General features: G+C 35.6%; 1 protein-coding gene across 1 annotated transcript; it reads left to right on the top strand.

Moving 5' to 3' along the window:
• Positions 1-47731: 47731 nt before the first annotated feature.
• shox (shox homeobox) lies at positions 47732-56249 on the top strand. Its single transcript, XM_073846113.1, has 6 exons — positions 47732-48079; positions 49381-49589; positions 52000-52057; positions 52319-52407; positions 53831-54046; positions 54328-56249. The coding sequence occupies exons 1-6, from the start codon at positions 47827-47829 to the stop codon at positions 54415-54417; spliced, it is 915 nt and encodes a 304-aa protein (XP_073702214.1). The 5' UTR covers positions 47732-47826; the 3' UTR covers positions 54418-56249.
• The last annotated feature ends 15840 nt before the right edge of the window (positions 56250-72089 follow it).

The raw sequence follows: 72089 nt of genomic DNA, 5'->3' as shown, positions 1-72089 counted from the left end.
CTAAAAACCAACAGGGAATAAGAGGGTGCTTTAATAAAGGCTAATGTAGAATGATATGGGTTAAATGAGACTTTAAATTAATCTAATTTCTCAAGCTCAGTGTAATTAACAATAAAAGTATGTAAAAAGAATTGATTGACTCTAGCAAAAAGGGAGATTTTGGCTTAGAATTGGAAGCTAGCGCAGTAATTTCTAATTACAAAATCTTTTTTTTTTTTTTTTAAAGAGTAAGGATTATTTTTTAATAGTGTGCACCATTTTGAACTGAATTGAGAATGCAAGTTCCTGAATTTGAACTGAGATAACAAATGGGATGTAGAATTGCAATTTTATATGTACAGTGTCCAAACTTTTGGTCTGTACTGTAGATATGAATTCAACTGAAAAAACTTGTGAAAAAATATCTTTCAGGTGGTCAAATAGCAAATAGCAAATAGTGGAGCTCTGCAGCCACCTACTGGTAAAAGTTATTTTTTTTTACTTTTAAAACTGTATTTTCCAAAAGATGGGCAAAAATCTTACACTAAACCATGTGAAATTATCCATGTTATCCCCATGAATTCAAGTTAGAAATGTGGGTCTTTACATAAAAAAGCAGTTTTTGTATAAAAACCCATTTAAAAATATTTATTTATTAACTTATATATATTTTAAAAATATCACTAACCCACTGAAAACTGCACAAATATAGAGTAAAAACTTTAATAAACAGAAAAATATACAGTACAGACCAAAAGTTTGGACACACCTTCTCATTCATTTGAATGAGAAGGTGTGTCCAAACTTTTGGTCTGTAATGTATGCATGGAACGGATATATGGAAAAATTTAAATAAAGAAATTCTAAGAAACTAAACTAAACTATAACTAAAAAAAATGTTTGCCAAAACAAGCATTACGGTTTTGAAAAAATAAAAAGCATCAAGGATTAACGTTTATAGACCTTATAGACAGACTGACAGAATGATAGATAGAACAATATAATGATAGATAGAACGATAGAATAGAATGATATATAATAGATGATAGATAGAATGATATATAGATTGATAGAACAAGATAGGTAGATATATAGATAGATAGATAGATAGATACATAGCTAGATGATAGATAGAATGATATATAGATTGATAGAACAAGATATGCAGATATATATATATATATATATATATATATATATATATATATAGATAGATAGATAGATAGATAGATAGATACATAGCTAGATGATAGATAGAATATATAGATTGATAGAACAAGATATGTAGATAGATAGATAGATAGATAGATAGATAGATAGATAGATAGATAGATAGATAGATAGTTAGATAGTTAGATAGATAGATAGATAGATAGATAGATAGATAGATAGATAGATAGATAGATAGATAGATAGTTGTGGACCAGGGTGGAATAACACTTCATTTCCCAGTATGCACTGCCTGTGGTGAATGTTTTTTTTTTTTTTTAAACTCAAATTTCTCTGCCTATCAACTTTTTTAACTTCCTTTAGGGAGGAGCCAATTCAATTCAAACTTATGAATTGAAACCATGCAGCCCAATGGCATCACTTTAGATTTTAAATGATAAAATATGACAGTTCAGGACGTAAACAGAACAAAATATATCCTAAACATTAAACCAACTTCCTTTCATAGACTACACAACACAGTTTGAAATTGTGGTCACCATGTGGTGTCCAGAGAAAGTGTAGAGGAGATGGGGTGAACTCAGCAGTTAACCCTCATTTATAGCTGCTCTCACCGAGGGCCTCCACCAAAATATGCAGTTACATGATGCAATGCAACGAGAGCGTAGCTGCGGTTTGAAAGATCTCTCCCTCCATTGCATCTGCTCTGCGTAGAGCACACAGATATCAACGCAAGTTAAAAACAACAGCCGCAAACACGACCGTCTATGGGGTGCCAGAGATGGTTAGTGGTTTGATGTCTTCGAAATGCAAAAGCAAATCACTGTCATCTACCCAAAAGAGGATGAAGAGTCAGTCCTGCCATTCTAAATAAGTGCAAACTGGTAAAAAAAAAAAGTATCATTCATCTCTTCTTCGTCTGTATGCCATACTCACAGTGATATCTGCTGTGTTAAATATCTCTTCTCCATGTTCGGTTACATCAACCGACCCCTACAGCAATTCTGGACTTGGGATAAATGGGTTCCTAACACAATTTTTCCACTAACAATCAGTTTGTCCATGTAAGAGGATGAATCACTGCAGGAAAAAGATTATATAAAGGGGTTCATTATTGGTGTAATGAATACAGGGGTACTGTAATTGATAGTGACAGCATTCAACAGACCGCAGAAATAAAAGTATGCCCTGGCAAATTGCTACGACGATTCAGGCCAAGTCTTTTGGTAAATAGTTAAGGTCAGTTCTGGTCTCTATTAAGGCAACATTGCATGTTGAGAGTCAAACTGTGGATTGTCTAATATCTGAGAGCAAGAGAAAATTAGTGTATATTGTGAGAAATGTGGTTCAAAAGTTTGGGTTCAGTAAGATCGATTAATGTTTTGAAAAACTTATGTGTACTAAGACTGCACTTAGTTGATCAAAACTACAGTAAAATTGTGAAATATTATCACAGTTTATTAGAGCCATTAATCCAGTCTTTAGTGTCAAATGATCTTTTAGAAATCATCCTATGTGACCCTGGACCACAAAACCAGTCTTAAAGGAATAGTTCACTTTCAGAACAAAAATTTACAGATAATGTACTCACCCCCTTGTCATCCAAGATGTTCATGTCTTTCTTTCTTCAGTTTTAAAGAAATGGTGTTTTTTGAGGACAACATTTCAGGATTTCTCTCCATATAATGGACTTCTGTGGTGCCCTCGAGGTGAACTTCTAAAATGCAGTTTAAATGCAGCTTCAAAGGGCTCTAAACAATCCCAGACGAGGAAGAAGGGTCTTATCTAGCAAAACGATCGGTTATTTTCTAAAAAACATTTACAACTTATATACTTTTAATCTCAAATGCTCCATTTGCCGAGCTAGACAAGACGTGCATTTAAGGTTAAAAAGTATATTAATTGTATCGTTTTGCTAGATAAGACCCTTCTTTCCTCGGCTGAGATCTTTTAGAGCCCTTTGAAGCTGCATTTTGTAAGTTCAAACTCGGGGTCAACATAGAAGTCCATTATATGGAGAGAAATCCTGAAATGTTTTCCTCAAAAAACTATTTCCTTACAACTGAAGAAAATAAGACATTAACATCTTGGATGACAAGGGAGTGAATACATTATCTGTAAATTTTTAGCATGTGTATAATTGTAGCAATAGCCAAAAATACATTGTATAAGTCAAAATGATCAATTCTCCTTTTATGCCCAAAATGTTCCACTAAGGTATTTTGTAAATTTCCTACCGTATATATCAAAATTTAATTTGTGATTAGTAATATGCATTGCTAAGAACTTAATTTGGACAAACCTAAAGGTGATTTTCTCAATATTTAATTTTTTTTGCACCCTCAGATTACACATTTTCAAATAGTTGTATCTCAGCCAAACATTGTCCTATCCTAACAAATGGAAAGCTTATTTATTCAGCTTTTAGATGATGTATAAATCTCAATTTCTAAAAAGTCACATATACTGATTACTGATTTGATGCACACACACCTACAGCCTTATTTGTTAGCATATTAGTTATATAGTATCTTTTTAGCAGTTATTTGCTGTGCTATTGAAATCTTGAAATATTCATGCAATTTTGTATTGTGATACCCCTACATCAGCCCTATAGCACTGTTTTGGGAACACTGTGACGGTTTCTTTTCCTTGGCTATTTTTCTTTCAATAAGATCAACACTGAGATGAAAAAGTACATAATGAGCATGGTGTTAACCCATGTGTGTTTCAACTGCTCAACCTTTACAGGGAGTGCAACTGAGAGCCAACCAGCAGTGTTTGTGTTGACAGCCTTTGAGCCAGGCTCTGCCTTCACGAAAATGCTCAGGGCACAAAGGAATCTTCCCCTCGTCTGTGTACGCGCGCCCCGTTCTAAAGTCTGTCAGGAGCTGAAGGTAAATTCAAAAGACATCCTGACACATACTGAGAAAAGCGGTTTTGATGGGGGAAAAATGGACCACTTTGCAGTATACAAATAACAGGAAAAATGTCAACAGAACAGGCAAGTCCGATGGGGAAAGAAAAACAAGCTAGTTTCAGATTAAATTACAGGAAACAAAACATGAGCCTGAATTACTCCAAACCCCCCTTCCCTACAAAGACTGGAACGCGCGGGCCAAATAAAAGATGTAGTCAATTCTTGCTTGGACGGGTGAGAAATCTAATGAAACAGTTAGTTTGTTTTGCAAATAAACCTTAGCCATCGACATCATTCCTTCCCCCTCTTTTGCCGCCGTCCATGTTTAGCTTGCAATCATCGCCGTGCCCGCCAGCTCCAAACACATTCTAATTCAGGCGCCAGCAGCAGGGGTCAGGCCCAGTGATCCTCAGGGCGATGAATTTATTCACTTAATCTGGGCTACACCTGTAGGTCACGCCAGGGGAATGCTAATCGCTCTGAGGGGAGGGCTGTCCGGCTCCTAATAGTGATCATCTGCATCTGAGGCCCATTCCCCAGGGTCCAGGGGGGCTGGGGGCCATCAGCAACAGCCCTGTCAACAGGGAGGCCAGGTAACCGGTGGCTGCCACCGCATGTCTTCGCTGTCTAATGGGAGAAGGGCCCTTTCTTGATCGTTTTTGCTGCAGCAAACGCTCCGTTCTCGGACAGAATAATTTGTTCCCAATTTGCATGGTCACATGTTTTGGAGGAAAGGCTCAGGGACTTGTTGGAGCAGGTGGCATTCAGACCCACTGCCAGATGCAGCTCGGTTTGGCCTTGAAACACAACAGAGAGAGCCACTTGCAACACATCTCCCCTTTTTTTTCTATAAAAGAGAAATTGCAATCACCACTGTTTAGGACGTTGGCAGCCATCCCTGCTGGTTAATATGCATGCAAAATTTATCATGAAGACCAACAAAAGAGGATGTTTTCCCTCTGGCTCCCACTTATTTTCCTGCAGTAATGCAGTAGATCAACAGCAAGAAAAAAAATATTTCATTCAAAAACTACACTCCACCATCTTAAAGGGATAGTTCAAAAAAAAATCTGTATGACTTATTTGTCTCTGGAACAGAAAAGATGATATTTTAATTTCTTTTATAGTACATTATTCTAGCAATGCCAAGGTCATGGGTTCCCCAATGCAATAATATGTGAACATAATATGTTCATTGCCACAAGCTTGAGATCAGTTTGAATGTTTTTTAAAGAAGTCTTTTCTGCTCATTAAGGCTGTTTATTTGATTAAAAATACTGAAACAAACTATAATAATGTGAAATAGTATTGCAATTTAAAATCGTAGTTTTCTATGTTAATATACTTTAAAATAGAATTTATTCCTTTGATGCAAAGCTGAATTTTCAGCATCATTACGCCAGTCTTCAGTGTTAAATGATCCCTCAGAAATCATTCTAATATACTGATTTATTATCAATGTTGGAATTTTTGGAACCTGTGATACTTTTTTCAGGATTCTTTGATGAATAATATGTTTAAGAATAGCATTTATTAAAAATAGAACACTTTGGTAAGAATATACACAATCGTTCAAATTTGGGGTCGATAATTTTTTTCTTCCTTTCTTTGTTTGAAAGAAATTCATACTTTTATTCAGCAAGGATGTGTTAAATTGATAAAAAGATTTCTATTTTGAATAAATGCTGTTCTTTTTAACTTTTATATAAATATTAAGCAGCACAACTGTTTCCAACATTGATAATAAATCAGCATATTAGAATGATTTCTGAAGGATCATGTGACACTGAAGACTAGAGTAAAGGCTGATGAAAACATCACAAGAATAAATAATATTTTAAAGTACATGAAAATTGAAAACCTGTATTTTAAATTGCAATAATATTTACAATATTGCTGTATTATTGATAAAAACAATGCAGCCTTGATGAGCATAAGACACTTCTTTAAAAACATTAAAAATCTTACTGATCTCAAATTTCTGAACGGCAGTGTATATTTAATATGAATGACTATAAGATGCATATACAAAATGCAAGTCACATAAAAGCTCCTACTAAATCATTAACAGAGATTTATAGTGCAAATAATTAAAACAATCTATATGTTGCTCCAGAGAGGACTGCAGTATCCTGTCACCACGTCAAGACACAATAGCCACAGACAGACCCTTTGAATCAGTAAATCAGGTCTATAAAAGGCCTCGTCTTTTCCATCAGAGCCGTGGCGGTCTGGACAGCCCCAAACGGTTTGAGCGTCGCACATATGACACCGAGCCCTCAAATCCTCAACAAGGTGCCCAATAACTTGTGAGTGGGAGCCAAATGACTACAGTATATGGCAGAAGAATAAACATTCTCTCTTTAGCCCGAGGTCCCACTTTTCATCTGTCAAGCATGTTTTAATAATTAATCTGTTTAATACACACTCAGCATCTGCCGGAGACAACTTGAAGCCTTCCACTCCAACCAGCAGTCTCCCACTGAGGCTCCGCTCTGAGTTAAAGCATACAGGCTGAATTTCACGAACTGGATTCTGCCTCCCAAAACGTTTTGCGCTAACCGAATGAATCCTTAGCATGTTAGACACACATATGGATGCCTCCCCTGTGTGTACTGTATGAGGCGAATGGAGAAAGTGTAAATTGAATGCATTTCTTTTCGCCGTGCCATAGAAATGATGCGAGATTAAGCCCATGAATATATACATGGGCCAGCGGTGACCTGTCTGGAGATCACTGATTTCCCAGTGGGCCCGGGCTGACACGGCGGGGGCTCGGGCCTCGACGGAGGTGGGGAAATCCAAGCACAGGTCCAAATTGAACTTAATCTCATTGCTCATTGTGCTTAGGAAGACATGAAATCACACAATGGCCTTAATCGACCAGGAGCCATCCGCGGAGACTTTCCGCAGGCTTCCCTTGCGTCACGTTTACAGTCGTCATGCTGAAAGAGAGATGATTAAGATTGCAATTTTTCTCTCAGGAAGCCTTTAATAATGTCTTCTTGAACAATCAGAGGGTTAATGTGGAACAATCACAAACCAATAAGGCTCATCCGGCGTGCCCGTCCTCGAGTAATCCAGGAAGATCCTTTCCTAGTGGCCCGGGCTATAGGCGGCATTGCGCTCAAGCGCATCTCCACCGTCAGAAGGAAGGATTCAATCAGTCCCCCGGGGTTGATTACACCCTTCTCCAAGTTTGGGCTCCCCCGCTAACAGGTGCTTCTTATTACGTTGATAGGAAGCCGTCACTGAAACGGTCATTAGCCATGTGACTGACATGGGCCTTGCTGAGCTGGCTGTGCTGGGAAACCTCATCCTCTGTGATTGAATGCCCACAGGCGTCCGTCATAGACTTCACTCTGCATTCTGCCTCTTTAAAAAAACAAAAAAAAAACATTGTGAATTAAAACCACCGCATTCACTAGTAGAAGCTATTTTCATCATGAATCTGCGCTCTGCCAGATCGGTTAATAGCGTGTGCTTATATTCAGAAGATCCTGTGGTAAAGATTATTTTTATACATCATTATCATAAACCTACGAGAGCAGTCGCGCCGAGTGAGATAATCAAAACTGATAGGACTTTTTTTTTTTTTTTTTGAGTAACTCCCTATATATAAACTCTGGCTTTATGGCCCTTTGATACGTCCAACAAACAACAGTTGGGGCTTGATCATCTCAAAGCAACACAGAAATGTTTGGAATTTAGAAAAACACCGAGGCATGAGTACACTAGAGGTTCTATAGGCCATCGTGTACCAGGAATGTCCTCATTATGGGTGGCAATTATGGGTTTGCTTACCGCTGCGCATCTTTTCAGGAAACCAATGAAACCATTGTGACCTACAACGCGTTGGCCGCTACAAGGCTGTCAAGTCCAAAAATAATTAGGCATCAAGATGAGGCCTTTTTTTATTCATGTCAAGGAACTCGGGAGACTCTGTAATGTAGTTAACATGCACGCATCATGAATTTTCATCACATCAGAACACGGGTACAAGTGCGCGCAGCAGAACAGAGCAACAGAGCTACGGAGAGGGCATATCTTTTGCACACAATGCACTCGAGCTCCACAATTACATGTACACATTATAGCTACCCATTGCCCAATACAAACCTGCTCCTGTTTATCCAGCACCTACGATAGGCCTGTTAATTAACATGGCTGTTATGCGAATGTCGCTGTTTCACGGTTTCCCTGCACTGTTTGTCATCTTGTTTTTCCCACTATTGTTGTGACAGACAGGTGGGCCATTATACACAAAGCTGAATTTCCCATCTGTCAACCTTTAAGATGCTTTGCACTTCAAATGAGTCAGAAGTTCTATGTTAAGCTGCCTGTGCTAACAGGGTTACGCAAAATTCTGAATAAAAGAATTGGCTCCCTTTCATGGATTCAATCGGCCACATCCTACAGGAAGTTGGAATTTCGATTGGAATGATAGGATATGGAATTTTACTGATTTGTATAATTTACAGAAATTCTACATGGCTGATCCACCAAGTTATTTTAATTAAATATGACATAAGTTAAATACAAATTTCTAGCTTTTTAAACTTTTTTGAAAACCTTCAAACAAGGTTTTGCCAAGCCAACATTCAAAGCTTAATTCATAAATTTGGCTGTTATGTGAATATAGCTGTTTCACTGTTTCCCTGCAATGTTTGTTGTCTTGTTTTTTTTTTCCTACACAAAAGATATTAGGCAGATTTTTTGTGTTTTTTTTAAGAAGTTTCTTCTGCTCACCAAGGCTGCATGTATTTGATCCAAAATACAACAACAGCAGTAATATTGTGAAATATTTTTAATAAAATAACTTTTCTATTTAACTACATTTTAAAATGAAATATATTCCTGTGATCAACATTTTCAGCATCATTACTCCAGTCTTCAGAGTCACATGACCCTTCAGAATCATTCTATAATGCTGATTTGCTATTCAAGAATTAATTTAATATTATTATTATCAATATTTAAAACAGTTTAGTTTTTAGGAGTCTTTAATAAATAGAAAGATTCAAAGATATTATCTCAAATAAAAGGCTTTTGTAACATTTTATACTATACTATTCAAAAGCTTGGAGTCTGTATTTATTTATTTATTTATTTTTCAAAAGTGATGATAAAGACATTTATAATGTTACACAAGATTTCTATTTCAGATAAATGCTGTTCTTCTGAACTTTTCTATTCATCAAAGCAACCTGAAAAAATGTACTCAGCTGTTTTTAACATAATAATAATAAATGTTTTTGTGCAGCAAATCAGAATATTACAATGATTTCTGAAGGACCATGTGACTGGAGTAATGATGCTAAAAATTCAGCTGGAATAAATTACATTTTAAAATATATTCAAATAGAAAACATTTTTTTAATTGTAAAAATATAAAAAAAATTGTACTGTTTTTGCTGCACTTTGGATCAAATAAATGCAGGCTTGGTGAGCAAAAGAGACTTCTTTAAAAACCATAAACAATCTTACTGTCCAAAAACTTTTAACTGGTAGTGTATAAACTAAATGCAAATGTCTGTAGGTAGCATTTCATCTATCTGTCCATCTATCTATCCATCCATCTTCAAATTACTGTCCTTTTAAAACTTTTTTTCATAACTTTCAAATAAGATTTTGCCAAATCAACAAAGAGTAATTAGTTCAAATTAGTTTTAAAACTAATTCTGCATCCTGTTTGCTACTGTAAATCAACTTCAAGTCTTTAAAACTGAAATGTAGAAGGAATTCTCAATTGTAAATGCAGCACAACCCTGTGTGCAAATCACCTTAATCACTGCAAACGGAAAATCAAATCTTTATACATACCAGCATTTTACAAGGTTAGCAAACTGTAACTGCTTTTCTGTGGAGCTACTGTAATTATGCACACATTTGAGTTTTACAGCCTTTTATATGGTATTTGTAATAACTGATCACAAGCTTTAATGTGGCCATTATAAGTAATAGCCAGGAACTATTAATATTTTATAGTTTTTTATTTTGGTTCTACAACTAGGCTAGCCCTCACCTCTACTGACCCTGACATTCCATGCAGCAAAGTGTCTGATATTAAAAAGATTGCTTTCATGCCTACCTAAGTAATATCATATGCTTCACATCAGAGCATGCTCCGGCTAGCCGAGTTCCCAATATATGGCAACTCAACTGACTCAACATGGCATGCATGCCTGTGGTCCACACACTCACTTTCTTTCTCGTTCACACACACATATAGACACCCCACAGTCACTCCTAGCACTTACAGCACGCAACACACTGTTTCCCCACATTTACAGGAATGTCCTGAACTGTTTTCTTAGCGTGACCCTATTTTTTGATCAGTAACAGAACCTCTAATACAATTTTTGGACGCATATTTTAAGAGCTCAATTTGACTAGGCCCACACTTCCCACGAGCTCAGAATACAGCAGCACCGATAGTTTTATCACCCTGTTAAAAGGCCTTTATATTGCTGCAGTGAACATGCTCAATTACCCAGACTCCCTGGGGCGTGGGCAAAACACACATCAGCTGGGCCTGATTTATTTCACTGTCCCACTGAAACCCCAAATTAAGAGACACCCTCTGTAACCAGCGAAGTATAACACAACAGTCTGTCTGAGAGGATGTCTTCATTATATTAGCATCATCTCTTGACTAGCACTTACAGACTGAGCTTGAAATATTTCCTACATGATACATCCCATTTACTCAATGATCTTCAGGACTCACTCTTTTTTGTTTCCACCAGGGGACAATGACATCCACTTAAACCACAGATCATGTAGCCTACGTCTATTTAAAGACCCCATTTTGTGGCTTTTAATCCACGTCGGTTACCTTTGAGGTCATCTACATTTACGCATTTGGCAGATGCTTTTATCCAAAGCGACTTACGTTGCATTTAAGATATACATTTTATCAGTTCATGTTCCTGGCAATCAAACCCATGACCTTGTCATTGCGAGTGCCATGCTATAGTGTTTTAGCTAGATGGAAAACAGACCACAAACGTTGATGACTCCTGCTCTTACAGGCGTATGCACAACGTTGTTTGATATGCACGATATATATATCGGTTATCATACAATATCAGAGATCAGTATCAGTCGATAATGGATATTTAATTGTGCATGCTCGTTTTCCCTCTTTTTACAGATAGATGACCTTTTCCGTCATCTAATACTCACTTAAAGTTAGTCGTTAACAACAGTAATAATTTTAAGTATTAGTCCCCTGATAATTTGCTCACCCTTATGTCATCCAAGATGTTCATGTCTTTCTTTCTTCGGTCAAAAAGAAATTACAGTTTTTGAGGAAAACATTCCAGGATTTTTCTAAATATAGCGGACTTCAATAGGAGCCAACGGGATGAAGGTCCAAAGTGCAGTTTCAATGCCGCTTCAAAGGGCTCTACACAAACCCAGCCAAGGAATAAGGGTCTTATCTAGCAAAACGGTCATTTTCTAAAAAAATAAATAAAAATGCATACTTTTTAACCACAAACGCTCATCTTGCACCATGTAGCTCGATTTCAGACATTACATAGTCATGTTGGAAAGGTCATACGTGCTATAGGCAGAAGTACCGACCCAGTGTTTACAAAGAAAGTCAAACGCCCTTTACAAATAAAGGTAAAACATTGATGTCGGACGAATTTAAAGTTGGAGGAGAAACTGAGATGGAGTTTTTCGCCCTGCCTTACCCTACCAATTTTGAACCGAAGTATACAGATGAAGAATTAACCACCCATGACCTTTCCAACATGATTACGTAATGCATGAAGTCGCAAACGCACATCGCAGAGCTAGTACAAGACGAGCATTTGTGCTTAAAAAGTATATACTTTTTTTTTTTTTTTTTTTTCAGAAAATGACTGATCATTTGACTTGATAAGACACTTATTCTTGGGCTTGGATCATGTAGAGCCCTTTAAAGTTGCATTGAAACTGCAATTCGAATCTTCAACCCGCTGATCCCTTTTTATCTCGTAATTATGACTGAAGTATATACAAAAAAAAATATACACTTAAAATTTTTTTTTTTTTTTTTAGAAAATGACTGATCATTTCACTTGATAAGACACTTATTCTAGGGCTTGGATCGTGTACACTGAAGTCATAATTTGGATTTTGTAAGTCATAATTTCCACTTTTTATCTTATTTTAAATTGATGTGATAATTTCATCGAGCTGGTGCAAGATGAGCATTTGTGGTTAAAAAATATATACTTTTTTTTTTTGGAAAATGACTTATTTCACTTGATAAGACACTTATTCTTGGGGTTGGATCGTGTAGAGCCCATTAAAGCTGCATTAAAACTGCAATTTGAATCAACCTCCACAGTCCACTATATAGAGAAAAATCCTGTAATGTTTTCCTCAAAAACCTTAATTTTTTGACTGCTGAAAGAAGGACATGGACATCTTGGATGACATGGGGGTGAGTAAATTGTCAATCATTTTTTTCTTCTGGAAGTTAACTAATCCTTTAATAACATTGCTAAATGTAATATTTCTTAAAATGAAAAATCCTAAAATATAAATGTTTCATACTGTACATTATGTCATGCCTAAATTCAGTTCTAGCATTTAAAATGACGTATTTTAGTTTTTAGTTTCTAATTTATTCAAACAAATTAGTGCTGAATTTTAATAGCAGCCATTTACTGATTGTAAGCCTATCAATAAAAAAGTAAATAAATAAATAATACAAATGAATGCTTAATGGATTCTTAAGTGCAGCCTTCCAACTTCCAAGTTTATTGGCTGTATTACATTAACCATGAGTATAAATCTGCTAATGGCATGTTATAAAACCTGACCTAAATAGTCATCAGGGACACTAAGTTAACAAGTATCTCATCTACATAGTCTACATGCAGCACAGACCTTAAAGTTTCGGGTCGACACACAGAGACGCCACACGCTCAGATGTGAGCGGTGCAGGAACTCAGGATGTGCTCTATGACGTGTGGCCAAAGGAACATGTGCACAGGGACGCACGCACACCCTTGCGATGCGGAATACATTTCTCGGCACTTTGTTAGCTTGCCAAGACCCTGCAGCTCCGAGCCATTCCTGCCTTCATTACAATGCTCCGGTGTCTGCTGTCATCTTCTGCATCTCTTATGGCATATTTATTGATTCTTATTAATAGACTCTTGACTTAAAGTGTGACCCCATTAGATCATTCTATCTAAAGGCAGTCATGAGACTGCTCTGGTTCCCAGGAGAGATGCCAGGACCCGTCAGTGCTAATCAGCTGGAGTTCACAGCCAGCCAAGAGGGGAAGGGGCGAGAAGGAGAAGAAGGGCGAGAAGGAGAAGAAGAGAGAGAGAGAGAGGGAGAGAGAGAGTAGCGGAGGAAAGGTGGATCAATGAGGCCTCGGTGAACACAGACCCCTGCTTAGGGAAGTTGAGAAATTATTCCTGTTTCGTGATCACAGCGGGACATACTGTAACATGGACAGCTTTCAAGACCTGCTGCTAAAAGAAGCTAGTGCTTTTCAAAATTGCTCAGTTTGCAGCAAATATCATGACATGACTTCAATTTTCTGTCTGAGAGACACTGCATCTTACTATTTCCAAAATAACACACCACAAAATTGTTAAAAAGGGACAACGGATGCCCACTTTGCACAAGTTGGTATGATTTAGGGTCTTCATGAAATGTCTGTAACATACTTTGGTTAAAATTCCTCAATGGTCATGACACAACACCCCTTTACCTTGTCAAAAACAGCTCTGTTCACAGAGATCCAATTCGGTGCATGTCTCTTTAAATGATAATGAGCTTCTACTAACCCACCCCTCTCTTCCATATAAGAGGAAAGGCAAGACTTACTTCTTACTTCAGGCCCATCTGGATGACAAACAGTGGGTACTGATCCATGCTTGAGTTTTATTTTTTAGCAAAACCTGCCTTTGTTAGGCACACATGAAGTTGACCATTACACTTTATTATACAATCAGCCTCCTCTGACTTTCACACAGTGATTGCAGCCCATACACTTTCATACAGTGTATGAAATAAATACATATTTTGCACCAAATGGCATCCACAATAATGGGTAAATCAATTAAAACAAAAGTTAATATGATATCATAATCAGATTAATCATGATATTATCAGAGTTAAGTGAATATTATTAGCTCATTGTTTGAGGAGGCTCAGGTGGTAGCATTAGCCTCCTCTGACAAACGACCACTGCTTTATAAAACTGCTGAGAGCTTGCAACCATTAATATTCATAACAATAGTTCTGTTGCTTGTGTAATAATGCTCATTATATGCACAAATGCAATATGATATAATATAATATAATATAATGTAATATAATAAAGTGAAAAAATAGGTTTGCATTGTGTGATATATCAGTGCTTGCAGAGCACCAGAAACTTCGGATCCCAGGAGTTTAGAAAAGTTCCTGGACCAGAATGTTTGAAGATACCAATACTGTGCTGCCTTCACTCTCAGGAGAAAAAAAAAATCTGTCACTATGGTGGTACTCTTTTAATAGTCACTAATAAGTTCACTTTAGGTACGAAGTATGGGTGTTTCCACCCATATCCGTCTTACTTAAGTCATATTTACGAGATTATGATTTATAAAAAAAAATCTAAATTATGATTTATATAGCCCAAATTATGAGATAAACATTCAAAATTATGACTTTACAAGTCAAAATTGACTTTATAAACATGTTGGTCACAGGATTGTGGTCTAATGATAAACATTAGGGGGAAATCCTAAAACAAATTAACTTGGCTTAAAACAGTTTGACGGACTGTTAGGAAGTTTATAGAGTCATTAAATCAATTCTGACTTATAAAGTTATGATTTCAATTTTAGTCATAATTTCAACTTTTTAAGTCACAATTTAGAATTTTTTATTAATTATGACTTAGTAATAATTTCCACTTTTTAAATCATAATTTCAACTATTTATCTTGCAATTATGAAATAAGGCATAATTTTATAAATCGTAATTTCCACTTTTTAAATTTAGATTTTTTTAAATCTCATAATTATGATTTAAGTAAGTCATCATTTCAGCTTTATAAATCATAATTTTCACTTTTTAAATCATAATTTTGATTTATCTCGTAATTATGATTTAAGTCACAATTTGGACTGTATAAGTCATAATTTCCGCTTTTTAAATCATAATTTCCACTTTTTATTTCGTAATTATGATTTTAGTAAGTCATAATTCATAATTTCCACTTTTTAAGTCATAATTTAGATTTTTTTTTTAATCTCATAATTATGTGTAAGTCATAATTTCCACTTTTTTATTATATTATGACTTAAATCATAATTTGGACTTTATCCCTCGGTTTCACAGACAAGGCTTAAGGCTAGTCCAAGACTAAAATGCATTTTGGGCCTATAAATCATGATTTCAACTTTTTTAAGTCATAACGTTTATCTTGCAATTATGACTTAAGTTTTTTTAAGTCATAATTTAGATTTTTTTTAATCTCGTAATTATGATTTAGTCATAATTTCAACTTTATAAGTCATAATGTCCAATTTTTAAGTCGTAATTTAGATTTTTATCTCGTAATTATGACTTGTCATAATTTTGACTTTTTATTTCATAATTGCAACTTTATACTGTAAATCATAATTTCGATTTTTTTATTTTGTAATTATGACTTAAGTCATAATTTCGACATTATCTTTTTAATTATGACTTTTAAAGTAATAATTTAGATTTTTTTATTTCATAACTATGACTTAAACATATCATAGTTTATACTTTTTAAGCAATTAACTTATTTCTCATGTGACGGACACGGGCTTCCGTAAACATAAAAAAGGTACAAAGATACCATCCCACTGACATTTTTTGTGCTTTTTTCCCTTAGAGTGTTAAAAACATGGAAATACTTAAGAATGATTCTGATTATGACCAAATTCAACTATATAATTTAGTTCCTCAGTATCAGAATTTACCGTACAAGGCCCACCTATACATATTCCAGACCTCTTAAAATCTTCCATCCCAAACACAAATTTATATGCATATGCGGAATGTAAGTGGGTGTGTATTTTAAATATACAGATTATAAGCAATGCAGCTGTCAGATAGGATTGCGGCATTGGTGCTGGATAACTTGTTTTTATGTGTAGTTATATGCAGTGACAACACCTGGCATGTTTCACTGTGATCTCCCCATCACTTAGAATGAGCACAGCCCAGCTTTACCACACATCTGTCATTCAATTGCTCAGGCGACTTCACCAGTGGGGGCTGCTTTTCAAAGTCTGTTCATGCATTTTCTCTGCACACAAAATTTAATCTTATTAATTATATGCAGTATATATGCAAAAATGTGCCAAATTGTAGAGTATACAATCAGAATGCTTTGCATGGAACACTGGATCAAAAAATGCAGTGTTTTCGACTGGACCTTTTCCTTTCTAGTGTGATAAATGACTTATTTTTTAACATCTTGACTTACTATTTGATCAGACTGTCAAAAATTATACAAAATTAGATGCTATTTAATCATATTTAAACTAAGACAATAACTGGACCCTTGCTAAGTGATTCGCTGAATCATAGTAAGGTCATGTGACAACAGTGTACCATACTATAGTTTTTTGTTGTTGCATATTAAAAAAAAAAATTGCAGGCATTACACTGTACAGTATATACTCATGAAGTAAACTAGTATTACATTTCAAACATAGCCAAATTATAATAAAATATAAAAAAATACTATACTTCCCTCCCGATATTCTGCTCACCGGAGACTAGCTGTGAAACCTGCATGCTATTTTAAGGTTCTCATAACTAGAAAGTGCAGCTTTCTGCATAAATGTGGCTGTCTGATTTTAGTGAACGTGAGTGAGAGTGTGTGTGTGTGTGTGTGTGTGTGTGTGTGTGTGTGTGTGTGGTAAACTGACCTGTAATATGGTTCGTCAATGCAGTTGACTGCCTTTGTTGAATCTCTCTGGTGAACGTGTCACATCAAATGCCTTCATTATCTCCCTCTGTCATTATCATTCAGCGCTGGTGCTTTAAAACACTGTGCTCTCTCTGTCAGTGGCTCAACAATATGGAATAACAATTCCTCCCCTCTCGTTGCTCTTCAAACACTGCTCTTTTTAAATAACAGATGTCTCACTTGAAGGAGGACAGGAGAAGAAAGCCTCTCTCAAGACTAATGAACGCTTTTATGAAAGTGAGACAGACCACCAGAATTGCCTTTCCTAAATCATTCTCAGCTCGATCCTAGGCCTTTCACACATGGCATTACGCAACATCCTGTCAGCAGATTATATCCGAGACAGTTGTTTCAGCTTTGGAGGAGTGCAGTTATGATAGAGTCACAAGGTTTACTGTAGGCAGTGACACTTTATATTGAGAGGGCACAAGAGGCAAATAAAAAATAATAAATATATGACTAAATGATTTTATTAGATATGAAAAATAAAGGTTTTGGATGTGTATTTACAGTTAAGGTCAAAAGTTTACACACACCTTGCAGACTCTGCAAAATGTTAATTATTTGACCAAAATAAGAGAGATCATACAAAATACATGTTGTTTTTTTTATTTAGTACTGACCTGAATAAGATATTTCACAAAAAAGATGATTACATACAGTCTACAAGAGAAAATAATAGTTGAATTTATAAAAATCCTTCATGCCCCACAAATTCTTTGGTTTTTCAGCATTTTGTGTATTTGAACCCTTTCCAAAAATGACTGTATGATTATGAGATCCATCTTTTCACACTGAGGACAACTGAGGGACTCATATGCAACTATTACAGAAGGTTCAAACGCTCACTGATTCTTCAGAAGGAAAAACGATGCATTAAGAGCCAGGGGTGAAAACTTTTGAACAGAATGAAGATGTGTACATTTTTCTTATTTTGCCTAAATATTATACTTTTCTTATTTAGTACTGCCCTTCAGAAGCTAGAGAAGATACTTACATGTTTCTAGAAAACAAAGTAAGTTAAATTTACCCCGATCTTCAAATTCTTAATGCAGTGTTTTCCTTCTGGAGCACCAATAAGCGTTTAAACCTTCTGTAATAGTTGCATGAGAGTCCCTCAGTTGCTCTCAGTGTGAAAAGATGAATCTCAAAATCATACAGTCTTTGTTGGAAAGAGTTCAAATACACAAAAATGCCAAAGAAAAAAAAACAAAACAAGAATTTGTGGGACCTGAAGGATTTTTCTGAAGAGGACAAACAAGGGACTCATGAACAGCTATCACTAAAAAAACAAACAAACAAACAAACAAACAAACAAACAAACAAACAAACAAACAAAAACAGCTGTGAGTCATTCATGTAACAACAGAGTATTGTAAGAATCAAGTTTATGTAAACTTTTAAACAGATTCATTTGATAAATTCAACTATTATTTTCTCTTGTAGACTAAAATGTCTTATGTAAAATATCTTATTCAGGTTAGTCTTAAATTAAAAATAGCATGTATTTTATATGATTGCTCTTATTTTGGTAAAATAATTAACATTTTGTTGATTCCCTAAACTTTTGACCTCAAATGTATTTTTAAAACATTACTTATTTCTACAGTATGATGGCAAAGCTGAATTTTCAGCAGCCATTCTTCAGTCTTTAGTGTCACATGATCCTTCAGAAATGATTCCAATGTGCTGATTTTCTTCTCCAGAATAGTTTTTTTTGTTATTATCAATGCTGAAAACTGTTGTGCTGCTTAATATTTTTGTGGAAACCATGATAGATTTTTTAAGATTCTTTGATTAGAAAGTTCAAAAAGACAGCTTTTTTTAAAAACATTTTGGTAAAATTATAAATGCCTTTATTGTCAATTTAATGCATCCTTGCTAAAAAAAAAAAAGACCCTAAATATTTAGTTTGGAAGATATATAATTTGGAAATTGAACTATTTACATTTATATTTGAAAATTACATTTAAATTAATTGACATAATTAATTTTCATTAATTCAATATCAATATTCAGCGATCACAGAGGTTTTTCATATTTGATACTTGAACAAATGTGTATAATGACCAAACCTGACCAAATGTGACCCTGGACCACAAAACCAGTCATAAGTAGCACTGGTATATTTGTAGCAATAGCCAAAAATACATTGTATGGGTCAAAATGATGCCAAAAATCATTAAGATATTAATAAAGATCATGTTCCATGAAGATATTTTGTAAATTTCCTACCATAAATATATCAAAACCTTTTTGATTAGTAATATACATGGCTAAAAACTACATTTGGACAACTTTAAAGGCGATTTTCTTAATATTTAGATTTTTTTTTGCGCCCTCAGATTCCAGATGACAAACCATACATCAATGGAAAGCTTATTTATTCAAATTTCAGATTATGTATAAATCTTAATTTCATAAAATTGACCCTTATTTGTTTTGTTGTCCAAGGTGACAAATGTGAACAGGTCACAGCTACATTGACAAACATGCCTGCAATAATCATGCAATTTAATTACCAAACATCCTGCACTGAAAAATCTGCTTTAATGGGCATGACGCTTCTGAGTGATATTATTTCTCCACTGCTGAAAGTATCACACGGTGCAAAACTCACTCTCCCAGACCACTTCACATCATCAATACAGGAAATTAGCTGAACTACTGACCACTCTTGAGTCACAGGTTATGACTCTTTCCTCATTAAAGGCTTGGTACAGCTTTCTCTCTCTCACGTACACACACAGCTGAAATGCAGGTGTCTAATACCACTCATAGCTCTCAGCACATGCACCATGAGCAGCTGTGGATGTTGAGAGGAGCAGGTCCATCTCAAGAGGGCCTAAAGCACGGTAGACCCAAAACCGTAGGAGGGGAGGAAGAGTTTCGGCGTGGTGCGGCACGCCTTTCCCCACCATGCTATCTGACAAAGAGGCACAGAGAGGCATTCTCCTCCCTCGATCTCTCAAAGAGGATAGAAATGTTGGCGGTGAAGGTGATAACCCTTTTGTTTTGTCTGTAATCCATCACACAGGCTGTCAGGCTCAACAGCCACGGCGGGCTCCACAACAGCCCTTAATCTGACAGCTTCATGCAGCAGAAAGCAAAGCGTGGAATTAGATCAAAGTGGAGGGAGTCAGTGGCGGATTGATGCGCTTTGCCATCTTGTTTGTATCTTCATACTGGCTGTGACGTGTGGCACGGCTGGAACTTTAAAAGTGAGGTGGCTACGGGGAGGCCTGCTTCTGGGACTCCCTCTGACTGACATTAATGCATGTTACCTTTGTAAAGGTAGAGACTGACTGACACGCCAGATTACGCTAAAGAATATTTAACCGGGTGTGTTTATGTGTTTGTGTTGAGAGGGATCAGAAGATGACAGCTGCTCTCCGTGTATATCTCCACGCTTCATGGCCAATTCACCTGAAGCGGCAGGGCTGCAGGGGGCGTACACTGCAACACATTAAACTCAGCTCTAATTAGTTCTTCAGCCCACAGAGAAGAACAGATGAGCTGATTTAAGGAAGGGCAACGGCTGAACTGGCTGAGCGGCTGGAAACTTATATCATGTAAAGTCAAATTTCAGAGCATCCAAAGTAACACCTACATAGTTAACACAATATCTAGAGAGCAAAGTGTACTTGCATTGCATGTTAAACATAGTTTCACATACCAATATATACCAAAACTCTAAGACCACATTGAAAAATTATGACTCAAACTTGAACCTGGAAATGATTCAAATGAGAAGTTCAGATTGAGAAGATTTGTACACCTAATCAAAACATCATATAATATAATATAATATAATATAATATATGCCCCTGGACCACAAAACCAGTCCTAAGTAGCACGGGTATTTGTAGCAATAGCCAAAAATACATTGTATGGGTCAAAATTATAGATGTTTCTTTTATGCCAAAAATCCTTAGGATATTAAGTAAAGATCATGTTGCATTAAGATATTTTGTAAATTTCTTACCGTAAATATATCAAAATTTAATTTAATTTGTGATTAGTAATATGCATTGCTAAAATCTTCATTTGGACAACTTTAAAGGCAATTTTCACAATATTTAGATTTTTTTGCACCCTTAAATTCCAGATTTTCAAATAGTTGTATCTCGGCAAATATTGTCCTATCATACCAAACTTTACATCAATGAAAAGCTTATTTATTCAACTTTCAGCTGATTCAGATGATCTCTTGAATTTTTTTTTACTAGTGCTGTCAGATTTCTGGATTCCACTGTATATAATATATATTTTACACATTATGTCCTTTCATTGACTGTAAAGATACAGTTGTGTGAAAAATCTGAAACCACACTGAACAATTTGGATTAAAAAAAAATCTAATTTAAACCTGGAAATAAATATAGCTTTATGAAATGTAAGAAAAAAGAAACAAATTGTACAAATACAATTTTTAAAAAATAAGATTGTATATTTAGTAATATAGAAATAACAAATGGCATTACCTAATATAATATAATATAATATAATATAATATAATATAATATAATATAATGGTTGCATTCAGTTCGAAAAATGTAAACAAGCATTTTCACTAGTGGGCACAGACTTTTGGAAATATATATATTATGTATGTAAATTCACTGTAAAGTATTTCATAAAAAGGTACATTCATTAATAAAATAGCTAATATCAAGATTATTTGGCCTGTTTTTTTTTTTTTTTTTTTTTTTGGAATGCCGTGTTTCTTGGGGGTGGGGGAAGGGTATTGATTCTAATTGTAAATGTGAAACTCAAAGAAAATACTGAACAATAAAATAGCTAATTTGTTATATTATATTACTTAAGTGGTCTTAAACTTTTGCTGTATAAACATTATATTTATTTTAATATGCACTTAAATTCACTGTAAAGTATTTTATAAAAATCCAAAATGAGAAAAATCCAACAGTTTAAGATTCTACATTAATAAAATAGCTAATATGTTATGTTATATTATATTGTATTATATTATATTGAACTGGTCTTAAACTTTTGCACCCTACTGGATACACCATTATACTTATTTTACACAATATACACTTAAATTCACTGTAAAGTATTCTTTAAAAAAAAGGTGACACTTTAGTATAGGGACCAATTCTCACTGTTAACTAGTTGCTTATTAGCATGCCTATTATTAACATTATTATTAATTAGTATTAGTAAAGCACATGTTCCACATGACCATATTCTACATCCCTAATCCTATGGGACCAACACCTAAACTTAACAACTACCTTACTAATTTAAGCAACAAATTAGTTTGAGGCAAAAATGTTAATGGTTGGTAATACACTGTAAAAAAAAAAAAAAAAAAAAAAAAAAAACGGTCAAATGATTGGCAGCTACGGCTGCCAAACAAATACCGTAAAATTAAAGTAAAATATCGTAATTGAAACAGGAAAAATCTGTTTTTCTGTAAAACCTTTAATGAAAATTTCTGTAAAATTATTGTTTTTGCACTTCATTCCAATTAAGATTTTTTACTTCTTTTTTTTTTTTACAGTGCATGAAATGGTCCTTGAAACAAAGTGTGACCAAAAAAGAAGTTAAGATAAGCAAGAGAGTCTACAGATACAGATTAATAAAATAGGTAACATTATAATACATGCAAAATAAAAGCATTTGAAGTGGTACTGTACTTAAATTCACTGTAACAATTTAAAGTTTTTTTGTTAATCATGCACAGTTATGATGACGATATCTAATCGACAAAACTGCATAATAACTGTATAATCAGACCATTGCTCTGACTAGCTGAGAGTACTGCTGTACAATAAATAAACTTGACTTTGTGTCGCCTGGAGAGTTATAAATGTCAAACAAACACCTAAAGATGTCTAATGTAAACAATAAATATACAAAGGCTTCGTTTTGGTAAATGCAATATGCTGTGAGGCTTGTGCTATACAACACAAGATTCCTATATGAGCTAAAATTCACAATCCTCTGCCTGATTATAACAATAGCTTAATTCAGTTACGGCCATATGTCTGCATACCCAGACATATTGATACAACAAAATGACCCTCTAATTGCAACTTAATACAAAACATATCCTGGCCCCTCTGCCTCCAGGTCAGCCCGGCGCGCTCGTGCGGCCGGTTAAAAATATTCCGAAAAGATTAATCTTAATCACAGGTTCGGGCCATGTGTGGCTCGGCATATCCTTCTCATTACCGAGCACGGATGGTTGCTACCTGACTTCTCAGACACAATGTTCCCTACTCCCGCTTTCAAAGCGAAACACAGGCGCTACATTCGTAATAAAGCACAAACCTGTTATTCCAATTGACCTTCTTCACATCAAGCTGTCAATGATCTCAGTCTAGGACTCAAAGTTTCGCTCATTGAGGCAGACTTCATGGTAATGGGCATTTGTTTTAGTATATGGCCTTTAGGAAATGGCTGCAGCATTTGGCAAAAACGCAAATGATGTGACAGGGCATTTAGCCCAAGTGCATTTAAAAATAGTAATGGCGAGACAGCCGCGAGCGCTTATGGAAATGCTCAAATGCTGAGGCATCCACTTGTGCTGCAACTGTTAAATCCCATTCAAAATTATAACAGCGGCTGATGGTTCAGCTCGTTCCGATTGCATGTCATTTGACCTTTAATTGCAATGAATGTTGCTGAACCTGTCAAATGTCTTGACATCCCTGTACGTTTATGCAGAAACAAATGCAGCAAAAATGCTCAAATGAGGCCCCGTTGCCGAAGCCTACCAAACCGGCCCTAAACAAACAAGGATCAAAATATGCTGTTTGGAAACACAATGATATATATACACAGAGGGCGAATTCTCCTGCAGCTCTCTCGTTATGTTTATGTCTAATGTTTATGGGATGAGAGTTACACGTGATTGATTTAACCATCTGTACACACTCTATTAGTGTAACTGAGCTTGCCAAGCATAGATTATCGGGACCGAGCTGTTTATGAGACGGATCGAGAAAGTTGCAGTTGAGATCAATTTGACCCCTTTAGATGTATCCTAAGCAGATGACCCTAAAAGCTCCGGCGTCTAGTTTAATTCTATAATTGCCCATTTAAGAATGTAACCGACTTTGCTACATCCCCAGGAAGGTGTTTAGATTTCATAAGTACTGAAAGCTAAAAAAAAGGGTTTCGAAGAATGAGGTGTCAGAAGTGTGTCTGTTTGCATACTGGGCTACCGATTTCCTCCCAACTCCCAAATCTTATGCTTAAACAAATCAGAAAACGTTTTTTGAGTTATTGAATTATTCTAGGCTTTGAGGCTTTTGAGTTTGTGACGGCATGTTTCCACATCCTCAAAAAGGCAAAAAGTTTTGAGCAGTCTGTCATTAGTTCTTGTTCTTAAGTGGTCTTAAACTTTTGCACCCTGCTGTATAAACATTATGGCCCGGTTTCACAGACAGGGTTTAGACTAAGCCAAGATTAGGCCAAAGTTCAATTAGGACATTTAAGCAATTTTCATAAATGTGATTAGAATAAAAACATTACTGGTGTGCATCTTGAGACAAAACAAAGGCACTAATATATTTTAGGATCAATCAGTGCAATTTTATTTTAGTTGAAACAACTTAGATTTACATTTTAGTCTAGGACTAGGCTTAAGCCTTGTCTGTGAAACCGGGGGTATATGTATTTTACACAATATGCACTTAAATTCACTGTAAAGTATTTCATAAAAATCCAAAATGAGAAAAATCCAACAATTTAAGATTCTACACTCATTAATAAAATAGCTAATATGTTATGTTATATTATATTATATTGAAGTGGTCTTAAACTTTTGCACCTTACTGTATGAATCATTATATTTATTTTACACAATATGAACTTAAATTCACTGTAAAGTATTCTTTAAAAAAGGTAGACACTTTAGTATAGGGACCAATTCTCACTGTTAACTAGTTGCTTATTAGCATGCCTATTATTAACATTATTATTAATTAGTATTAGTAAAGCACATGTTCCACATGACCATATTCTACATCCCTAATCCTATGGGACCAACACCTAAACTTAACAACTACCTTACTAATTTAAGCAACAAATTAGTTTGAGCCAAAAATGTTAATGGTTGGTAATACACTGTAAAAAAAAAAAAAAAAAAGAAAGAAAAAAAAGTTTTGAGCAGTCTGTCATTAGTTCTTGTTAACAGAGTGTTAATATCCCTGTCGTTTCAAGGGTTTGTTCTCTCCATTTGGTAAAAACATTAAGGATGTCTTGGCTGTCTCTCGCTCCAGAGAGTCACGTTTAAAGACACAGCCAATGCTAATAAATAAACCATATAGCAAACCTCAGCTCATAGTTTCACAGCTTGGGCCGGAGGTGTTAAGCCACCTCACAAACGTGTGAATCTGCTACAGCTTTACAGTGTTTCTCATTTTCTTAATCAGTCTAAACAATATGTAACAGTGTGCATAACAGCCTGATCTCATAGGGGAACCTTATTATGCGTTGTGGTTCTTTAGAAACCATTAAAACCAGTCATTTTTAAAGTCAAGCTAAATAAATAAGCTTTCCGTTGATGTATGATTTGTTAGGATAGGACAATATTTGGTTAAGACACAACTATTTTAAAACCTGAGGGGGCAAAAAAATCAGAATATTGAAAATTTCTTAGCGATGCATATTACTAATTTGTTGTTTCAGGGTCAAATTAAAGCAGACACCCTGCTCTGGATCACAAATTAAATTAAGACTATACATGAATTTTTTTTTTTTTTTTTTTTACCTCAAAATCGTTTTCTGCCCCCAAAATCTTTCATAATCATATATTGGTTTACGGTTTCTGTTCAACTCTGTTGCCTCTTTTGCTAAATAAAACAATTTCTTTTCAAAAAACCTTTCGGATATTATATATCAAATTAAACCAGACAACCTCCTGATTTAAATGATAGTGTCATTTCACATTAATGAGCAGGATCACAAATCACATTAAAATTACACATAAATGTGTACTTTTTTTTTTTTTACCTTAAAATTGTTTTCAGATTTTCAGATTTTTAAAATAGTGGTATTTTGGTCAAATGCTGTCCTAACCTAACAATCCATACATCAATGGTAATCTTATTTATTTAGCTTTCATGTAATGTATATATATTTTTTAAAAATAGACTATATCATAATATCACATATGTGACCCTGGACCACAAAACCAGTCATAAGGTTAAATTTTACAAAACTGAGATATATACATCACATGAAAGCTCAATAAATAAGCTTTCTATTGATGTTTGGTTTGTTAGGATAGGACAATATTTGGCTGAGATACATCTATTTGAAAATCTGGAATCTGAGGATGCAAAAAAATCAAAATACTGAGAAAATCACCTTTAAAGTTTTCCACATTAAGTTCTTAATGCATATTACTAAACAAAAATTACATTTTGATATGTTTACAGTAGGAATTTTACAAAAAATCTTCATGGAACATGATCTTTACTTAATTTCCTAATGATTTTTGGCATAAAAGAAAAATCAAAAATTTTGACCCATGCAATGTATTTTTGGCTATTGCTACAAATATACCCCAGCGACTTAAGACTAGTTTTGTGGTCCAGGGTCACATATATCAAATAAAAGCAGACACCCTGCTGCATATCACAAATCAAATTAAGACTATACATGGACTTTTACTTTTTTTTTTTTTTTTACCTCAAAATAGTTTTCTGCCCCCAAAATCTTTCATAATCATAGTTTTACGATTTCTATTTAATTCTGTTGCCTCTTTTGCTAAATAAAACAATTTCTTTTCGAAAAACCTTGTGTAGTCGGCGCCGATAGCCTTGAGGGCAGTGCGTTGACATATAGCACCGTTGCGCTCTGGGCGTCCCGTGTTCGAATCCCGACTCGAGGACCTTTCCCGATCCCCCCATCTCTCTCCCACTTCACTTCCTGTCATGTCTGATCTGTCCTATCGTAATAAAGGCAAAAATAAATCTTAAAAAAAAAAAAACCTTGTGTGAATATTATATATCAAATTAAACCAGACAACTTCCTGATTCAGATGATACTAGTGTCATTTCATATTCATTACCAGAATCACAAATCACATTAAAACTACACATGAATTTGTACTTTTTTACCTTAAATTTTTTAGATTTTAAAATAGTGGTATTTTGGCCAAATATTGTCCTATCCTAACAAACCATACATCAACGGAAAGCTTATTTATTTAGCTTTCAGATAATGTATATCTATTTAAAAATAATTTACCCTTATGACTGATTTTGTGGTTCAGGGTCACATATATTAAATTAAAGCAGACACCCTGCTGTGGATGACAAATCAAATTAAGACTATACATGATTTTTTTTTTTTACCTCTAAATTGTTTTCTGCCCCCAAAATCTTTCATAATCATATATTGGTTTACGGTTTCTGTTCAACTCTGTTGCCTCTTTTGCTAAATAAAACAATTTCTTTTCAAAAAACCTTTCGGATATTATATATCAAATTAAACCAGACAACCTCCTGATTTAAATGATAGTGTCATTTCACATTAATGAGCAGGATCACAAATCACATTAAAACTACACATGAATTTGTACTTTTTTTTTTCTATGTATGTGTATAGAGATTTCACCCCTGTTGCTCAGGTCTAATTGATTAAACTGATATTGCTACAACTCACCCACCCGGTGTTACAACACTCCCTGGTTTCAGAATAGACTCCTCTTTCCCTCTGATCTGAAGAACCTATAAATGTAACATCAAGAACTTTTTAATATACAAAGAACAGTATTAGCAGATGAAAAATTCACAGTTGCCACAAGAAACTTCATATTGCACTGGTAAGTATTGTTATCCCCCTTGGTGTGCTGGACCTTTTCGTCTTGCTTCGGCAGAATGCTGAACGTCAGTGATCCGCCTTGATCCTGTTAGGGCAATATAAGTGGAGGAGAAAGGAGATAGACAAGCACAAAGAGCGGGTGTCGAAGTTAAAGGCAAACAGACAGTGCACCGCCGGTAGTGCCATGCTGTAGAGGGGCTCTGGTCGCCCGAGTCTTTATGAAATTTAGATGATGCATCAGAAGGCCACAAGAGTTTCTTTGATAATGAAACTGTGGCTGAAAAATACGTCAGTCATCGTCTTAAGCTATGTGAGGCGAGAAGCACAAAGCATGCGCAGACAGTCGCACAGCCTGTCTTCTTCACCCCATGTGTCTAGAGACAGGCTGATAGAGCTCCCCAGTGTCATTTCCAATTGCTGTGATCTAAATGTATAAGAATTGATGGTGCCTTCCACCAAATGCTGTTATAGGGAACCTGGTTTGTTTATTTAATGAAGACCGTGTCATTGTGAATCTGCGTCCTTGCGTTTGAAACGGTGGCAGGTGTTGGTGGCAGATTTTACTGAGACAGGGGCACTGAATTAACAAATTCAATTTACATAATACTTGCAAGGGAGGACTGGCCTCTTCCAGGCAAAGTGTTCCACCCGCCAGTGTGTGTGTGTGTGTGTGTGTGTGTGTGTGAGAATGTGTGACTAGATCTTGCTGGGCCCAGATGTCCAGACCCCAGTAGGCTGGACAAACAGACTAAGATGAAGTACTTAGTCTTTAACTGAGAGCTGAGGAGAAGAGAGAGAGGGAAAAAAGTTTGGTAACATTTTGCAATAAGGTTCAGTGTTTTTTTTTTTTTTGTCCTCCCTAAATTAAAGATAGAAGTAAAATATATAGAATTTCTGTATTTAAAGTGTAGAAATAAAATATTGAAATGTAATACATGTTTTTGTTAAATGTAATACATTTTTTCTATCTATATGTGTATGTGCGTAAACTATTGTTAATAATTCTTCATTCAAGTTATTAGCAAATTATATAAAACTTTAATTAGTAAATATAAAATAAATAAATAATTCTTAAGATATGATATATACGCTGCTGATCAAAAATTCTGGGATCAGTAAGACTTGTCATTTTAAAAAAAGAAGTTTCTTATGCTCATCAAGGCTGCATTTATTTGATTAAAAATACAGAAAAAAACAGTAATATTGCAAAATGTTATTACAATGTGAATTAATGGTTTCAGTTTTTATATACTTTAAAATATAATTTATTCCTGTGATGCAAAGCTTACTTTTTATCAGCCATTACTCCAGTCTTCAGTTTCACATGATCCTTCAGAAATCATTCTAACATGTTGATTTATTACTTTTATTATCAAAATTGGCAACAGGATTCTTTGATAAATAAAAAGTTTAAAAAATAAGAGCTTTTATTCAAAATATAATTTTTATAATCAAAAGTTAACAGTCTTTGCTATCACTTTTTTTTATCAATTTAACACATCCTTGCTAAAAGTGTTAATTTCTTTCAAAAAAACGATAAAGAATACATATGTGATACTTTTTCAGGATTATTTGATGAATAAAAAATAAAAAACAGCACTTTTTCAGTTTAACACATCCTTGCTAAATAAAAGTATTAATTTCTTTAAAAAAAAAGGTAAAGAATGTGACATGGAAGACTTGTGTAATGATGCTTAAAATTCAGCTTTGCATCACAGGAATAAATTAAATTTTAATGTATATTTTCTGTATACTTCTGTATCAAATAAACACAGCCTTGATGAGCATAAGAAATTTCTTTAAAAAAATATTATTATTTATATAATAATATTTTATTATTTTGTCATTTTATGTGAATGTGTATATATTAATAACAATTACAAATTCTTAATTATTAATAAATTCTATAAAAATATTGTTGTAGGTTGAAAGATAGCTAGTATTTTATCATCGTTTTAATTCATAGAACCTTATTTTAAAGTGTTCAACGTCTTTATTTTATGTTAGCACAGCTTGCACACCTAAAATTGTTGTCCTGGGTTGATACAAAATTGTTGGTTCACTGCCAATGGAGAGAAATGTGAGCATTTATGCAATAAGGGAACGTAAAGAATTTTTTATAGGTTTGTATGTGTATATACCAATGCAAATGTAATAAAAATGTCCCATATACTGCTTGCCACATATTTAGTCTATCGAAGATTAATATTTGTGCAAACATATGCACTCCTGCAAGCACACACACACATATCTCAGCTGCCATATTGGCTGCTCCAAAGCCCTACTGTGTACATTTCAAATGATTCAATCGGATGAATGAACATATGCTCACCCCTGAATCGTAAGTTAAATTATGCATGGTGTAATTTGATTTAATCCAGTTTATCGAGTTTGAAATGGAGCAAAATGCAATATGAAACAGACTTTTAATTTATGACCTTTCCTTCAAAATTTGTTTGCACCGGTCAATTAGGATGCATCATCTGTTCAAGTCAGAGCATTTTGGATTAAGCCAGTGAGGCCTTCCAGAAGTCCTAATCACAGTAAGACCGTTTCATTACCAGCGCTTCCTCTGCGTTATTTGATTATTCCGTGTGATAAAATGAATGCTTACAGCTCACCTAAACCGCAATCACGCTGTAAATGAAATGTTTTAAACACATAATCATACATGCCCTCATGTTTTAACTACAAAACGCATTGTCAATCATTCTGAATAGACCTGCAGAGTTGGAGCACATCAGTGAGGTGTTGGCAGATTTTTACCCACAGTGCTTTGCCACACCACTCATTCATCTGCCACATTGTGATGCACGTTTGTGATGTTTACTACTAAATATTGATGGACATCTGGTGTTCCATTCATCCCCAATCAAAAACGAGCCACTCGGTGAAAACGCTCCATCTTTCTCTCTCTCGCCCTTCTTCTGTGTGAGGGCAAGTCAGTTGGCTTCACTATAAATCAACACACTGGCTAAAACATACCCCTGCCCTCATTTTCCAAGAATAAGTGCCTTGAAGGCATGCTTTTTTGGCATGTCACTAGACACATATTAGCCGGACTGCTGGGAGGGGCAAATTAGTGCTCACCCGATATATATTTGTTAATTCAGAAGTGGGCAGAGAGTGCTGGGTAGTGAAGTTCTCCTGGAGTGGAACAATTGTGAGCTTGTTTGGTCTACGGTTTGAAATAGCAAGCACTCAGCACCTTGCTTTTAAAAGAAAAAAAGTGTTGAAAAAGAGGCGCTAGGCACAAGAGTCCAACTGTTATAAAAGAAAGGAGATTGAAATCCAAGCACTGCTTTAATCATTTTGAGCATTTCAAATTTTTATACATTTTATATAATACATCATTAAAGTTTAGTGCTTGAGGGGTTTCCATGGATCTTTCTGGCTGACTCATTAAAAAGAACCGGTTCATAAGAGTGAATCACGAATCAGACTTAGGCTCACACTGTGTTTGTTGTTGTGTGAAAGAAACACTGGCATACACCCTAATGCTGATATTTGTTCAAAAAAAAAAAAAAAAGAGTCACTAGAAGTAAGTTATAACAAAGATTTAAATCTAAAAGATGCTTTAATTTTTATAAATTCAGTTTATTATGTTTATGTCTTACGTTAGACTGTGGTATTCTTTAGCAGTTTGAGCAAGAAGCAAAAGCCTCTCTGTGTGTATATATGGGCCATTCTACAGAATTGGTGCAAAGTCAGAGTTGGAAACATCTACAAATTTTCTATGTATGCAAATTGTATAATATACAAGGTACACATTTCTAATAATTGTGCAATTAATTATCATATTGTATTTTCAGAAAGCTTGGGAATATTTGTCCTCTCCCCAAATTTGTCACCACCGAAACACTGTAACATATAATCTAATAAGAACACTGTGAAAAAAAGTTGTTTCAACTTAAAATAATTTCATTCACTTCAAATTTTAAGTTCAGTCAGCTAAAATATGTTGCTTCAAGTAACTTAACATTTCAAGTTGACTAAACTAAAAATTGTAAATCAAAGGGGGTAACAAATTATTTTAAGGTAAAATAACTTTTTGAAACATTTTTTTTTACAGTGAAGGGTTATATTGACATTAAGTTTTTGTTTTCAGAAGTAAATCAATAACAATTACAATTTTAACAATATTTCAAGTGCAATTCATGACATTTGTTGTATTTTGAATCCAGTTTTTCTTTGCAAAATGCAAAAAGTTGATCATACTAATTTAAAACTTACGGATTAATTAGTCTGAATGTACATTGAACCAAACACTATTATAACATCTTAGTTCAAAATTCAGTATTGTATATTTTTGATCATGTTTCGGTTGTGACATCACTTTTTCGGGAAGTTTAAGTACCACATCACATTACAGAATTGTAACTTGCATACTAAAACACTACTAAAAATTTGCAGAATTGTACTAAAATTGTTTATTTCCACCAAATAAAGAATTATGTGTTCCCTTTTATCACTACAGAAACAATGATGACAGTCACCGTTTCGGTAGTGACAATTTTAGATGCGTTTGGTCCCAGCTCAAACATGCTAATCAGCACATGGTTAGCTAGCACAGTTCCGAACATTTGTACACACCTAAAAAATGGCATTTTATGTAATAACACCCCCCAAAAAAACGTCACTACCGAAACTTCACTAAATGTTTTGGTCGTGCCAATTCTAGATATTTTAGAGAATTTTAGAGAAGAAAAAAATAAATGAATACCTTTCGTGCATGAAAGCATTAAAGGAGAAGTTCACTTCCAGAACAAAAATGTACAGATCATTTACTCACCCCATTGTCGTCCAAGATGTTCGTGTCTTTCTTTCTTCAGTCATAAAGAAATTATGTTTCTTGAGGAAAACATTTCAGGATTTTTCTCCATTTAGTGGACTTCAATGGTGCCCACGAGGTTTGAACTTCCAAAATGCAGTTGCAATGCAGCTTCAAAGGGCTCTAAATTATCCCAGCGGAGGAAGAAGGGTCTTATCTAGGGAAAAAATCAGTTATTTTCTAAAGAAATTACAATTTATATGCATACTCCGTGGACTCTGGTTTAATACAGTTAGGGAAGGTCCAAAAACTCCCATCTAATTTCTTCCTTCGTTTTATCTTTTTTGTAAAGGCCGTTTGACCTTCTTTGCTCATTCACCACTTTGTAAACACTGGGTCGGTACTTCTGCAGTGATGTAGGAATTTTGAAAATGAGATGGGAGTTTTACAACATTCCCTAACTGTATTGAACCAAAGTACACAGAGTATGCATGCACATCGCAGAGACAGACAAGATGAGCATTTGAGATTAAAAAGTATATAAATTGTAATTTTTTTTTTTTAGAAAATAATAGATCGTTTAGCTAGATAACACTCTACTTCCATGGCTGGGATCGTTTAGAACCCTTTGAAGCTGCATTTAAACTGCATTTTGGAAGTTCAAATTCAAGGGCACCATAGAAGTCCACTATATGGAGAAAATTCCTGAAATGTTTTCCTCAAGAAAGAAGAAAGACATGAACATCTTGGATGACAAGAAGGTGAGTAAATTATCTGTAAATTTTTGTTCTGGAAGTGAACTTCTCCTTTTAAATGATTAAAAATGACAGTTTGTCATATCTTTAATGTTCCAAAATATTTCTGTTCCAAACAAATGCTGTTATTTTGAACTTTCTACTCATCAAAGTATCATTGTTTCCACAAAAATATTAAGCAGCACAACTGTTTTCAACATTGATAATAATAAGGAATGCACCAAATCAGCATATTAGAATGATTTCAGAAGGATCACATGATGCTGAAGACTAAAGTAATGACTGCTTAAAAATTTGCTTTGCCATCACAAGAATAAATTACATTTATATATTTTTAAATAGAAATGTTTCTTTTGTTTTGACATTTTTTAAAACAATACTGTTGTATTTGCTCTATTTTCGACTTTTTTTATTTTCTCCAAAAACAAAATGTTATATAATGTCTTCTTCATATATATTTCACATTATTCAAGGTTATGTTCATGGTCAAACTGAAAACGTGTCAAGCGAATGTTCACTATTAACCCTAAAAAAGACATTCCTTATGAGCAGAAGCATCTGACAGCTCGGTCAGCCTATTGATAAATAAAAACAGGCCGTTGTCCTCTCTAAATTACGCATGGCTGCCAGGAATGCACCGTCTCTTGTTGTTGTTGCTGCAAGATGACACATGTATAAGTGGAATAAATCTAGACAGTGTGTGTGTTTGTATGTTTGTGTGAGTGACACAGCCCCAGCTGTGGAGCAGGAAGAAACAGCTTTTTGCTGGGTGCAAATCAAAGTGACGGAGAGCACAATAACCCACAGGTTTGAAATGATGAGGCTCTTTAGATTAGGGGAAAAAAACAACAGTGTAGCGGCGACCCTGCACATGGCTCTAATCGCTTCAAATGAAGTAATGAAGGAGACACCGGCGTTGCCAGATCTCCTCTCCTGTTCTGCAAGGTGCAGCGCTTGTTTGTGCGAATGTCTGGCAATTAAAAATAATTGGGAAGCAGGTTTGCCTCTAAATCTTCCAAGAGTGCCAGTTATGATCTAATGAAGCTTCATTAGCCATGCTGAAAGCTGAGAGCTCTGTATGACAACGGCAATTAGACAGGATCATAGGCAAAATCATTAAAAAATACCCTGGCTAAGATTAGCTTTTCACTTAATGACCAATTCATTAGCTAATTGATTTCTTATTAGTTACAGGCAAAAAAGCCTGTTTGGGCTTCTGTACAGCTAATTAACAGCATTTTACACCATTAGTCAATTGCCTAATTTTCAGGAAAACAACTTTTGAAAGGAGCATGGCTGAAAGGCAATGGGCCATTTGCTTCCTTTTTTTTTCTTTTCCTCAGTATTGCTTGCTATCTTACACCATGCATGCGCGATCATTAATGTTTCTAATATTAAATGATAGCATTCGTGATCATGTGTCCACACTGTATCCAGTGGCTCAGTCCACAGAGAACATATTCTATAATGAGAGCTCTTATGTACTTTATACTTTGAGCAAATTTATTAAGACTACTAAAATTCCTTGGGAACCACTCGCTCCAGAAATGAAATATTTAGGAGCAAAATTAGTCGCACAAATCTAATATACACTTTAACAGTACCAGGTTGACTTCAAATTGGACTTAACTAAAAACTGCCTTGCAGTTCTCAACTAGAGGGCCAGGACCCACTAGAGGGCCTTTGTTTACTTTGAAGTGGTTAACTGATATTAATAATGTTCTTTATAATAAATAAAAAATAATCTAATTAAAATGCTAAAACAGCATGATATATATAAAACAATTTTCCCCTCTATGACTATTATTTAATTTGTTTCAAAGTTTGTTTATAAAAAAGATTAAAAACAAGTGGTGTATTCATAATTATATCAGAAATACAGCAAAAATACCATACCTTACACTCTTAAAAATAAAGTTTTTTTTATTGGCCTTGATGTTCCATGTAGCACCTTGAACATCCATTGAACCTTTCAAATTCAGAAATGGTTCTTTTAAGAACTGTTCACTAAAAGGTTCTTTTAGGAACCAAAAAAGGTTCTACTATGGCATCGCTGCAAAAACACCCTTTTAGAGCCTTTATTTTTAAGAGTGTATATGTGGTGTCCTTAGGAAATTGTGTATTATGAGGGGCCTTTGAGTCAAAAAAGGTACTTATTAAAAGACTTTGACCGACAAAAACTCATTACAAATCATTACAAAGAATCAGTTCTTAGGTATCATGTGTTCATGAATCGGACATCTCAGCTTGCGCTGTGTTTATTGCTATGTGAATGAAAAACTGGCACACAGACTCAAACAACAAACTATTAGCACAAATTTCTGTTGCATTTGCGATCATTGAGCCTTTTCACAAACTAAATGATATGTTTCCAGAGTTATTAACAATGTGCAGGTGTTTCTAACAGAAGGAATGATTGCAAATGACATTGATTTCTGCTTTTAAAGGATCAGTTCACTTCCAGAATGAAAACTTGTTACACTTTATTTTGATAGTCCATTTTAGACATTCTACTAACTATAAGTAACTTTGCAACTGCATGTCAACTAATTCTCATTAATTTGCAACTACATGTCTACTAACTCTCAGAGTAGACTGTTACGTTAGGGTTAGAAGAAGTCAACATACTTGCAAAGTTTCTCATAGTCAGTATGTTGTGGTCCCATCAAAAAGTGTTAGAAGATATTAAGCAGACAGTCTACTACTACTCTAATGACTGCTAGTTGACATGTAGTTGCAAATTACTTACTGTTAGTAGAATGTTTAAAGTAGACTGTCAAAATAAAGAGTTTAACTGAAAATTTCCTGAAAATGTACTCACCCTATGCCATCCAAGATGTTCATGTCTTTCTTTCTTCAGCTGAAAAGAAATGAAGGTTTCTGAGCAAAACATTCCAGGATTTTTCTCCAAATAGTGGACTTCAATGGTGCCCAACGGGTTGAAGGTCCAAATTACAGTTTCAATGCAGCTTTAAAGAGCTCTACACGATCCCAGATGGACGAATAAGGAATAAGGGTCTTACCTAGCAAAACTAGCTGTCATTTTTTTTAAAAATACAAATTTATATACTTTTTAACCACAAATGCTTGTCTTGCACTAGCTCGACCTCACACATTATGTAATCACATTTTGCATGAGATAGGCAGAAGTACCAACCCAGTGTACAACATAAATACAATGTGCATACAATGTGCATGCGCATCACAGAGCTAGATAAGACCCTTATTCCTCGGCTGGGATTGTGTTGAGCCCTTTGAATCTGCATTGAAACTGCAATTTGGACCTTCAACCAGTTGGCCACCATTGAAATATCTGGGAATGTTTCCCTCAAAAAACTTAATTTCTTTGCGACTAAAGAAAGAAAGAAAGACATGAAAATTTTGGATGACATGGTAGTGAGTAAATTACCAGGAAATTTTCACTCTAAAAGTGAACTTCTCCTTTAAAAACCCCAGAAATGTAAAAAGGGCTAATTTTACTTGCAGTCTGGAGCCCTCTGTCGCATCCTCAAGCTTAAGTTTAAGGCACATTATTAGCTGTCACTCTGCGATTATGACCACAGACCTTAGCTTTTTTTCCCCCCACTTACCACAGATGTCAGCTTTTGTTATGAGCACATGTAAAATGAATCACCTTATATGACAGCTTGAATGTACACAGCCTCAGGAAAACAGCAGCATGTACACACTGACAGGTGGTCTGATTGAAGGGCAGTAGTATCCTCTGTCACCTAACAAGGTTGTCCAGTCCACATCTCTGTGGTGTGGGGAAGTCAAGTGAAGACTCGGAATTCATCTCTAACAGGAGGTGGCTAGTGCTGCTGGAACAAAAGAAGACATGTTATAGATGAGAGGCAGTCATTTGGCCCTTCCAAACCTGGGTGTTCTCCAACAGACACTGCCCTTAGGTACTTCCTGGTTGTTGCTACTGTTACAGTGAGCTCCATACAAATTATAACAACAACAAATATATATATCGACCACAGAACCAGTCATAAGTAGCATGTGTATAATTGTAGCAATAGCCAAAATCATCGATTATCGCCAAAAAATCATTAGAATATTAAGAAAAGATCATGTTCCATGAAGTTATTTTGTACATTTCCTACTGTAAATATATAAAAACTTAATTTTTTATTAGTAATATGCATTGCTAAGAAATTAATTTGGACAACTTTAAGGCAATTTTCTCATCATTTAGATTTTTTCTGGACCCTCAGATTCCAGATTTTCAAATCAGATCAGTTCTATATCGACCAAATATTGCCCTATCCTAGCAAACCATACATCAATGAAAGCAGATGATGTATTAATCTCAATATTTCTCAAAATCTCAAAAATGTACTTTTATGACTGATTTTGTGGACCAGGGTCCCATATATTAAAGATCTATCTATCCCTTGCATATTCAACCTGTTGTCAATAATTATGTTTTTATATTATTATAGATTAGGCTATATAATTGAAAATAAGCTTAGAAATTCAGAGGATTTGCAATACAATGCACACTGTTTGTGGTGTTTTTTTTTTCTTTTTAGTGCTCGACGTCACTATGAAAGATCAGTCAAAATTTCTCTTTCTGCGTTCCACTTTAAAAATAACAACATATGGGTTTGGAGCAACATGAGGATAAACAATTAACGACAGTATTTTCATTTCTGGGTGAACTATTCCCTGAATTTCTTTTATGTCTGTTCTACCTGTCTGTATGCCAATGTTTCATTTAGGTCTGTTTTACTAAAGGGTCAGCGTTTGTGCGCTGGAGAGCTCCTGATCTTTGTCCAGTGCCGGTTCTGTTAGTGGTTGAATAGCTTGGCCCAGGGGGACGTGGGGAGGGGGGACACAGCGTGACAGATGGGGGTGACTGGTAACTCTGCTGAGGGACTTGTCTACAGATGGTGCGCCTCCCTTCTCTCTTTCCTTACTCAGTCCCTCCCCCCTTCCATCACAACCCTCAGGCTGCATGCGAAAAGACAGAGGGAGAGAGAGAGAAGCCTGAAGAGCCGCCCACCTCACCTTGGCAGTGCTGGCCATTTCCAGCGCCTCTTCATCAACCACGCCACTCTGCGGCCCGTCACTAATTAATCTTAATGAGCCGGCAGATCAGTGACTTCTCCTTCTTAAGATGAGTGCATAAATCACCCTCAACAAATGGACGCAGTCCACGTCTTTAGCCAAAGCCGGATGAAATTAAAAAATGCTGCTGTTTTGAAACGGCTTTTAATTGCATGATTGATCAACTGCAGGATGCGGCATAAAAGCTTGTCTGTATTCGTGCTAAATGAGTCGGCCATGTCCGAATGACACTAGAGACCCGGAGACTGAAAATATAATGCGGATAGCATACATTTAACCGCTCATTTACTGTAAGCGAAATCCTGCCAGTCTACTTTCAGGGGGATGGTCGAGCGAGATGAAAATGATACATGTCCGCATTAAGCAAATTAATGTGTGCTATCAGCAACTGCGAGCATGCTAGGTCTTTGGCTTTGACCGCAAGATACAACCACCCCTCGCTCCCCTCATAGATTATTTTCTCAACACATGCAACGATGAGCCGCGCTTCCAAACTAGACTGCAGGCGGAATGACCTCATAAACAAGAACAAATGTGTGATTTTCTTTGTCTGCCAGAATAGCTGTGAGAAGAGTTGACAGACTCCGCATAGAACAGCCTAATTAAGACTGTTTGCAGAGGGAATAAGTATCTTGGGAGTATGTCTTGCTTTTTTTCATTTAAAACAGTACAAATAAGTTCTTCATGAGCACTTTTAGAGAATCAGCTTATTGAGAGTGTGTAGCCTTTTAGCAATGAGGTTGATAAGATTTCTTGAACTTGGACCCCCAATCAGACTCTTAACCAAATAAACTAGGGAAACTCAAAATAAAAAGTTGTTCAGTAATGTTTTTAGTAACACTATATAGTACTTGCATTAATAACAGAAATAGCAACAGACTTTTTTTCTGTATTGTGATGCACATATGTGACCCTGGACCACAAAACCAGTCTTAAGTCACTGGGGTATATTTGTAGCAATAGCCAAAAATACATAGTATGGGTCAAAATTATTGATTTTTCTTTTGTGCCAAAAATCATTAGGAAATTAAGTAAAGATCATGTTCCATGAAGATTTTTTGTAAAATTCCTACTATAAATATATCAAAATGTAATTTTTGATTAGTAATATGCATTGTTAAGAACTTCATTTGGACAACTTTAAAGGTGATTTTCTCAGTATTTTGATTTTTTTGCACACTCAGATTCCAGATTTTCAAATAGATGTAACTCGGCCAAATATTGTCCGATCCTAACAAACCATACATCAATAGAAAGCTTATTTATTGAGCTTTCATATTATGTATACATCTCAGTTTTGTAAAATTTAACCTTATGACTGGTTTTGTGGTCCAGAGTCACATATGAATTAATCCATTATGGAAAAAATTAAATGTATAGGGACTTGGTTCAGTCCATCAGTTGTTGATTGGATGGAGGCTAATCTGAAGAAGAGCTTGCAGTGGATTGTAAAAAGGGGCGGAGTTTAGCATCATCAAGTTATGACATTTTGATTATTTCAGATAATTTTGATTTAAGATTTAAGATCAGTAACATGCATTTGACAATTGTGACCCTGGACCACAAAACCAGTCTTAAAGGGATAGTTCACCCAAAAATGAAAATTAGCCCATTATTTACTCACCTTCCATATGACTTCCTTCTTTCAGACAAATCCAATTTGAGTTACATTAAAAATGATCCTAGCACTTCCAAGCTCTATCATGGCAATATGTTTCTCTTCAACAGTCCAAAACAAATCCAATAAAGTACATCCATCCATAATATAAAGCACCTTACACAGCTCCGTGGGGCAAATCGATAAGTTTTTGTAAGAAAAATATCCATATCTAAAATAATCACTTTAATCTAGCTTGCACTCACTGGTCATACCAAATGCTCTTCCAGGCACATGACACAGGACGTTGGCATTGTGCATGGGCCTGTGAGTCTCGTGAAAACCAGCGTTTGTTTACAGGAGCAAAGGATCACCAGTCCCCTCTTGATTTATATTTAAATCCTCTGACATGTTTCTTTACAAATCCTAGTTTTGTACTTCTAATTTGTGACAGTTGCTTTGTTTTGGTTTCACCACGGCGCATGCGCAACGACGATGTAATATGTCATCCACCCAGAGCGCAAATCTGTGTACAACAGTGAGGGCAAGCTAGATTAAAGTGATTATTATGCTTTAAATATGGATATTTTTCTTACAAAAATGCATTGATTCACTGCAGAAGGCCTTTATTCAGCCCCCGGAGCAGTGTGAGGCACTTTTTATAATAGATGGATGCACTTTATTGGACTTGTTTTGGACTGATGAAGAGAAACACCTCTCTATGCCATTCTAAAGCTGGGAAGTGCCAGGATAATTTTTAATATAACTCCATTTGGACTCGCCTGAAAGAAGGAAGTCATATACACCTAGGACGCCTGGAGGGTAGTAAATAATGGGCTAATTTTGGGTAAACTAACCCTTTAAGTAGCATGGGTATATTTGTAGCAATATCCAAAATACAAAATTACTTAATTTTCTTTTATGCCAAAAATTATTAGGATATTAAGTAAAGATCATACTCCATTAAGACATTTGGTAAATTTCCTATTGTAAATATATCAAAACTTAATTTTCTCAATGTTTTGACCCTCAGATTCCAGATTTTCAAAGAGTTGTATCTTGGCTAAATATTACCCTATCCTAACAAACCATACATCAATGGAAAGCTTATTTATTCAACTCTCAATTAAAAAAAATTGACCCTTATGACTGGTTTTGTGGTCCAGGGTCACAATTCTGTTATTACTTCCTCTCATGTTGTTCCAAACCTGTATGACTTACTTTATTCTGTGTAACACAAAATAGATATGTTTATTTATTTATTTTTTTAGATATGTTAGCAGTTTCGTTGTATAGAAAAACTTTCATTGTATCCACCTTATTATTCAATGCGGAAGTAAGCCTATGGGCGAGACTTCCGGTTCATTAGCCGCTATAGGGAAATTATGACAAGAATCCACGCCAGCTCTTACAGTAAAAATAAGGTGGACTGAAAAAAATACAAATGTCAGAATTTTCATTTTGGGACAAAGGTATGTTAGAAGTTTTATTGTACAGAAATCGCATCCGCGTCCAGGTATTTTTAGCTGCACAAAACATCTAATTTTGTTGCTTGATATTGCAAATTGGTGTGTCTTATGACATTATTTTAATGTATTAACTTAATTATGAACACACTGGTTTGTAGTGCAAACAGTTTTACTGTTTACAGCATGATGTAATTCTTTTTGTTATTTCCCTATAGTGGCTAATGAACCGGAAGTCTCACCTATAGGCTTACTTCCGTGTTAAAGAAGGTGAAGAAGAAAGGTGGACAGAAGTAAAAAAAAAAAAACATTTTTCATATTTTGGATGAAATACTCCTTAAACAAGGGTAATTGCATTATGCTAATTAATTATGTCATTTTTCTAACAAGCTGACCTACCTTAACATCAGTGCCATGTTCAGGATTCATCACACCACTGTACTGTCAGACAGAGAAAAAGATCTACATGCATTTAATAATCATTTAATCAAACAAATCTACAAAAGATTATTTAGAGATTGTTTGTTAGACAAACTGCAGACCTCAAGTCCACATCCCTGGATTTTGCATCTTAGGCTTGGACATTATTCAGCTGGTTTAGTCTAACCATTATAACCATGCTGTTTACCAGAAGAATTTGAATGGTAAAGACTCTTTACCAACATGGTCTTGCTGATTAAGCTAGTTAAGAAGCCTGATGGCACCAGCAGCGGCAGAGACAGCTTTCGTTTCCCCATCAGAATGATGGTCTCAACATCTCCAGACTTCCACAAACATCTGAGCTTTCTCAGATGACAGTCAGCATGGTGCTTATCTGTGAATGGGAGGATGAAATGCCACATTGTGCATCTTTCATAAATTCTTTTTCATGGTATTGATTTGAGCTTATTGTGCTGAGGCATTTTATTTCCCATGGGTCCCAAGCTATTAACTCTGATATGATCAGGAAAGATCCTCTTACTCAAATTCCCCTGTCACATCTCGGCTGGCAAGCTACATGCACGCTTGACCTCCGACAGATACAACATGGTTGTTGCCATGTAGATCGTGGTGTAACAAACACGTCTCATTACAGTCGCTGGAAGATCTACTTTGCATTGGATATACGGACGGACTGCAGGGTCAAAAATGATTTCACTCAGAAATTGCCAATAAATTTTACAAACAATTACAAAGAAATGGCAAATACACATTGAATAAAGGTGTCATTTTTAAGTAAACTAAAATTAGATTTTCTTATAAAACACTCTTTGTTTTATTTACAACTTCAGTGTTTTTACACTGCAAGATACAGTGTTAACATATTTCAAATAAACACCTTTTACTGCAAGCTACATAATTTGTGATCCTGAACCACAAAACCAGTTATAAGTAGCATGGGTATATTTGAAGCCAAAACCAAAAATACATTGTATGGGTTAAAATTTTTTAACTTTTTAAAGTTTTTCTTTTATGCCAAAAAATCATTAGGACATCAAGTAAAGATTATGTTCCATGAAGATATTTTGAACATTTAAAAAATAAGAACTTAATTTGGACAACTTTAAAGGTGATTTTCTCAATATTTAGATTTTTTGCACCCTCAGATTCCAGATTTTCAAATATTTGTATCTCGACCAAATATTATCCTATCCTAACAAACCATACATCAATGGAAATATTATTTATTCTGCATTTAGATAATGTACAAAACTCAATTTAATTGAGATTATAACTGGTATTGTGGTTCAGGGTCACATTTATGCATTGTCAGTCCCTGTTCTCACTATTAACTATTGTATATGATAAAGTGAATACATAGTGTGAGGCAGACTTTTTAAAGGTTATAGCCTTAACTTATTTTCTTCCTAAGAGCTACTAACACCCAGCTGTCCATACAGTCTTCAGTATGTTTCGAACAGACTTGCAAGTGCTAAACGGCTAGTCCAAAATGCTGCTGCCTGATCTGGATTGAAATTCTCACATGTTTCAGCTCTGCTCCGTCTCCCCACAAGCTTCAGGGGTGATGTTATAATTAAATGTAAAAAACATCATCTCGGACCAACAATGCAGCCAATTGTTCGGCTCTGTTATCAGCACACCGCGATAAAAACACACTCCTCAACCTGGCTGCTACAATCAGCTGTATCCAGAATAAAAAGCCACAAAGAGCTTGTTCGGGGTGGGATTGGAGAGGTGGAGGGCTCGGGGCAGTAGGTTTGTCAGAGCACTCTGTGGATTATTATGTTTCAAGGATAAAGTCAATTTAATACCATCAGCCTATGGGAAGAAAGCAGCAGAGGGAAAAGGAAGAGAAAAATGTGGTCTCATGCTTCAGGGTTTCAACACTCGGGACCTTTGGCTTTTAGCCATAATTTTGTTGATAATCAATTTTTCGTACATGTCTCGCTTCAGCGGTTTTAAACACATAAAAATGCACTGGACTGAAATAACTGCGGAGAAATTAAATTCAGGACCTGTATGTCACAGATCTGAGGTTTTATTAGTGCTCATTTGTATATGAACAGTCATTTTAAATGACGCAGAGAATGATGAAAGAGAATGAACACATATAAATGCATTTTTTTCTGAGGTTAAATGCAAACTACAGCAAGTGTAACAAGAGACAGGAGGAAGCCTGTTAGGGTTAACTACGCCTCATTATCTTCCCTACATGCATGCCTGTGCATAACACTCAAAACTGTCTGCCACTGGGGGTCGACCATTGCACTTAATTGGGGGTTTAAACCCTGAAGTAATCAGCATGGCTCAAAACAACACCAAATAGCCACCATTTTAAATATGAATTTAGAACGCATTGGTTTTGCGAACATAAGGGATTAATCTGAGTGAATGAGCAAGTTCAAACGCTGTTATGGCATTTGTCAGAGTAAGCCTGGACTTCCCACAGAAAGGTCTTGGGGTCTCCTTTCCCCTCCACTTTATTAACGAGCTGCCTAACTCTTGTAAGAACGAGTGCTGCTTGAAGAATCACGGCACACATATAGCTCAGCTGAAAGCAGGGACCGATTCACTGGCTGAATGATTAAATGGCCTGTTGCCAATAAAGACACAAATTTTACATCACAGCTCTTTGCTTTACTTTTTAAGGGGCCACATGGTCCGGGCCTTTCTCTCTTTCTCTCTCGAATGGCATCAAACTTAATAAAGCTGTTTATTTGCTAATAATGTGCCAAAAGCTAATCAAAGGTAGGAGAGGAGGATGAACTTTACCATCACACAATTACAAGCAGTAAGGCATAATTACATTTACGTTTTGCATAACTGGAAGCAGGATCCTGCCTGCTGTCTCTGCAGTCTGATTAAGGGGATGCAAATAATTCAGAGCAATTATTTCTTAAAGTGACAGTATGCAGCCACCTGCCTGCTTTTGACAATAACTGAATCTGATTGAATAAAAATATAGAAGAGCACAAACTGACATAGAAAGAGATAGAAATATTTACATGTGTTGTTGAGATATTTCCAAAAAGGCTATTTGTGTTTGTTTCTTGTCTTCGACTAGGACAATAACGTTATAAATTTTCATGCACATCGCCCCTGGCTTCAGATGTAAAATTGTTATCGACATTTCACTTGACGATTTATTTATTTCTTTACAACCCAGATATAGACTGTAATCCATCAACCTGTCCGACCTTAATTCGGTCACTTCCAGTGAAACCTTTTAGAGCTTAATTGTGATTTAATTGTGTCCGCTCGACCCTTAAAGTCATTCCAGAAAATAAGTGAACAAGATAAGAAATTATAAAAACATGCCTATGGAGAAACATTGTTTACTAAAACAAAGAATATACGAGGCGAGTAAGACATGATAAAATAATGACTGACTGAATTTATTCGTTTTCTAAACGCTGTGATTTTTTAGTAAGTGTTTATTTGTTTACGCTGTCTATTCTGCTGTTGTTACGGGGTATTTATACTGCAAAAAGCCCGTAAATGCATTCTTGCTTGGCCAATAAACTTCACCCAAACACAAGCGGCACCAGATCCACGAGGTAGCCTACGTTTCCCGATCGAATAGTCCAATTCTCTGTGTGTGTTAGAGAGAGAGAAAGAGAGAGAGAAAGAGAGAGAGGGAGAGAGAGGAAGAGAGAGAGATTGGAAATAAAATTCCTGCGCCTTTAAGAATTGTCTGCTACTAAACTTCAGCGACACTACTGAGGCAGAGTAAGAACACCCTGACTTGTCGATTTACTCACGTATATACAGCCTATATATGTATCGATCCCCTGGAGGCTGCTGTTGATTGTGAAGCGCACTTGGATAGGTGGTGTACTAACTAATTTTCAAACATCTGCACCAGCCACTTTGAAGTCCTGCAATCCGTTAAAGCGAGCTACATTTTTTAAAAGGCCTGCTAGAAGGTATCACAGCAGAAACGCTGAAAATATTAAGGCCTAGCCGTCTGCTCTAAGCTATAATAAAAACGACTGAGAAAGGAGTAATCCAACTTCATAAGCAGCGGTGTTTCAGCTTACTCTCGGAATCTCCCGGAATCAAAGGTGCACCTGACACACTTTATCCTTCCCTTGACGTGACCCTACAAATGAGTTTCCATCCGGCATCACTGCTTAAATATAGCCAACACTATTGCGCATAAAATAATAGCTGCCTTAGAAGAGTGACCACAGTTTGAATGATGAGAATGTGAATTACATTATTTTTTATCAGACAAAAAAATAAAAGAAATAGAAAATTTAAAATAACAACCACAAAAATTCGAATGGTCCTTTGGAAGAATAGTGGTTTCTTTTCTCTAAATGAGAAAAAAATGAACCACGAGGTCATGTGTATGAAATATATTCAAATATGGGGCTGCAGTTTTAAATGAGGATGGATTTAATAAATAAAGCGCTATCAAACACGTCATCTGTGAGGTTTACATGAGCGATTTCACACCACGGTGCTCAATATTCACAGGGGATCATAACATCCTTTTGATTCTGCCCTTTTTATTCTCGCCCTACACTGATCCGTGCATGCGATAATATCATAGCACCACATCCGAGTCTTATGCATTTTTAAAATAACCACACTAGAAATAAATGCTCATGATTATGTCATTGATGGATTTATTGATTTTATCTTACGCTTTAAGAATTGACTTCTAAGAATACTTAATATAAAAACGTTTTAATTCTTAAAATGCTAAGAGCATTTCAGTGCCCCGTTTTAGATAAATACTAAATTTTAAAGATAAATATATGCTTTGCATATTTTTACATACAACGTATTATTATGATCAGAGGTATGCCACAGTAAAATGACTTGCGTCGTGCAATTGTGACTCAATTAAACTAAATCAATTATTGCAAAGGCGTCAGGTCACTTGTGCTACAATCACACTAAATGTTTTCTTATCTTTAGTCATGGATGTAAAATATATAGTAAAAGTTGGAAAGGTTTTATATCTATTTGAATGTTTTAAATTTTGAGTAAAAACAATTTATGAATAAAATCACTTTTATCTAATATAATAAAAACATGTTGGACACAATTATAGCCAACTGGAATGCAAGCTGTAAGAAAGCGGCCAGTTTACGATATCATATCAATCAGTAATAGCCTATCTTAAAATATCATGATTAATATATAAAATATAATTTATTCATGCAATGTAAAATTCGGTATAAGAATACAATGAATGAATATTAAAATATAAATAAGCAGCCTACAATAAATTACTTTAAAAAAATGCTTATTTAGGCTACATATCATTACGACTATTAAGCTATATATGACAAACTAACTAAATGAAATACTCAAAAAATGACTGGAGATGAAAACATCGAAAAGTTGTCCACAAATTGGACGATCCCGTGCAAGTTACCGCCGTCTATTTTCGCTCGACTAGTTTCTCTAACTTCCATCATTAGGCTATATTCTCGATAGCCTCCGTCCGTGTTAACGTCAATATAGCAAAATGAACTGATAATGCCATGCTGCAATATTCATATCCTCTAATTGCGTCAGTGAAATTATCACAGAATTAATTAAACACGGTTCCCATTTCCAATTGACCACACGGCACTGTAGGAATCCTAATTAATTATAATTAAATTAAGGGGACTCCATCCAGTGCAGCATTGATTTGAGGAAAAGCCGCTGAAAGTTGAATTCAGAAGCGCCTGTAATGACTCCAGACATGATGGCGATGGGGGCCGGGCTGAGGTGGCCGTGTATAAATAGTGTGATCTGAAAAACACAGACATAACAGCAGGAGTGATCTAAACCTTCTACACGCAAACATATCGCCGAGTTCACTGTTGAGCAGACAAAAAGATTCGCGTTAGATACATTTTAAAGTGGATTTCTGTAATCAGCCATGGAAGAACTCACGGCGTTCGTGTCGAAATCCTTCGATCAGAAAAGCAAGGAGACCAGCAAAGAGAGCATCACGTACAGGGAAGTTTTGGAGAGTGGTTTAGCCCGAGCTAGAGAGCTGGGAAACTCGGAGACCAACCTTCAGGAGATTACAGAAACCAACAACAACCATTGTCCGGTACACCTTTACAAGGAGCACGTAGAGCTGGAAAAGGAGAAATTGAAGGAGTTTAACGTGACACGAGCTACTGACGGTGAGTTGCACTTACACGCAAAGTGTAATAATGTGTTTCGCTGCAGACGCGTTTCCAATTGCCCGAATGCGTTTTGACGTTGTTGAAATATCTATAAAATCTGAATGACTGTACATTGAGGTCATTTTCATAATCTTTAAAAGAGATTTCGATCGTCTTGAGAAGCTAACTAGCATGCGAGTGGAGAAATTCAAGCTGTATTCAGCTGATGCAATGGGCACTTGTTCGTTGTGCCGTTAAGAGAACTGTTTTCTTTCGTAAAAGAACAGAAATGCACTATAGGCAGTTTGAAGTAAGAGAATCACAATAAATGTATAAAAGGACAAGTCTGTACTCACATTTGACGAATCACAGTCAAAACAATAGGCCATTGTCAAATTTGAAAGGACGATCTATCAATTTATTCCTGAGCGTTCCTTAAATTGCCAGGAAATGAGTAAAGACACTTATTTTCTCTTTACGTACAACACTTGTGTAAATAAAGAGTAAAAAAAGACTCATTTAAAACAGAACCATATGGGTGATAACATTTTAAAAGTGAGATTTAATATAAAACGGGTTTGCTTCAGAAACTGTGAAGAAAGACGTTTAACGACAAACATGGCAGGCCTATGACAGATTGTTTTGGAATACAACTCCTAAATAATAATAATAATATTAATAATAATAATAAATTACATCTATAATTTACATTAAAAGCAAAACAAAGACAACTTAACAGAATTAATAAAGAAAATGATTGCAGTAAGACAAAGTTTTGCAAGCTTGCATTTGATTTCCAAAACTTCCAAATAATAGGCTAGTTTACTGCTCTGTAATGAAGACTCTGTTTTATATACATTTATGTTATATATATACGCAGAGCTGCATTACTTTCTTTGTAAACTTCTAATGTTTGCTAATATCTTATAGTAATCTCTTTATCCGTTTCCCTTAAATATAGGCCTACAAATCTGCGTAATTATACATATAAAAAATCGACAACATTTAGCCTACGTGTTTGTGTTAAAAGTCAATTTTAGGCCTATTTGTAAAGCGATTATTACAATGTAGTGTTGTTTCAAAGCAGCTGTAATTTCTCACTATTCAATCTTGGATTTCACCGAACAAAATTATTTTTTATTTTTAAGCTAAATTTAAAAAAGTGTTCTCTGTTGACATGTCGTATTAATTAGATTTATTTAGTTCCCGATGTTTGCTTCTCAGCCGCCATCTACAATCTTTTAAACACTTGTGTAATAAATGAACGCTTTAAAAGAAGTAGGCTACTGTTTTGATGTATTTATGTTGTATTTTCGCAGGAATTTACGACTGCAAAGACAAAAAGGAGGATGTGAAATCAGAGGACGAGGACGCACAGAGTAAACTGAAACAGAGACGGAGCAGGACAAATTTTACCTTAGAGCAGCTGAATGAACTGGAGCGCTTATTTGATGAGACGCATTACCCGGACGCCTTCATGCGGGAGGAGTTGAGTCAGAGGCTGGGGCTGTCAGAGGCCCGTGTGCAGGTGAGATCCCAATTCTTCCATACACTTAAAATTAATATTAATGTGTATTAAAAGTGCACGTTCTAAAAACAAATTTAAAAAGATAAAACTGGGAAATATTAAATATGACTACAATCAGACATTAATAATTTAAAAACAGATTAATTTTTAAACGAATGCACATTTTAGTAAAACTGCAAATACCGTTGGCAAATGAGGGTTCTGTGTCACTTATTTTTTTGTTTTACGTACATGTTCTCGAAATCGTTTAAAGCAGGCCTGTGTGAAAATACAACAGTAAAATACCTTGCTCTTTCAGCGTAGCATAATTGAGAAAAATAATGTCCAAGGAAATGATTCATAATGTTTATTGCTTTACATTTAATATAGTAGATCCTCTTCTATTATAGCGCTGCTGCATGTGTTTAGATGCCTAGAGGAATTTATGACGCTGATAACTTAATGTACATGTAAAACTAAATGGTTTTTGTTAGCAGTTTGTAAAGTTGGAAATAACAGGAAATCTATTTACGAAGCACTGTTAAGCCCTTCTTGTGAAGGCGTGTTTGTTATAGAGAAGTGAACTGGCAAGGGGAAAATAATCAAATAAATAATACAAATAGTAAGTGTGACTAGCGCTAGGCCTTCATTCCTCCTACACATTTGCTTAAGTAGGCTAAATTAAATTTGTATATGATACCATGCGCCTGAGCTGTTTAACATTTGGAGACGGTTGTTCTGTTCTCATACACAAAGCATTGCTGTTATCTTTCGATTTATGCGGGTTCAGTTTCAGTGGTGGGTGTGGATATGAAATAGCCTTTTAGTTCCTGCAGCAGCAGCTATATTCAAAGGAAAACTTGCTTATGTGCTGCAGAAAGATCTAACCACATCATTAAAATTAATGAAGAGATTGAACCGCTGCTGCAGGGGATACCTTCTTATGTCACTCACCTCATTTTCTCCAACCTTATCTTTGTAATATCTGCCATTGGCTTGATATACTGTTCCTATAAAAATGTATTAGGAATAATTCAATTGCGTCTTAACTCCTACAGTGACATAGGCCGTGTTACAAAATGTAATGGGAAAATAAGTAACATTGTTTGCCAGTGTGACAGCTTGCAAGCACGACATTTTTTAATGTTTCAGAGGCGGAGGCGAAATCAGATTAAAAGAGGAGAGCAAAAGAATAGGTCAGAGCTGTGATTTGATGCAAGCAAAAAATCCAGACTCTGTTAAAAACGCCTCCGTGTGATGCATCACAACGACATTTTATGACTCGTATCACATTTCGCAGAAAATTCAGAGTTAAACGCTATGGACGTGAGCTAGTCTGGTTGATATGGACCTGCTACTATACTGTTCTATAGAAGCCCCACGCCGACCAGCTGTCAAGAATCTAATTGAAAGTTATGAGACCTCAGTGAGGAGAAGGCAGTAATTCAATTACGACTAATATCTTTCGGTTTTTGGTGCAGGGCTAAATTAAATGTCATTATTCACTGTCTCTAATAAAAATCAAAAGGAAATCAGATTAGGGTATTTGTGAACCGCATCATTGAGTGGTCCTTAATGAAGAAATAACTGTCGAAACCAGTGTAGCTCACTTTCCCTATAGCATAGTGCTGGATAATTACAATCGATCAAAGATTGAAATATGATGCATTCATTGTGGCGCACTCAAAATCACACATCGATGAATAATAATAATAACAATAATAATGATAATAGATTTCACAATGAAAAATCAGTGTCTTACAAAAAAAAAAAAAAAAAAAACAGGTTGACAGACGTTTCTTTTAAAATTTTAATGAGCGAGTCTGAGAGTTGAAAAAGCAGCGCTAATAGTCTGATTTAACTGAACCGACCAAAGCGTGTAGTGATTGAAAACTGTAGGCATACAGTAAATTTACATTGTTCATTTAATATTTCCCACATTTCCCAACACATATGTGATGCAGCAAATGTATTTTATTGATTTTTTTTATATCAGGAAAAAAAGCAGAACAGGCCTAAATTTCAGCGATGTAAAATTGTCAGTTAGCTTTGAAAAAGCCTTGCAGGCCTTTATTGTTTCATTTAAAGAAAGAAAACAAGAAAACTAAAATGTATTAAATGGAGACAGCTAAAGAATACACACAGAATTAATTTGTGTATAAGATAAAAATTGCAATATTAATTATTAAGGAGATTTGTGGAACAATGAATAACAGAACTCGCTTTTCCAATTCAAAATGTCTCATAAAATAATAAACTAGACCGATTATGAGAGGCGACAAAAAACTGTTTTTTCTGTAATGTCGATTGCATGCACAAATTAAATATGACGAACTTGTTTGACAAATTTATGTAATTTAATCTGTAATATAAAAAAGTCGTAAATGGTGGTGAACACGACAAGAATAACCGTGTTATTTTTCTGTTTTAGGTATGGTTTCAGAACAGAAGAGCGAAATGCCGAAAACAGGAAAATCAAATGCACAAAGGTAAACTGATTAAGTTATTCTTTAATAATTATCCACTGTTAAGTGTAATATTGCATTTTATTGTTTTAAGCATTTTAAATCAAATTTATTACGGAACATTACCTAAGGCTGAGCGGAATTGGGTGTTTGTGAGGCAGCAGCATTTACGCCAACACACCATTTTTATAAATTATTACATTTTAAACTTAATGTAACTGGTGAAGTATCTGCGTAAAAATAATTATGACTAACTATGCTCATTTATTATTCTCCTCTATCCAGGTGTTATTTTGGGCACCGCGAGTCACCTGGACGCGTGCAGGGTCGCTCCTTACGTGAATATGGGCGCACTCAGAATGCCATTTCAACAGGTAGGAATAACGAAGTTATATATTATATTGTGTGTTCTGTGATGTGCAAATGTGCAGTTGAGTCGATTAAATAAACGCCTCGCTCCGCCATATTAACCGGCTAGTAGTAGCGGCCGAGAAATGTTTAGGCTTTGACAAACAATCTGATGTGACGCTAGTCTAGGTGCGTCTTGCGAAGGGCCCGAACCTTTCACCTCCGGGGCTCGATGAGAGACGAATGAGATAAGAGGGACCGAGAGACATTTCATCTGGTGGTGAAGAACTGTCTGCATCAGGCAGACGAGAGAGCAGCCATAATTAAGCTAATAGCACAGCTAGGGAAAGGCAGATAAAAGAGATTATGAAAGAGAGGAATAACGCACTGATGGTTATTGGCACTGAGCAGCATTGGCAGGGCCGAGGCGTGAGGACTGCATACTGAACACCACAAATGTCCACCACCTGTTGTTCTGACTGCCCCTGTAGAGGGGTTGCACAGTCCAATTTGACTGATTTGTGGAGACACTGGAGCAAGGGGCTGCTTTAATTTTTATGAGTATTTTCACAGAGAGTTAATTAAAATGAATGCAAGTGCCAAGCATCAAGTCAGGAGGCCTGTGGTTAGGAATTGTGAGCAGCAAAGAAACTCAGATGAGACATGCTGCATTCATACCTGATTATTTTCCAAAAATAACAGACTACCAGGTCTGACATTATTTATCCTCCTTTCAAAGTAATCTCCCTATGTTTCACATTCACGTGGAAAGCAGGAAAAAAGAAACATTGGTAAAACATTCTTTGCCAGTGTCAAAAACTTGTGCAGCTTGTCAGATGTTGTATTTTAGTTGGACTGCAAAATGTAAAGCTTTGAAATATTTATGATCTCTGTGCAGAGAAAGATACATGAGAAGAATACTAAAAAAGAAAATAAAAAATAAGTCACTTTTTAAGTTGGCGGATGTCTAATTTTCACCTCATCTTACTGAAATAATTGCTAAGAATCTGCAACCTGATATTTTATGCTGCCTGCTTACATCTTTTTTATTTTCCCCTAGGAGCCGTGCGAATAAATATTTATATATATGAGAATGAATATTTTGGGTGCGAAATTGTTTATTTATGCCATTGAATATATAATTAAGATTACATGATGTTGCAGCTTTTAACGGTTGTATGGAAAGAACCAGCGTGGATCAAACTAATATGCTTAGATTTGCAACTGATGGAAGTTCTCTGACTATTAAGCTGTCTGAGCGCATTGCATAATTCAGCTGGAGATCAGATGAAAAAGAACGCACCGAGCGAACGACTGTTTTCACTGAAAGCACACAGTTAGCAAAAACCTTCAGAGGGGTGTCCGAGCCTGAAACCGGATCCCCGACGCTCCTCGAGCTGACCCCGCGGCCGCTGACTAACTCTGTGTTTGTTTTTGCTCGCCCCGCAGGTCCAAGCTCAGCTACAGTTGGAGGGGGTCGGAACGCACTCCCATCCTCACCTGCACCCACACCTCGCGGCCCACGCTCCCTATCTGATGTTCCCGCCCCCGCCCTTTGGATTACCAATCGCGTCGCTGGCAGACTCGGCCTCTGCGGCGGCCGCCGTGGTAGCGGCTGCCAAGAGCAATAGCAAGAACTCCAGCATCGCTGACCTGCGACTCAAGGCAAGAAAACACGCCGAGGCGCTGGGACTCTGACCCCCATGGGCTTCTCTGCTGCTCTGAACTGATAATTGCTTCTAACACAAGACTAAGCCTGTGAACAGGCCGTGACACTCACAGTTAAAACAAAACAAAATAAAAACAAAAGAGAAAAAAAGGGGTGTAAGGGGAGAGAATGAGAGAGAGAGAAAAAAAAGTCACAAAAAACCAGCTGCCAAAACAAACCACTTGTAGAGAAAGGTAATTAAATACCAATGAATCACCTTTTACTTTTCGCCCAACAGGCAGGACTTCTTGGAGGCCACTGGCTCAGCCCTTTCCAGGCACAGATCACAGCCCCAGGACCGTACAAAAATGTCTGGATGTCTGTCTGAAAACCAGCGTTTAGGAGAGAAGACTTTTTAAAAAAAAAAAAGCAAAAGGCAGACACAGAGTGAGGCTAGAGGTTGTGTTTTTACGGACAGACACTGAAACTTTGGAATCTCAACCTCAAAGCAAAAAGAAAGAGACGGCCATATTTGCCTCCTACCACTGTGCCACTGCCTAGTGCACGTGCTCAATTGAAGGATAGACCTATTGGGGCTGGCCTCCATTGTAACTGACATACATCTATGTTGATCACTGCCATGATAACCCTCCACTACAATTCATATCTAAAGCCGTTATTTGCATTTTTGACTCTTTTTTTTTTCTTCTCTTCTTCTCATTGTTCATTCTGCTGTGGACAAAGACTGGAAACAGCAATAACATCAATGGTACAATCGCCTGGTTTTTAGTGGAATTCTTATGATTCTTTCTGTTTTGGGAGGTTGCTGTTTCCTTCCGGGCATGTGTATGGACTTTAGCTTTCATTCTCATATTTTGTGCTCTCTTTTTTATGTGATGTGTCCTGGAATAGAAGTGAACCTAGCTTTTGCACTTCAGGTCTTGTATTAAGGGGTTTACAATCCTTAATGCGAGACATACTACTTTTATCTAAGGGGGAAACACAATTTGGCTTTCTTTGGCTGAAATACATTGAAATGACTTGTTTTTCTTTTGTTCGTTTGTTTCGAAAAGGATAAACTGTAACTGCAACTTTGTGATTTAACATTTTAAGAAACATCAGTTTAACTGAAATGCAATTATGTGCAGTTAAGTGCAATACTGTAAATATAAAAAAGGTAATATAGCGGTTGATGTTTGCTAATTAAACAATGATTTTTTAAGTTGTCGGGTTTTGGGCACTGATGACGATGTGTTGAAAGTTCCTCGCCACAAACACATCTTTAAAAGCTGTGTGAAAGATAATTTGCTAACTTGTTTGCAACGTGCCATAACTCCCCGGTATTCAAATATAGTTTTGTACACATGCATTTAAAGAGATATTGATAGCATCTGAAAGCAGACGAAGAAAATTCTTTTGACACTGTACAAAACTGTTCTAGGTTTACGTCTGGTTTTTAACATACACAATAAATCCACCAAAGACAACAATTTGATCGCATTAACAGAGGTAGAATTATTTAACTTCAAGCTCTGAAATCATTTACAGTACGACATGCGTTTCAGCAACTGCATCCACAGTCCTTTTCCCCCCATTGAAACTACAGTTTCCTGAATTGAATACAATAAGCTTAACAGTATTATCTCCACGACCGTACTATGAAACAGATTTCCAGTTCAGACATCAATTGCCTTTGAACTACGCTAGTAGATCTTGGTCAGGTCTACCTCTAACAATAAACGCTACATTGTGGGCTGTTTTCATTGTTCACCATTACGGTTGTTTAGGAATGTTTCTGTTTCTTTAATTGACGTCATAGGTGCTTTTATTTATTATTTTATCTGAAAGTTTATAAATGTTAAATAGTCGAATTTCAAGTGTACATATTTACATGGCTTTGCATTTATTTTTATATATTTTTTAAATGTTAACATTTGCAACGGTTTTACGCAAACGTGTGACTGCAGTACATTTGTTTGACTAAAATGTAGCGTGTTTGAGTTTACAAACATTTCAGGGATGGTGGATGAAACCATAAGACTTTGTGTTGAGATTTTCTTGATGCTCCACGGAATTTGTTGTATCCCATCATATTGCATATGCAAGCATGCCCAAACATGATTCACCATTGAGTTTTCTTTTTGTTTCTGTTGTTTCACAAAGAAAAAAAAAGAATGTACATCTTGTACAAGTAATCTATCAATAAAAGTTATAAATATTTGTAATAGAGTTTGTAAAACTTTGTGGCCCTCTACAATTTTATGAATAAAGGTTGCTCTGGTTCAGACACGTTCGTATTTGTTAAAAATATTACTACAAGACTCTTTATAGAGGAGCCACAAGCTAAAGGTTCTTTCATATGAAATGAGAAGGCTTTTCTAGCATGATAACATAAAAGTCATTATCCGTACATCTAAACTAACATCACAGTCACATCTGACTTCACCAAGCCTTTTTTTGGATGCCTTGTTGCATCTGGAAACCCAAATCCAGATGTGTGTACACAAAGTAATTGCAGGCAACATAGTGGCTTTTTGTCTAAATCGCAAGGAGAAATTAGTCCAAATGGCGTCCTGTTGAGCAAGTACTCCCTAAAAGGTCGGAGCACGCTTAATTTGTAGCTTAACACTCATACATCAAGATGGAGTGATACAGGCCGAGGCTGATACCCGCACATTTAGGCAATGACCTCTGCCTGGGGTCTGCTGGATGAAGCTGAACATAACAGCATCCTTTTATGTGCTCTAATAATTGGCAACGTAGAACTGCCATCAATCAACCCACACCAAGTCATGGCTTCTTTTTCAACATGCACTAACACACAAAGGTATTTATATTGGCCGCAAGTCACAAATAAAGACAAGCAAGCAGCCTATGAAACCTTTTAATTAAAAGTAAACCAAACTAAACTTTTTTTTTTATTGAATCAGTGTTATTGCTCACATTAAATGTGACTTGAAGTTTATTGCAGTCGTATGGCTGACGATACTAAAGCTGATGTACCTTTTAGTTTCGATAATAAACAACGCTTATTGTAGCACTGGCATATAATGAAACAAACTTCAGACAATATCCAGTTTTGTACATTTGCGGTAGAGGCACTTACTGTAAGAACTCGTGAGAGTATTAGACGTCTTATGAAAAGCTGAACTATATTCTACATAGGACAATGAAATTATTTTGAAAAAGCAAAACCGTGGCTTATTCAAGCATCTTCCCTATTGAAGTTTCAAACTGTACTGTATGTCCATGCATAACTTACGTAAATACCGTTTCTCCCTGTAAGTGCAAGAAAGGAAATGTTTACCTTTTTAATCTTTTCAACAAGGCTCTAAAGAAGAAAGAAGATGTACGAGAGATGTTGGGAATTCCAGTTGGAAAAGTTCTAAGCGTCCACATCAGGTCTTCAGGAGCCCGAGTGCATTTTTAACTTTAAGATACGTAAACTTCAGTCTTTGACATCCTCTTTCATTAGCAATTGGCAAAATGAACAAGGAGCTGGGCTTCAGTGACTGGAAAACATTCATCTGTTCTTCTGCCGTAAACGTTCTCCTCCGATGCAAAATTAATGAGAGTGAATAAAGTAAGTAACCTGGAATCTCAAGAACTTTTTAAATATTTGAATGTTTACAATTCCATATTTGAAAAGGTGTGCTGAATTCAAGCACTGGAAAAACACAAGAAATGTTCCAGAGCTGGACTTTAGTTGTTTTGAACTATATGAACTCAATCGACAGTAGAGTTGCACGATTCTGAATAAAATAAGAATCATGATTTTTTTGCTCAGAATAAAGATCACGATTCTCTCACGATTCTGGAGAACTTTTTTATTTTAAAGATTTACCCCTGAACATTAGGTTATCAAACAACAGTAAAATAGCAGTGAAATAAGACAAAATAAACTTTGCTTTAAATTTAAAGAAATGTAATGAAAAATAATGTAATAATGTAAACAAAAAAATTAAACATTAAAAAAGAAACATACAAAGGTATTATGTCAGAGTAAAGCGATTTAATGATTCTTAGCTAGAAACAGTAGCCTATCAACATTTATGGCTGTCAACGTGCACTCTGTGGGATGCCCAAGTTTACTTCACCATTTTACAAATAAATCCTAATCTAATCACGACAACCTATATATCTTTGGAAAGGTCTAAGGCTCCTAAATAGATATGACATTTTTTTGTGTTACAAATTATGTAGGAAAATAATTTATGACAAGAGTTTCATAGATTAATTTATGACAAGAGTGCACCTCAAAAATCTCCTTCATAACAGGAGTTCTGACCTTTTTCACAAACAGACTTTCTTGTTGCCTTTTTTCCCTATTACACATTAGAAATAATAAGAAATGATATATCAGATGAAAACTTAAAATTTCAAAATTCATCCTTTGGAATGCCAAAATCAATTTAAAATTTAAAATCAGACATTGAATTAACATGGAAAATGTACATCAAAATCATATTACTAAATGTTCTTGTCCATGAATGATAAAGATTTAAGATTCAATTCTTCATTTTCACATCTCTGTTCAAAAATGGGAGTAACAGTTAAGGGGTTAATGGATCGTCATGCTCATATATGGTTCCATTGCTCTGCTGGTCCATAAATCTGGCACGATCAAAGTACTCCTCTTTCAATATTCAAAGTGCTAATAGAGACCGTATTTTTCCAAGCATGATACAGAGCTATCTACACAACTTATAGCCCACATACTAATAACAGCCTAGATATTTTATGTAGCTTAATTTGCGTGCATTGGGGAGTCGCTCTCTAAATGCAGGGTATGAAAATTGCTTTCGCGGTATCGTTAAAACAAAACCAAAAGTAAAACATTGGTTTTACTTTTGGTTTTGTTTTAACGATCCCGCGAAACTCTCGACGGCGCTGAGCGTGCATTCTACAGTCGTGGCCAAAAGTTTTGAGAATGACACAAATACTAGTTTTCACAAAGTTTGTTGCTCAACTGCTTTTAGATCTTTGTTTCAGTTGTTTCTGTGATGTACTGAAATATAATTACAAGCACTTCATACATTTCAAAGGCTTTTATCGACAATTACATGACATTTATGCAAAGAGTCAGTATTTGCAGTGTTGGCCCTTCTGTTTCAGGACCTCTGCAATTCGACTGGGCATGCTCTCAATCAACTTCTGGGCCAAATCCTGACTGATAGCAACCCATTCCTTCATAATCACTTCTTGGAGTTTGTCAGAATTAGTGGGTTTTTGTTTGTCCACCCGCCTCTTGTGGATTGACCACAAGTTCTCAATGGGATTAAGATCTGGGGAGTTTCCAGGCACGGTGCTCCATCGTGCTGGAAAATGCATTGTTCTTCACCAAACTGTTGTTGGATTGTTGGAAGAAGTTGCTGCTGGGGGGTGTTTTGGTACCATTCTTTATTCATGGCTGTGTTTTTTGGCAAAATTGTGAGTGAGCCCACTCCCTTGGATGAGAAGCAACCCCACACATGAATGGTCTCAGGATGCTTTACTGTTGGCATGACACAGGACTGATGGTAGCGCTCACCTTTTCTTCTCCGGACAAGCCTTTTTCCAGATGCCCCAAACAATCGGAAAGAGGCTTCATCGGAGAATATGACTTTGCCCCAGTCCTCAGCAGTCCATTCGCCATACTTTTTGCAGAAGATCAATCTGTCCCTGATGTTTTTTTTTGGAGAGAAGTGGCTTCTTTGCTGCCCTTCTTGACACCAGGCCTTCTTCCAAAAGTCTTGGCCTCACTGTGCGTGTAGATGCGCTCACACCTGCCTGCTGCCATTCCTGAGCAAGCTCTGCACTGGTGGCACTCCGATCCCGCAGCTGAATCCTCTTTAGGTGACGATCCTGGCGCTTGCTGGACTTTCTTGGACGCCCTGAAGCCTTCTTAACAATGCAGTGGAAAGTTTTTTGGGGGGGATTAAGTTCATTTTCATGGCAAAGAAGGACTATGCAATTCATCTGATCACTCTTCATAACATTCTGGAGTATATGCAAATTGCTATTATAAAAACTTAAGCAGCAACTTTTCCAATTTCCAATATTTATGTAATTCTCAAAACTTTTGGCCACGACTGTACAATACAAGAAATTACTTTAACAAAACCATTTGAAAGTGGGTGGACACCAACGGGATTTTGAAAAGCGTGTCCCCAGTGGAAATTACGCCGCTGCGTGAGTGGAACTCTGCTGCTGAGTTATCATCTGATGTGAATGAATGCCGCGTTGTACAGTATATTGAGACGGAGGCGCCATGAATTGCATCTGACAGAATGTGCGCTGAAGATGAAGTTTAAATGGTTATGTAATGTTGGAGAGAACTGCGAACCTGTCACTGCATCAGCTCACAGCAGTCTGTGCAGTAATTAGGCTAGCAAAAGTTTTGTAAAATATAAATAAAATATAATTGGCTGAATCGTATAAATGCTGGATTAAGATCGTGAGGGGGGTCGAATCGAGATCGCGATCTTTTAGCGATTAATTGTGCAGCTCTAATCGACAGTAAAATTTTGTCTGACACATTTGTAACCAATTATTTGTTTCTTATGACAAGCTGTAAGAGAAAACACACAGTAAACACGTTGTGTTCAACTATCCGCCACTTAAAATGTGACTATAGATTTGAGGTATTCCTACTGAATTGATGAAAATAATGCTATCATGCAGCTAAAATAATCAAAAACACAGACAGTCCAGAGGCAGAATTTAAAGCATGGAAGTCCTGGGTGTAGCTGAAATATTAAGATGAGCTTTAAACAAAGAAATCTGTTCACTAGTGAAATAAGTCTTAATATTGATTTGGCCATAAAAACTTGAAGGAGAATGAAAGATTGTCAAACAACGGCTGACAGCAATTTGTCCATCTGGGGCCGTTTTTGTTTTTTCGAGCCATTAAATCTCAACCAATAAGCTAGCTGTTTTCTTGTTCTGGTATTGCTTTCTTACTCAGTCTAAATCTGTTGTATTTTGAAGTATCAAACTAAAACCCTACAGGACCTGGATCTAACAGAATAGCAAAGCAGCAAGACTCTTCTTTAGGTACCATTTCTCTTGCAGCATAAAAGTTACAATTCAAAATCTATTAGCCTCCACTTTGAGAGACAAGTTACAGTACCTTGGTGGTTTACCTGTAAGACGTGAGAAGATCAGGTTAAAAAAAACCTGATCTTCTCAAAAAAAAAAAAAAAAAAAAAAAAAAAGTGGTCAGTAGGGCCAATACTTCTGAAAAGGTGAGATTACTGCGAATTCATTCGTAAAAATGTGTGTGTGTGTGTGTGTGTGTGTGTATGTATATATGTAGAAAATAATTAAGTCAAATTTACAATAACGCATAACAATAAAAACAGTTTCTGTTTACTGTTCAGAGGAAGTGTTTCCTGTTTATTCCATTTTCACAACAAAAGGCTTAAATGGAATTTTGTATATATTTTGCGAAAGCTTATGTTGTTTAAATTAAATTATGCCTTCAGTTAGACATAACTAAAATATATTGATTCTGAGATCATGCCCTTCCAGACAGAAAATCAGATAAAACCAAACATTTATCTCTTGTTAAAATGCTTTGAGTTGTAATTTTTTTCCATGTTGATTATTATAAAATATTACTTGCTGATATTAACTGAGGGCAAGTATCAGGAAAATATCTGAAGCTTAAGAACTTGTATAGAAAATTAAAGGAATGTTTTGCCGTTTTGCTCGTGATCAATGCCAGTTTCATTTCTGGTTACAAGAAGTGCTAAACAAACAATCGAGTCAACTCTCTCTGGCATTCCCAATGCTTTCAGATAAGCTTTGCGATTGAATGGCTGGCGACACAGTGAAAATCTTTTCTTACTAGTGGGAATCAAAGTCAGATACTTCAGAGACAAGTGAGTTTTCAATGCCCTTAGTCTATCTCCCTCTATTGGGAGATAAAACCAGTTAAGCGTTCTCATGTGAGTGCAATGCAGCGATGCAATATTGAATGATGAAAATTTTGAAATCCATTTCACAGTTTACCACATTTATTTCACACTATGCGTCACAGTCTCCACTCATTAAGTAAATGTCATTTAAGATGTGAACAGATGCTAGGGTCTCAAATGACTCCATAGTGCCAGTTACTTTAAAAGTTATTTTACTTATTCTCTACAAGTGACTAAACAATACTTAATACTTTTTTGTTTGTTTTTCTCTGATCAAGACTAGGCAATCTGTTCTAGACATAAACCTAGACGTAACAAAAGATCTAAAAATGCATCAGAAGAAAGATCAGAAGTGTTTTATAACCATTATCATAATATTTAAATTTACCACACCAGCACGGAAAAATATTTACTGAGACAAAATTAACATGCGTGCATGTTGTGTTTCAAAACCCCACAAATTTCAAATGTTTGTCCATACGGGACAAACTGTTTGTCTGGCAGTTTTTTTTTTTGATAATCTACCGTGACTTTTTGCTGTGTATAATCTAAACCACACACTAAGCTTTGTGTAAACCATGGCCCAGTCCTTCAGCTTCTCTGTTGTCACTGTCAATTTGATTCAAAGTCCAATGTGGAGACCCGTATTGTGCCAAAAATTACTTTCTTAACCCTTACGGTCAGCAACATGAAGAAAGCAGGTTTACAGAACATCAAGAGAAAACTTTTTCAAAAGGACTTTTCCTGAAAAAATAAATAAATAAAAAATACACACACACAAGAACTGCAGAGAAAGCCATTATATGCTTATTATGATGAACCGTTAACAATAAAGCAGATTGTCAAAATAAATACTGCAATTCTACTTGTCTGAAAATATCAAACCACTATAACTATGATGAGAAAACAATGCAGGCGAAACAGAAATCTAAACATTTCAGCATCTGAGATGCTTGTCATTTGAGCCTTTGCTAAAGGGTGAACCAGAGATGAAACAGCATTAGATTCTCAAAAACAGACCAGGCTCAATTTAGACGAGGTAACAAAAATGCGAGCTAGAGGCTAAGCAGAAACTCACACGCAAAAAAAAAAAAAACTCCCGTAAAATGTAAAGCACACAAGACGATCAAATGAAAATAACTAAAAATAGGAACGAACGAGCAATCATAAGCTGGATCCATGTACAATGTCATGGGGCATTTTAGTTGAGATTACTACCCAAAATGGTGTGTAGTAACAAAATCATCTTGTGTTTCTGTAGAAGGTCATGATTCTTTCTCTTCCCTCTTCAGTAATGTGACTGAGATTTCAGCAGATGGAGCCTCAGCATATCCTGGGTGAATGTTAATGAAAAGCAAACAGCCCACCTAAGCAGTTTACACGGTGTAGTATCGCTGTGAGCCATGCTAAAGCGATCCCTCCGCTCTTACAAATAAAGAGCACTCGAGGGGAAAATAATTATATGCCAATTCCTGACTAAGGGTCAAATGTATTATAATGTAAATGCAAACATCTTCTTGTACTTCTTTTTTTATTTGCAACAAAATGTTAATGAGAGGGGCAGTGCCTGAAACAATATCTTTTGCCTAAGAAGATCTGATTAATGGTGGGCCTAAGTACTGACGGTTTAACAAACAAGGCATGCGCTCGCCTGACATGAAGCAAACGTGAAATTTCACATTTAGATTGTGGGCATTTGCAGGATTGTCAAGGCCTCAAAGGATTTCTTACGGGATTACCACAGGGCTACTGGGCTAAGCTACGGTCTCACACCCTACATTCTAAGTGCAAGAGGTCAAAGTGGGCTGAATATATTTCAGCGCTTTCCTGAGGGGAACTCTGAAATCAGACATTCAGAAAAACACAACTGAAAAGTATTGTTTGTGTCCTTTGTGTACCGTTACGACTGAAATTCTTCATCAAAATAGTGCTTTGAGAGCGTGGTCACATAATATGAAATCAATATTGTCAATGAAACAGACCACAATCATTTCTGTGAGACATATATCCTAATAATCATAATAAAGTCTGTTTCGACACATATTGTATTACTGAGGTCACTGGCCACCCTTCCCCAGTTATTATAGAGAGCTTTGAGAAATTCTTCTTCTGATGCACTTGGTTTTTTAGTCATCTGAAGCAACCTCGTTTTCTTGACCAAGATAATAGGTTGGTATTTGAGACTGTCATCAGCTGAGGCTTTTTTTGTTTAAAAATTGAGTTCATTTTCTATCAATTTACATAAGAATAGTAAAATAAAATAAACTTTTTTTTATGTTTTAACCTTTATCCTTTAAATAAAAATCCTGGTAAGATCTTATGTCCCACTTTAAATTAGGAGGCCTTAACTACTACTTTACATTGTACTTATATTTTTAAAAAATACCTGCAAAGCTATCTTTCGACCAATTTGTACGTGTTTTAAGAGGTGGCTAATTCACACAAATTTGTACGACCTCACCCATATGATTTTGTCTGATTTGTCTAGACCCCAGTGACAGGTAGGTTTAGTGGCGGGGTTAGGAAGTAGGTCATTTGTACGAATTCATACAAATTGAAGAACTACAAAATACATACAATTTAGCAAAAACATTCAAATTTGAACAACGTAACTTTGTAAGATTTTTGCTAAACTTGTCCCTAACCAACGCTATCTCACGACCAATTTGTATGTATTTTACAAGGTGGCTAATTCGTACGATTTTGTCAGATTTTTCTAGACCCCAGTGGCGGGTAAGTTTAGGGGCGGGGTTTAGAGGTAGGTTATTCATATGAATTCATACAAATTGGGAATTAGCAAAATTCATACAAACTTGTCTACCTACTTTTTTTTTACTACTTTCTACTTATTTACTTATTTACCTTATGACCAATTCGTATGTATTTTACGAGGTGGCTAATTTGTATGATCTCGTATGTTTTTGTCCTATTTGTCTAGACCCCAGTGATGGGTAGGTTTAGGGCAGGGTTAAGGGTAGGCCATTTGTACGAATTCATACAAATTGTGGAACTTGTAAAAATACGTACAATTTAGCAAAAATATTTGTGAAACCTGTCTCTAAACAATGCTATCTCACAACCAATTCATATGCATTTTATGAGGTGACTAATTCGTACGAATTCGTATGACCTAACTCATACGATTTTGTCCGATTTGTCTAGACCCCAGTGACTGGTAGGTTTAGGGGCAGGGTTAGGTTAGGTCATTCGTATGAATTCATACAAACTGGGAACTCGTAAAATACGTACGATTTAGCAAAGCTATGTCACTCATATGACCTCATTTGTACGAATTCGTACAATTTTTGCTAAACCTGTCCCTAAGCAACGCTATCTCACAACCAATTTGTATATATATTACGAGGTGGCTAATTCGTATGAACTCACGTTTTTGTCCTATTTGTCTAGACCCCAGTGACGGGTAGGTTTAGGGGTAGGTAATTTGTACGAATTCATACAAATAGGGAAACTTGTAAAAATGTGAATGATTTAGCAACAATTGTTTAAGTTTGTACGACCTCACTCGTACAAATTTGTACAATGTTCGCTAAACCTGTCTCTAACCAATGCTATCTCACGACCAATTCGTAGATATTTTACAAGGTGGCTAATTCTTATGAACTCGTACGTTTTGTCCTATTTGTCCTGACCCCAGTGACGAGTAGGTTTAGGGGCAGGGTTAGGGGTAGGTCATTTGTATGAATTCATACAAATTGGGGAAGTTGTAAAAATGCGTATAAATTAGCAAAAAAATTTCACTCATCACTCGTACAAATTCGTACAATGTTCACTAAACCTGTCTCTAACCAACGCTAGTTCACAAACAATTCGTAAGTATTTTATAAGGTGGCTAATTCGTACAAATTCATACGACCTCACTCATAGGATTTTGTCTGATTTGTCTAAACCCCAGTGACTGGTAGGTTTAGGGGTAGGTAATTTGTACAAATTCATACAAATTATGAACTCGCTATATACGTACGATTTAGCAAAAAAAAAAAAAACTCACTCATACAAATTTTTACAATTTTTACTAAACCTGTCCATAACAATGCTATCTCACAACCAATTCGTACAAATTTTATGTGGTGGCTAATTTGTACAATTTTGTACGACCTCATCTTTACGATTTTGTCCGATTTGTCTAGACTCCAGTGACGGGTAGGATTTAGGAGCAAGTGAGGGGTAGGTTATACGTTCAAATTTATACAAATTGGGGAACTTGTAAAATACGTAGGTTTAGGGCGGGGTTAGGGGTAGGTCATTTGTACAAATTCATACAAATTGGGAACTCGTAAAATACATACGATTTAGCAAAGCTACGTCACTCATATGAATTTGTACGATTTTTGCTAAACCTGTCTCTAACCAACGCTATTTCACGACCATATCGTACATATTTTATGAGGTGGCTAATTAAAAAACTAATTCTGTGACCTCACTCGTAAGATTTTGTCCAATTCATCTAGACCCCAGTGACGGGTAAGTTTAGGGGCGGGGTTAGGGGTAGCACATTTGTACAAATTCATACGAATTAGCAGCAGAAGTGTTTTGCAATACAATATAAACACAATTACATTGTACTTATTTTTGATGCAAGTACATAGTAGTTAAGGCCACCTAATATAAAGTGGGACCAGATCTCGTTTTAGAGCTTACAAAAAAAAATGTTGTCTACTTTCATTAAAAGAAAAACAGTCCAACAAGATATATTTAAAAGAAAGGGGTTCTTTGCTGAATATACAAAGTTCACAGCTATCTTTGCAACCTGTGTAGAACTTGCTGTACACGCTGCCTTTCCATTGGTAGGATATTAGCATTGTTAGCATAGTAAACAAAAGAGCTGCCACAAAATGAATGGGTGAGGATGGAAATATGCTAACTATTATTGAGCCAGTCAAGGAAAGTAAAACCCTACAAAACCAAAAGTGGAAATATGAACAAGGAAAAAAATAGACATAAAAAAACCACTAATGTCGCTGCAATATTGATAAGGTTCATAATAAAACAATGCAATAAACCAAACCAAAGCACTCACAATTAATCATAGTTAGCTGGGGGCACTTTCAAGAAAAATGATTTCATTTCAAGGGACAGTCTCAAGCGGTCTCTAATGAGATTGACTTCTCAAGCTGTTCATTTTGCTGTAAGTTGGCCATTTTGACCAGCTCAGACGTTTATGAGTGCTGTGAGAAAATGGCTGATGAAAGACAAAACAAGATTCCCGATTCTGCCAACATTTTCCGCCAGGTCGGGTTCTCAGCCACAAGTCAACCACATCAATTTGGACTAAACCAATTGACTAGCACATCAGTCTTTAGCTGCTTAACCCAATTTCGGAAAATATCCTTAACATTATGTTGCATTATAGAGCAATATATTTCACTGAAACACATAACGATTCTATGACAAAAGAGAACTTTAACAATATTCGGTGCTGTCAGATGAAAAAAATAATGCACTGTAAATCAACTGAAGAGATGATCTTTGGCCAGTCAATGAGAGATAGGAACAGCGATTTCCCGCATCCTGATGGTGCCCACCAGCTCACGCTTACTGTAGAGCTCAGAAATGCTTCTGAGGTAAAAATGTTAACTTTCTTAAGGCTAAGGGCACTTGGGTCTGTAAATAGCCGGAGGGAATGTAACATAGTCTGATTATAGCCCATCTCTCCATTTCCCAAATGTTTTACAGTTCCTGACCATTAATCAATAGCAGCAAAAAAAATTCTCCAGCTCGAGCTGCTGCAGTTCACCGAGGTGGTGGATTTCTAAGAGCCGTGGAAAGTTCAAGGTCTATCCGTGACCAGTTCGCGACTACTGAACGCAACCGTATAATATTTCACAATGAATCAGTGCGTGGTTTTTCCATGCAGCGGTAACCTCGCATAAACCTATGCCCATTAGTTAAATTATCTTTGTAAATGATAAATGAAGACTGGGTTAAAAGCGAGCACATGCCTGAAATTCCCTTTCAAATGCTGTGTTTTTTAGGACAAAACAAATAAAAAACGAAAAAATTGCACACAACAAAATCATTTCGCCTTCAGTTACCTGTAAATAATGAATCAGACCTTTCCAAGATCCAATTAAATCAAATAAAGACTGTCTTGTGTAATAGTAACCTGTAATCAAAGGAAGACAGTCCGGGCCTTTGAAGCTTGGACACTGAAGCCTATTGTGTGCAGAGCGAAGTGGTAAAGTAGGAAAATATTGATGCCTTTAAACCCACGGGGACGACACGAAGAGGCGAATCTTCACAGGGCATAATAAACATTAGCTCTCAGCACAGTCTCGGCGACTACATGTGCCGATACATAAAATGAGTTATTGCGCGCGCGATAACAGACTCTCTGCTTTAGCGGCCTCGTAGTAAAGCTAATAAATGTCATAGGTACATAATCCCCTACACGTTTATGGAAACAGATCTCTCCTGTTAAGTTCTTTTACACTCTGTCCCCCAGGGCCCAGATATACTATATTGATGAACACATTAAGAAAGCATGATTTGACTAGAGAAACGCCCGCATTAGATGAAGCTGTGAAAGATGAATTCAATTGTAATTTGAATAACGCAGCCGGGACCAGATTACTCAAAACGGGTGGCAGGGAAGGAATCGTCTGCTCGGAAATTGAGTTGTGCTTGTTAAGTCGAGTGCTCATCACCGAAAATAGCATTTGCTATCATATCTAGTGTTAATACAAAGACTCATTGATAAACCACTTTGGAGGCAAATCCTGTTTGCATGGCTAACCTCTTTAAACCCTCTTAATTTCATACTCTCATTTATCATCGTGCCACCAGAGCACATTTTCAATAAGTTTGTCAGATAGCTCATAAGCGCCACGCCGCCTTTCTAGTGCACCGCTGAAGGGCCACAGAAAATAAGGCTGTTCCAAAAGGTAGGCAGCTTAATTACGCTGCCTCCTAAGATTCCTCGTTACTGCCAAATTCTAAGAAAAGTGTTGAATCCATCGAGGAGAAAGCATCCCATAGTGCACTGCAACAAGCTTAGTAAAAAAAAAAATGAACTTCTATTTCATTCATTACAGGAAAGTTTAAATAAAAATGCACGAATAAAGACTATAAGATTATAATATAATAATTAATAAATAGAAATATATACATCTGTTTAAAAACAAAACAAAACATGAGCATCATGTCTATACACAGAATGCACTGCAGTGAGTTTAGGGAAAAATAAATCCAAAATAGTAACTTCTACTTCATTCAATACTGAGAAGTTTAGAAAAATGGATGAATGCAATTGTTCCTTAAACCAGACTTGTAAAGCGACCTTGGGTGTTGAAAGGCGCTATATAAATAAAAGTTTTTATTATTATTATTATCATCAATTAAATAATATGAAAATATTAATAATAGTAGTGCTGTCAAAACGATTAATCGTGATTAATCGCATCCAAAGTAAAAGTTTGTTTTTACATAATATGTACTGTGTGTGTGTGTGTGTGTGTAATATATATATATATATATATATATATATATATATATATACACATACACACACACACACACACACACACATCCATACATGTATATATTATATTGTAATTGCAGTGTAATTAATCGGGATTAATCTATTTGACGACATCATAATAGATCTAAATTGAATAATATAAAACCAATATATATATTTTTTTAATTAATCTAAAATGTTATTTTAAATATACATTGATTCTATAGAAGGCAATTCCTCAATGTATTGCTATGAGTTTAGAGTAAAAAAAACTAAGATGGTAACTCTTATGAAATAAAATAAAAAAATAAATACATTAAAAAATAATAATAATAATAATGGATAAAATAATAAATAAAAAAATGAAGTGAAATAAATTACTAAATAAAAACAAACCATGCTACATACAGTATAATATGTTATACATAAATCACATATATTAATCACATCCCAAATAAAAGTCTGTTTACATAATGCGTGTGTACTTTGGATATTTATATATATGTGATATATGGATGTGACTAATTGTGATTAATCGATTTGTCAGCAATAATATAAAGATAATAATAGATATAATTGTAATATAAAATTAATAATAATTAATTATAATAACTCTTAAACATTATGTTAAATAAACATTTATTCAGGAGAAGGCAATTCCTAAATGTATTGCTATGAGTTTAGAGAAAAAGTAAATCTAAAACAGTCAAAGTAGGCAACTCCAATTAAACAAAAATAAATGATTAAATTACTTAAAAATAAAGTGAAATAATAAAAAGACTACATAAAATAGATTATTCAACTGCAGATATACACACCATGTTATAATAATCCTATATATATTATATATATATATATATATATATATATATATATATATTATATATATATATATATATATATATATATATGTATTTATGGATAGAAGTATCTACCAAATGTATAAATGTAAGTAGCATTGTGTATCAAATATCATACATTAGCTTAGCAACATGCTAACCTCAAACTGTCCTGAGTGGCATGTGGTTACCATGTAGAGTGTTCCAAATTGGTCACATATAATGTTCCATGATACTTAGCATGCTGCCTTACAAGACAAATGTCTATGTAGGCAGTAGCTTGAAGACTGGACACTAAAGCCTACTGCTCTCTACTGTAGGTTGTGGATTATAGCAGAATATCAGTTAACATTTAAAATGACGTCCTAATGAACGTGCAGTTGCTTACCATGGAACATGAGCAGCAGTCTGTTACAAAGTGCTCTGGCCTGAGTGAGTTCTTTGACAGCTGTTTTCAGCATGCGTATCTGTATTAAGTCCCATATTACACCACAGACTTTAAAAAGACAATGCTGTCAAATTGTCTCAAGGAAATTACTGCATACATCCAACAGATACATCAATATAGCTGACAAACTGAACGTTAAAAGTGTTAAGGGTACACCACGGCTGGGCCTCATCCAAGATGGCTGATTAATGGAGGTCTGCCTTGTGTAATATAAGCGGGGGGGGTCTGATCGCAGTTACGGCTCTCCAGGACACTGGGTCGACACGCAGCGGGCGAATGACATGGCTGATTTGGAATGTAATGCGTTAGGAGTGAATCTGACCTCAGCGTAGACTGGACTTTCTCTGTTTTATGAGTGGACGTTAAAAGAGACTTCCTGTGGGTTTTTGAACCTTCGTTTAGTTTGAATAACACATAAAAAGTCAGTCATTGGCTTCAGACTTGCTCACAGCATATTGCATCATTAAACAATAAATATTAATTCCATTTATATTGTGTTCACACTGGTTTGGGGTCAGTAGCTTTTTTTTTTATAAAGAAAACTTATGTTCTCCAAGGCTGCGATAATGTGTTCAGTTAAAATATTAATATTGAGAAACATTATTACAATTTAAAATGACTGTTTTGTATTTTAATATATTTTAAAATGTAATTTATTTATGTGGTGGAAAAACTCAATTGGCCAACATTTCCTACTATATAGATTCAGTCTTTTTTAAACGCACATCTATACATATTCATACATACACTACTAGTCAAAGGTTTTTGAACTGTAAGATTTTTTAATGTTTTTTTTTATCTCCTCTGCTCCCCAAGCCTGCATTTATTTGATCCAAAGTATAGCAAAAGCAGTAAAATTCTGAAATATTTTTACTATTTAAAATAACTGTTTTATATTTGATTTTTAAAAAAATGTAATTTATACCTGTAAATTCAAGCTGAATTTTTAGCATCATTACTTCAGTCACATGATCCTTCAGAAGTCATTTTAATATTCTGATTTGCTGCTCAAAAAACATTTATTATTATTATTATTATTATTATTATTATTATTATTATTATTATTATTATTATCATTATGTTGAAAACAGCTCATTTTTATTAAAGAATAGAAAGTTTAAAAGAACAGCATTTATTTGAAATATAAATCTTTTGTAACATTATAAATGTCTTTATCATCACTTTCAATAAATTTAAAGCATGACTGCTAAATAAAAGTACTAATTTCTATATTTTTTATAGAAATAAAAATAAATACATAAACAAATAAATAATAAATAAAATTATACTGACTCCAAGCTTTTGAATGGTACAGTATATAATGTTACAAAAGCTTTTTATTTGAGATAAATGATGATCTTTGGATTTTCCATTCATCAAAGAATCCTGACAAAA

The sequence above is a fragment of the Garra rufa genome, chromosome 8 (assembly GCF_049309525.1).
Source record: "Garra rufa chromosome 8, GarRuf1.0, whole genome shotgun sequence".
In the NCBI taxonomy this organism is placed as follows: domain Eukaryota; kingdom Metazoa; phylum Chordata; class Actinopteri; order Cypriniformes; family Cyprinidae; genus Garra; species Garra rufa.
This window is presented reverse-complemented; position numbering and strand designations above follow the sequence as displayed.

Excerpts from the sequence above, each read along its gene's own strand:
- shox (XM_073846113.1), top strand. The coding sequence starts at position 47,827 with ATGGAAGAACTCACGGCGTTCGTGTCGAAATCCTTCGATCAGAAAAGC. Across the intron at positions 52,058-52,318 it reads GGAAAATCAAATGCACAAAG|GTGTTATTTTGGGCACCGCG; the intron begins GTAAACTGATTA and ends TCCTCTATCCAG. Across the intron at positions 54,047-54,327 it reads TCGCTGACCTGCGACTCAAG|GCAGGACTTCTTGGAGGCCA; the intron begins GCAAGAAAACAC and ends TTCGCCCAACAG.